Source organism: Camellia sinensis, chromosome 7, assembly GCF_055761805.1.
Source record: "Camellia sinensis isolate YWXY chromosome 7, ASM5576180v1, whole genome shotgun sequence".
Classification (NCBI taxonomy): Eukaryota; Viridiplantae; Streptophyta; class Magnoliopsida; order Ericales; family Theaceae; genus Camellia; species Camellia sinensis.
In genome coordinates, this window is record NC_138967.1 from 18,122,244 (window position 1) to 18,193,266 (window position 71,023).

The 71,023-nt window shown below is 34.7% G+C and overlaps 6 protein-coding genes and 1 long non-coding RNA gene across 18 annotated transcripts; 2 read left to right on the plus strand and 5 right to left on the minus strand.

Annotated features, from left to right (window-relative positions):
* Positions 1-7,646: 7,646 nt before the first annotated feature.
* LOC114281734 (non-specific lipid transfer protein GPI-anchored 5) lies at positions 7,647-8,880 on the minus strand. The gene is made up of 3 exons (XM_028224288.2): positions 8,442-8,880; positions 8,204-8,296; positions 7,647-8,003 (listed from the first exon to the last, which is right to left on the minus strand). Exons 1-3 carry the CDS (start codon positions 8,767-8,769, stop codon positions 7,873-7,875), a joined length of 552 nt encoding a protein of 183 aa, XP_028080089.2. The 5' UTR covers positions 8,770-8,880; the 3' UTR covers positions 7,647-7,872.
* Positions 8,881-12,257: 3,377 nt separating this feature from the next.
* Positions 12,258-18,404, plus strand: LOC145794986 (uncharacterized). Of its 9 annotated transcripts, none has more exons than XR_014335025.1 (6): positions 12,262-12,600; positions 14,668-14,773; positions 16,614-16,703; positions 16,791-17,171; positions 17,363-17,485; positions 17,661-18,404. It is a non-coding gene; the product is annotated as an uncharacterized LOC145794986 (long non-coding RNA). The 9 variants fall into 9 exon arrangements; XR_014335026.1 differs by having other exon boundaries at positions 12,278-12,600; positions 16,611-16,703; XR_014335031.1 differs by having other exon boundaries at positions 12,345-12,622; positions 16,611-16,703.
* LOC114281733 (non-specific lipid transfer protein GPI-anchored 5) lies at positions 16,847-17,980 on the minus strand. Its single transcript, XM_028224287.2, has 3 exons — positions 17,653-17,980; positions 17,324-17,467; positions 16,847-17,192 (listed from the first exon to the last, which is right to left on the minus strand). The coding sequence occupies exons 1-3, from the start codon at positions 17,978-17,980 to the stop codon at positions 17,062-17,064; spliced, it is 603 nt and encodes a 200-aa protein (XP_028080088.2). The 3' UTR covers positions 16,847-17,061.
* A 5,028-nt stretch (positions 18,405-23,432) lies between the features above and the next one.
* On the minus strand, positions 23,433-30,217 carry LOC114281701 (non-specific lipid transfer protein GPI-anchored 2). 3 transcript variants are annotated; one of them, XM_028224253.2, is made up of 5 exons: positions 29,747-30,217; positions 29,011-29,091; positions 26,729-26,836; positions 24,583-24,690; positions 23,433-23,690 (listed from the first exon to the last, which is right to left on the minus strand). In XM_028224253.2, exons 1-5 carry the CDS (start codon positions 30,063-30,065, stop codon positions 23,566-23,568), a joined length of 741 nt encoding a protein of 246 aa, XP_028080054.1. In that variant the 5' UTR covers positions 30,066-30,217; the 3' UTR covers positions 23,433-23,565. The 3 variants fall into 3 exon arrangements, with proteins under 3 accessions (XP_028080054.1, XP_028080053.1, XP_028080055.1); XM_028224252.2 differs by having other exon boundaries at positions 23,433-23,693; positions 29,747-30,127; XM_028224254.2 differs by lacking the exon at positions 24,583-24,690 and having other exon boundaries at positions 29,747-30,127.
* A 1,013-nt stretch (positions 30,218-31,230) lies between these two features.
* On the plus strand, positions 31,231-32,597 carry LOC114281713 (non-specific lipid transfer protein GPI-anchored 20). The gene is made up of 4 exons (XM_082880481.1): positions 31,231-31,573; positions 31,678-31,704; positions 31,808-31,867; positions 32,374-32,597. Exons 1-4 carry the CDS (start codon positions 31,231-31,233, stop codon positions 32,595-32,597), a joined length of 654 nt encoding a protein of 217 aa, XP_082736607.1.
* Positions 32,598-40,595: 7,998 nt separating this feature from the next.
* Positions 40,596-48,842, minus strand: LOC114281732 (putative RNA helicase SDE3). 2 transcript variants are annotated; one of them, XM_028224286.2, is made up of 7 exons: positions 48,491-48,704; positions 48,267-48,368; positions 46,974-47,231; positions 45,585-46,413; positions 45,283-45,447; positions 42,559-44,013; positions 40,596-41,072 (listed from the first exon to the last, which is right to left on the minus strand). In XM_028224286.2, the coding sequence occupies exons 4-7, from the start codon at positions 46,380-46,382 to the stop codon at positions 40,830-40,832; spliced, it is 2,661 nt and encodes an 886-aa protein (XP_028080087.2). In that variant the 5' UTR covers positions 46,383-46,413; positions 46,974-47,231; positions 48,267-48,368; positions 48,491-48,704; the 3' UTR covers positions 40,596-40,829. The 2 variants fall into 2 exon arrangements, with proteins under 2 accessions (XP_028080087.2, XP_028080086.2); XM_028224285.2 differs by lacking the exon at positions 46,974-47,231 and having other exon boundaries at positions 48,491-48,842.
* Positions 48,843-60,815: 11,973 nt separating this feature from the next.
* Positions 60,816-66,266, minus strand: LOC114281731 (proteasome subunit beta type-2-B). The gene is made up of 3 exons (XM_028224284.2): positions 65,898-66,266; positions 65,646-65,769; positions 60,816-61,309 (listed from the first exon to the last, which is right to left on the minus strand). Exons 1-3 carry the CDS (start codon positions 66,053-66,055, stop codon positions 60,977-60,979), a joined length of 615 nt encoding a protein of 204 aa, XP_028080085.1. The 5' UTR covers positions 66,056-66,266; the 3' UTR covers positions 60,816-60,976.
* Between the last annotated feature and the right edge of the window lie 4,757 nt (positions 66,267-71,023).

Below are 71,023 nucleotides of genomic sequence, written 5' to 3' on the forward strand. Positions count from 1 at the left end.
TCCACAGCATTTGTGCACAACAACTCCCTGCAGCAATGTACTCAGCCTCAGCAGTCGAGAGAGAGATGGCATTTTGCTTTTTACTATGCCAGGAAACCAGATTATTCCCAAGGTAAAAACACCCCCCGGATGTACTTTTCCTATCATAAGCACACCCTGCCCAGTCGGCATCAGAAAAACCAGTAATCTCAGCTATAGTATCAATAGAAAACCAAACCCCATACCCCAATGTCCCATTAACATATTTAATGATGCGTTTGACAGCAAGAAGATGAGACTCTTTAGGACTAGCTTGGTAACGGGCACAAACACCTACACTGAAAGCAATATCAGGACGACTGGCTGTGAGGTACAAAAGACTCCCTATCATACTCCTATAAAGGGTAGGATCAACATCAATACCAGAGGAATCTTTGGAGAGGTGAAGACTGGTGCTCATGGGAGTGCGTGCATGTTTGGCAGACTCAAGACCAAACTTAGACACAAGTTTTTTCGCATACTTAGACTAAGACACAAATATACCTATAGGAGACTGTTTAATTTGAAGACCCAAAAAATAAGACAACTCTCCCATCATGTTCATCTCAAACTCATGTGTCATGCAATCCGAAAAATATTTCACAAGATATTCAGCAGTGGATCCAAACACAATATCATCAACATAAATCTGAGCAACAAGAATATGAAACTTAGTATGTTTCACAAATAAAGTCTTATCCACACTACCCCTTTGAAAATCATTATCAAGAAGAAAGGTAGTAAGTCTATCATACCAAGCTCGAGGGGCTTGTTTCAATCCATAAAAGCCTTGTCTAACTTGTAGACATGATTAGGACATTTAGGGTCCTCAAACCCTTTTGGTTGCTCAACATATGCCTCTTCTCTCAAGTACCCATTCAGAAAGGCACTTTTCACATCCATTTGAAACAATTTAAAGCCAAGAAAACATGCGACACCAAGCAAAATACGAATAGATTTGAGACGTGCAACTGGGGCAAACGTCTCATCATAGTCAACACCCTCTACTTGTGTGTAGCCTTGAGCAACCAACCTAGCTTTATTCCTAACAACTGTACCATTCTCATCAGATTTATTTTTAAAGATCCACTTGGTACCTATCATATTCATGTCTCTAGGTCTGGGAACTAGAGTCCAAACTTTGTTGCGTTCAAATTGACCTAATTCTTCATGCATAGCATTGACCCAACTATCATCTAGCAAGGCCTCTTTAAAATTCTTAGGTTCAATTAATGAAACATAACACATGTGTGATACCTCATCCCGAATCTGTCTTCGGGTTTTCATTCGATCCGAGACATTTCCAATCACCTGTTGAGCTGGATGATTCAGTTTCACCCTAGCTGATGGTTTAAGCTCAGGACTTGTGGTGACAGGAGCAACAAGAGTGATGTCCCTTGGAGCACTCTTTGGATTTGAACTTACCTGTGAGGATGAAGCTGTAACAATTTCTTGTGATTGGTCTGCAGCTTCTCCTTGATTTTGTGGTTCAGTATCCAAGATTGGAGACTCATCATTGTCATCCTCATATATTGCTGGAGTAGGTGCACCTGTGTCATCTATAACCACATTGATAGATTCCATGAAAGATGAAGTTCGCAGGTTATAGACTCGAAAAGCCCTACTAGTGGTTGAATACCCTAGAAAAATACCTTCATCACTTCGGGAGTCAAATTTGCCCAAAGGCTCTCTATCTTTGAAAATGTAGCACTTACTCCCAAAAGTTTTGAAGTATTTTACATTAGGTTTCAATCCCTTCCACAATTCATATGGAGTTTGTAAAGTGCCAGGCCTTAAATACACGCGATTTATGACATAAACAGCAGTATTTAGGGCTTCGGCCCAAAACTTTGGAGGAAGTTTCTTACTAAGGAGCATGACCCTAGCCACTTCTTGAACAACCCTGTTCTTCCTCTCAACAACTCCATTTTGTTATGGAGTAATGGGTGCAGAAAATTCATGCTTAATTCCATGTATATCACAAAAATCCAAAAATGAACTATTTTCAAACTCACGACCATAATCGGTTCGGATTATTATGATACAACCAATGGAAACACCTTGTTCATTTTGGATTTTAAAGACTAAGGCCTGGAAAGCATCAAACGTATCAGATTTTTCCTTTAAAAAATTTACCCATGAAAATCGAGTAAAATCATCAACAGTTAAAAAAATGTATCTTTTACCTCCGATGCTTTCAGTGCAAGTAGGACCCATTAAATCCATGTGAACCAATTCAAGAGGACGTTTGGTTGTAAAGCTGTTCACCTTTTTATGAGGGGCACGGGTTTGCTTTCCAAGTTGACATGGTCCACACACATGGCTCAAATTCTTACCCAATTTAGGTACTCCTCTCACAAGCTCTTTGTTGGCTATCTTAGTTAGGTCTTTGAAGTTCATGTGACCTAATCTTTGATGCCACAGGTCAATGTTACTAATGATGGCAGAGTGACAAGTGAGATCATTAGTAGTAACAATCCCATAGCAGTTATCAGATGTGTGAACCCATGTAAGACAGTATTTCCCTTTTTATCCAAAATTTCACATTTATTTTTTGAAAACAATACTTCATGATGGGAATCACACATTTGACTAATGCTCAAAAGATTTGCTTTAAGACCATCAACAAGAAGAGCATTTTCGAGCTTAGGAAGACCAGCAACACTTATAGAGCCCTTACCAATGACTCTAGAAGTGCCGCCATCTCCAAAAGTAACAATTCCTCCTTCATATTTTTCAAGGGAGGTGAAGTAAGATTTGTTACCGGACATATGACGAGAGCACCCACTGTCAAGATACCACATGTGTGAATCACGTGCTTTTAGAGCAGTGTGAACAACTAAACAAGTCAGATCATCTTTTCTCACCCAAATCTTTTTAGTCTTGGTATTCCGCCTAGACATATAAGGTTGTCTCCTAACCCAAAAAGTTTTCGAATTTCTACCCTTTTGAGACACCTTACCAAACAATTCAAAACAATAAGGACGAATATGGCCATACTTACCACAGTGATGACAAATAAAAACAGGTTTTACCTCCCTTTTGTTGATCTTACCAACTTTAGGTAGATGAAGAGAGAGATCAGCCTGGTCTACCTTCAACTTTCCCTTTGCTTGAGTCTTCATGTCATATGAAGTGGAGGCCTGTCCCTTGTGAGCTGTTGCACCATAGCCTAGCCCGCTTTTGTCACAACCCATTTGTTGAGACCCGAGGATGTCTTCTAAAGATTTGGAACCTTTGTTCCACATGGCAATAGTGGCTCTAGCAACACGGAGTTCTTCATCTTTTTTACAGACTCTCTCTTCCAATGTAGCTTGTGACATCTCCAGACTTTCAAGCTTTTCTTCATATGTGGAATACACCTTTAGGAGTTCATTCCTTTCAGTTTCACAGGATAGAAGTTTTCCACATAAGTCTTGCCTATCACTCGAGATCTTGATGATATTTTGCTTTGCTGTTACAAGTTCTCCTTTCAGCCTGACATTCTCACTCTCACATGTTTTGAGCTTGAGAGAGAGTTTGCCGTTGATTTTCGACAAATTCAGAGATTCCTCGTACAGCTTTTCGTAGGCTTGTTGTAGTTCATCGCCATTGATCTCATCATTATCTTCAGATGTTTCATCATCCTCTTTTTGCTCTTCATTCTCCTTGACCTCATCCAGTTTGGCAACTAAGACAGAAAGATTGCTGGATAGTAGTGAAGGTGAATTTCCTCTTTCATGGAATTGGCTCAAAATTTTCCATGCCTCTTTAGCCTTTGTGCAATGAACAACCCGTTGCTGTTCTTCAGTAGAAATTGCTCCACGAATAGTGATCAGGGCTCTTTGACTGCTCGGATTGTCAGCCCTGTCTGTATCTTCTTCAATAGCCTGCCAGCCTTCTGGATAAAAAGATCTCAGAAAAGCCCTCATTCTGATTTTCCAAAACAGGTAGTTACTCCCATCAAAGGTAGGAGCATGATGCAGGTTCTGACCACGAGCTAACTCCGCTGGCTTTGGAAGAGGTTAAGTGAAAGTGGACCAAAATGCCATGAAAGCACTATCCCCGTCTTCTCTAGATTCAGGTTCATCGGGTTCTTGCTTCGACTCGCTTTCATCATCCCAAGTCATAGTGTAGACTTTCTTTCGATTCTTTTTCGAAGGGCATTCAAGGGCAATGTGACCAAACCCTTGACATTCATAGCACTTGACCCCTTGCCCCTTTACAATCTTCTTTTCAGTTTTTGGAGCAAGTTTTGGTGGAAAAGTTTTGGGTTTATCATTACTCTTGTCTTTTGAAATAGGGTCTCTGAAATTAGGCTTCTTTTTCTTCAAAATTTTTTTAAATTGTTTAGTAAACATAGCCGTCATCTCAGACTCTAAATCAAATTTAGTCTCTGGAGTTTTTGCAGACTCATGAGCACTAGTGAAAGCCACACTTTCTTTTTGTTTTTTCTTTGAAATCTGGTGGGCTTCATAAGTCTGCAAGTTTCCAACCAATTGATCAAGCTTGAGGGTATCAACATTCTGAGCCTCCTCAATGGCTGTCACTTTTGATTGGAACCTCTCGGGTCAGGACCTCAAAATTTTTCCAACAACTTTAGCTTCCGGGATTTTTTCCCGAGTGTGAAACAGGAATTCACGATATCACTAAGTTTTGCATAGAATTCATCAAATGTCTCATCATCGCGCATAAAAAGAGTTTCAAAAGCGGAGGTGAGACGTTGAAGTTTTGACCTTTTGACAGAAGTAGTACCTTCGTGAATAGTTTCCAAAATGTCCCAAGCTTCTTTTGCTACCTCACACGTGCAGATACGACGAAACTCTTCAGGTGTGACGGAGCAAAACAGGGAATTGAGAGCCTTACTGTTCCAACTCGAGTTTTGGTAATCAATTGTGTCCCATTTATCAAGGGGTTTAGGAATATCAACACCATCAATGATGACAATAGGTTCACTCCACCCATAGATTACGCTGTGCCAAACTTTCTCATCGATGGATTTTAAAAACGCTCTCATACGAGCTTTCCAATAAGAATAGTTTGTACCATCGAGTAAAGGAGGTCTATGGGTCGAGTTACCTTCACGAATAGAATCCATAGCACTAATCACACAAAATCACACTCCTATATTTTTTTAAAAAGAGTGACCTGCTCTGATACCAATTGAAAATCCTAAGTGATTCGTGATTAGATCAAGATTAAAATATTCCAAATCCCAAGTATCCAAAACACACGATCTAAACCAACAAGCACTTACGAAAGTGATTTAGATTGTTTGTTTTTCGGAATAAACAATAAATCGACACAAACGATTTTTACGTGGAAAAAACCACAATTGAAGAACCTTCAATTGTAATCAAAAATCACGGACGAAACGCCACTAATCAATCCACTACTGAAGTAAGAAAGATTATAAAGATAACATACAAATTACCCCACTCAGTCAATTTGTCTTCAAATCTTCTGTAACTCTTTCACCATGCCTTCGTCTCGGAACTGATCAATCCTGAAGTTGAATCCACAACTTCACTTGTCGAATGAACGACTACGTACAGAATCAAACTCTTTTTGATACTCTACGCTTGAATCTTCGAAATCCACCGAAGAGATCTCTCTCTTGAATTTAAAGTAACCAACTCCTTGATGTATGTATCTTAGATCATGATTGAAGAACTCTTCTCAAAACATCAAGGAAAACTCACAAAAACCTCAGAACAAAACTTCAAACAAAACCCTAGGACTCTTGAATAAGATCTACGAAAAAGTAGTCCTAAAAACAACCTAAACAGGTATAAATAGGAATCCTGAGTCCGCGATCTCCGCTCGAGCGGCCAACATCCCGCTCGAGCGTCTTCAGCAAAATCTATGTGTGACAAAACAGAGTTCCGCTCGAGCGCTTTATGACCCGCTCGAGCGCGAAATCATACCTTCCAGTATTTTTACAGACCTGACAAAATACTGAGAGACTACAATATACGCTCGAGCGCCAATGGTCCCGCTCGAGCGGGAAGAACAAAAACACAGGAAAATTACAACTTGTTCAACACAAAGTTTTGTACCCGGATTTGACAAACAAGGGACCTAACAATAATTAAATAAATCATCAAAATAAATTTTAGATTCTATTTTTTTCTTTCAAATAAATTAAAACATAATTAAATAAATCATCAAGATAAATAAATCTAACAATATGTTCTGCAGAGGGTTTATAAGTGAACAAGTTCATGAGAACAACTTAAATTGTGCTAGATAGTTAGCTTGCCCTAGCTGATTCTGTCAGACTCTTCACTAGTTGATGTATGTGTTGTGTAGTCATAATGGCATCACCCTAACAAACTGACAGAATTAATGGAATTTAAATCAGAATTTGGATTGGAAAAGGTAGATCTGTAAATAAACACAGATGATATTTTTGGTCCAAGAACAAACTTATGTGGGGAGGATTGTACATGATCTTGACTTGGACAAGGCTAGGTGAGTTGTGGAGCGAATGCATTTGCAGAATAGCTGAACTAGTGTAAGTGGTGCCACCGTGCCATGCTTCAAGTTGAAGGCAGTGCCAGGAATATCAGTCAGGTCAGAAGGAACATCGGTTGAGATTGCAAGAAATTGATTTGGCCAATGTCCCTTGAGTTAGTTGACAGCTATAAATAGTTATAATTCGTCAGTTCCTTATGGTTGGGACGAGGCTGAATTTGAGTGTCATTTCTTTATCAAATTATGCCATAGAAATGCAAGGAGGTTTGTGTTTTTATTAACATCGATTCACAGTTGGGGAATGAAAATTGTATAGGTTTCCGTTAGTCTTTGCTGTTAGAGTTCAGAAAATTTTCACAAAGTCATCAAAGTCCATGGCCAAGGAAATTTGTCAATCAGGCTGTGTAACTCTTTTTGTTAGGAAAGAACTATCCAATTTCTTATTCTTTCTCTATTTCTCTTTTCTGTGTGGATGAGCTATTTAATTTCTTATTTATTTATTTATATTTTTAATGCTCTTTAATTTTTAATTTTCTTCACTCATATTGATGAGTCTGCCTCCGAAGTGATTGAGAAATACAATGGTTTAGTTAATTCAATTGTATATTCACTTTTTTACAGATTGTTCAATCCTCTTTTTTGTCAAAACTGTGACCAAGATGGACACATAATTTTCCTGGCCATTTCTGGTCCAGGTTTCATCTATCTGTTCTCATTTCCAACGTATTGGTGTTTGGACAATCGTCTGGATGTCTCTTTTCCATGCCTGCATTACACTGTATATTTCCTTCTTGTAGCAGCCGAAGGTGAAAAGATATGGATGATTACAGTTTTGACTGATGTAACGTGGGCAGACAGACTTGAACGATGATGACAAGGATGCTGTACAGAGAGATGCTTAATGTTGGCGAATGAGGTTTTTTCTTTGAACCTCGGTTTCATATTTTTGTCTTTCATTTAATTATTTTAACTATTAATTTTATTTCACCTTTTTTTTTTTTTTTTGGGGGGGGGGGGGGGGGGGGGGGGTCTCCGACACAACCTGTATCAGCGCAAGCTCTGTGTACATATGTACGTTTATGATGATAGGAAATTTTCACAATGTCTTCAACTTGGTGCTTTAATTTTGCTTATTATTTTGTGCTGTTTGTTTGAGTAACTTGCAGTTGACATTTATAAACCATAAATTATCTTTATTGAGAAAGGAAGAGATGAAGTCTCTTCAGTCATACAAAACCATGTCAACCCCTAAAAGAGGCCATCAAAGAATAAACAGTACAAGCAACACTCAATGATATGGAAATCCTTAAATAAAAAAATTTAAAAAAAAAAGGAAGAAAAATTAATACAGTAATAATAATTCGGTATTTGACTGATGGAGCAGTGAGATGAGGGAACTCAATATAAAGTGGAAGTTGAACCATAAGATGCGAGGAATAGGAGGAAGAAGAGCAGAGAAATTGTCATCCTAGTAGGACTCGCATCTGATGAGCTGCTTTGCGTTGATGGTACAGTTTTAGACTCAGTTCCTGCACCCATGTAAACATCAACATGAATGATTTGATATGAACATTCTTGCCACTGGAAAAGTTTAAATGTATGTAGATGGTTTTTAACTACCAACATATATGATTTTATAATCACCCTAATATACTGTAAAAGCAAATTAATTTCAACTAAATGGCATTGAAGATAATATTATTAAAATAAAAACAATAAGATTTTATACCTGAAGGTACCGTGTTAGGAGATTCTGGTGTGCCTGCAGGTGACTTGGCCGGGGAAGCAGATGGGGGACCAACTGGCGTAGCCGGGGAAGCAGCTGTCTCAGGTAGAGATGTTACAAGTAAGTAGAAGACTAGATTTTAAACATTTTTAATGTCATATTTACAGGGTATGGTTTTTTATTTTTATATTTTTGTTAAATGAGGTATTGATGAATGATGAATTTTCATATGAATTCTTACAATTGCAGCGGCTTGTTGGTGGGGTCTGAACATTGCAAGCTCCAGGAAGGGCCAGAGCCTGAGTTTGGTTGATATTGATCCCCAGGGATGATCCACCACCATTAAGCACCTGGCACAGGCACTGCGGTTGTGAGCGAACAACATTGGCAAGCTGTGTGCAGCATCCTGAAGACGGCGTCGAAGAGTTCCCCGTAATGTAGTTGAGGCACGGGGACATGCTAATTATCGCGTTCGTACAACTCGATGATGACTGGGCTGCCGCTCCTGCCCAGAGCATGGTCACCACCACCAGAACCACCGTTCCCATCCCAATTCTTTGATGTGCCATCGGAAGTTCTCGGATCGTTGCCGAAAAATGCTAGTTGAATTAGATTTCTTGGTAAGTAATCTTGAAGTTTGTAGTGTGATAAGTATTGTGGAAGGAGAGAGACAGGAGTGTGGGGCTTATATATAGGAAATTTGGAGATTGGCTTGTAGAGGATTCAAATGGAGATTGGTCAGTGTGGGTGACCAACTCTTATGGTCAGTAACTGACTTTGAGCGCTCAGATGTTGAAACTTGATCTGTTGTTTGTTTTTATTAGGTGTTTGGAGGAATAAGTGGCAAGAATTAGTTATGTGGGTGACCAACTTTCTCTACTACTTCCTATATTTTAAGGGGTGAAGCTTTGCTTAACAATAAATTATAATGTGTGCCTGACTCTTTTTTTTTGTAGATTTTGTCATTGTTCTGTTTCACTTTGAAGGACTTGAAATTGTTTTAGAAAGCTGAAATTCTATAAAGAATTATTTTAATCCCTCCAAATTAGCGACACCTGGCAAAAAAAGGGTGGCACTTGTTTGTCTAATATCATTGCATTAACGCAAGTTTGCATCTAGAATTTGAAAGAAAATGGAAGGGAAATGAAATAACGTGCACCTATATTTATTTTTGTGTGTCAACTGTAAAAATAAGAATTAATTACTTAAAAGTTTTATTTACAAATATTTTGTTAGTTCAGATTCTTTATAAGATTTTTTGAATCAAAAAGTCTTATTTAATAAAATTGAAAATATTATCAGTTTTTCTCAATTTTGAAAATTAAAAATATTATTAATTTTGTATGGTAATGTTTCAGATAATTGTTTCACCAACTGATAAAAAATAGAGCATGAGATTAAACATTTTTACCTTTCTATTTAATGGTTTGATTTAACCATCCAATAAAATTGAGAATATTATTAATTTTTTTTCAATTTTAAAATTTAGAACATTATCTGTTTTTTCATTTTTATTTATTTATTTCAGTTTGGCACATGCATGCTTCATCAACATGTTCCTTTATAGACACAAAATTATCAGTTTTGCACAAAAAAATAATTTTGTTTTTTTAAAAAAAATTAAAAAAAAAATTCAATTTGAAAGATGATGTTTTAAAGTTTTGAAAATCAAATAAAATGTCAAATCATCATATTCTTTTATTGATAATCATAAATGATGAACAATCATTGTTTGAACGACAATTCAGACTATTAAAAATGAATAATGTTAGAGACCCCAAATATTCTACCAAATGTCTCACATGGGTGTGGGACCCACACCCATGTGAGACATTTGGTAAAACTTTTGATAGAATTTTTGGAACTTCTAACATTTTTGATTAAAAATTTAATGAGACCTGAAGATTCAAAAAATCTTAATTATAACTTAATGGAGTATATATTCATGATTGTTCATGGGACTTTGAACCTTCAAGTCCCATTAAAATTTTAATAATCTGAATTATCCTTCAAACAATTATTGTTCATCATTTATGATTATCTATAAAGAAACATGATAATTTGACATTTATTTTGATTTTCAAAACTTTAAAATATCATCTTTCAAATTAAAAAAACTAAAAACTAAAAAACATTATTTGCAAAAAAAAAAACTAAATGTTTTTTTTTTTTTTGAAAAATTGAAAAAATTGAATTATTTTTTGTGTAAAACTGAAAATTTTGTGTCTATAACGAAGCATGATTATGGAACATTGATGTGCAAAACTAAAAAAAAATAATAATAATAAAAGTAATAAAGAAAACTTTAAAAATGAAAAAACTGATAATGTTTTTAGTTTTAAAACTGAAAAAAATTAATAATGTTCTCGGTTTTATTAAATAGTTGAATTAAACCAATAAGTAGAATGAAAAACTATTTAATCTCGTACTCTTTTTTTTATCAGTTAGTGAAATAATTATGCAGAATATTATTATGCAATGTACTTAGTTTTAAAAATTAGGAAAAACTGATAATATTCTCAGTTTTACTAAATAAGACTTATTGGTTCAAAAAATCTTAGATAAAATTTGAATTATCATAATATTTGTAAATAGAACTTTTAGATAATTAATTCAATAATTTTTGGATAATGTGCTCATTTCATATTATATCTCTGTATATATCGTCTCATATTTGTATCTATATCTATGTTCATCCTTCCTAAATTTTAATTATCAACAAATTGAAACATTTTTTTTTTTTTTTTGGATTCTTAAATTGGTGCAGGAAAGAAACTGTATGAAGTTTGAAATTGTGCACCCTGGAACAGAAACCACGTAGCAAGTCGTATGAAATTCGATTTACTTATTTATTTTGATATTTAATATGTTTATGGGCTTATTGGTTGCAGTTAGATTGGTATGAATTTTCAAAAAATTTAATCCTACTGCTATTAAGTATTATTATAATTGTAGTGTCGTGAATCATTTTATTTAAATTGGTGAGAACAAATTACGTGACCTTTTGATTTTGATTTTGATTTTGACTTTGTGAGGATGTTTGGCAATTTTTGAGTTTTAATTACTCTTAATTTTTTTTGGGTGTTAAATCTATATATAAATTTAAATTTTGGAGTTTTATTTAATTGGTCCAAATTTAATTGTTTTAGTTTGTATTTAATTATGTTAATAATGTTGATCACCTTGAGTTTATTTAAACTATTTTTTCTTTAATCTTAGATGGAGATTTATTCTAAAACTTCATTAATTTTAGATATAATTGATTGAATCACGACCCGTTTTTAATCATGTATTGTTATTATTATTATTATTTTGTTTTATAATCTAAAAAGAGTTACAAATATTTATGACGTATACTATCAAACTAAATATATTTTGTGATGAAAAATATTATACCATTGTCATTTACATTACAAATATAATGATAACATATATAGCCTAGGCATCGTTTGGGAAGTGGTTTTGTAGGCTTTTTTGGCTATTTTAGTCACAAAAGACAAAATAGGTTATTTTAGTCACAACAAACAAAACATCACATCAAACCCATACAAAATTTTTTAGCCCAGGCTAAAATAGTCAAAAAAGTCAAAAACTAAAAAGCCAATCCACTTCCCAAACAAAGCCATACATATATATATATATATATATATATGAATATGTTGGCCCCGTTTGTTTGGGGTTATAGGAACGGGATTGAGACTACTAATACATTGGTATTACTAATACCTTATTATTACTAATATTTTGTTTGTTTTGAGAGATGGCATTGGAACTACTAATACCTTGGTATTACTAATACTCTTGAAAGGAGATTCATAGTGAGGAGGTAGAGATGATATTAGAAAAATAGTGAGGGGATTAGAAATTTCTTTATTTTTTATATATTGAGAATTTTTTTTAAAATATTAATGTTTAATTTTTATATTTTTTTATTTATTTTATTATTTTATATAAAAATAATTTAACAATTTCTTACTATCAACCTCCCCACTATCAATCCCCCATTCTATGGATTAGTAGATATTTATATATATATATATATATATATATAATAATTATGAGAGGAGCAGCCCAGGTGGGGCTACCCCGTTTTCGCACCCCCTTCATTTCTTTTCTTCCTTTCTTTTGAAACAGCATACCCCTCACTGTCTCCCTCTCTCCTTCGGCTCTCCATCTCTCTCTCTCTCTCTCTCTCTCTCTCTACTCTCTCATTTCTCTCTAAACACCATCACAAACTCTTATTTTGCTTCTTGATCTAGTAAAATCATAGATTTTTTGGCCATAGTTCTTGAGGCTAAATTGATGAGCATCTCGAGAGGAGTGTTTTGTCCGGTGGAAATTGAAATCCGACAACGTCGAATTTTGGGATTTTCATTCATTTTCTCTCCTAAGCTTTGGAGGTAGAAACTTTCTAAACATTGTGTATGTGTTTTAACCTTATCATGTCTTATTTTGATAGTGTGATTTTTTATTTTGAGGAATGTATTTTTTTTTTAATGAGAAATCTCCAAATTTTAGTAAAATCCTACAAATTTAAAATGTTAAGATTCAGATTATGGTTAAATTTGTGAAAAGCTTATAAGTGTTAAAAACATATGGTTATTTGAACAAATGAGAATTTAAAAGTAGATGTTCAAAGTGATGAGATTAATGAGAATGTTGTTGGGAGTATTGGAAACCATTGAGGTTTCTCTTGGAAATTGTTTAATTTGAAAATATTGAACTCTTGAGAAAAATGAAAAAATATTTATCATATTGAAATATCGAAAAATGTTAAAAGAAACATATGCTATTTTTGACATTATGAAAATTCTTGGTGAATTCTTGAGTTTGAATAAAACGGGAAGATTGATGAAATTTTTTAAAGAATATTATGATTCTTGATTGAGTTGGGAAAGAGGAGATTGAACATGTGATTATTATTCCTATGTTGAAATTATTGAAAATATGAGATTATGAGTTATATTTGTCTTTTGAAATTTATATTTTGTGAGAGATAATTATTTTGACAATGGGTGGAGGATTGTATTGATTGTTGTAAAAATTGCATATGAATTATGTAAAGTTAAAATATTTGCAAACTCATGCATAGCATTGAACGTTGCATAATCTCATGATTTAATCTCCGCTATCTGTCCAAAATTAGGCGTATTGGAAAAAATCAATCTGCATCCGTCCACCAGTTTGGCAGATGCTGATTGAGCGGGTTGTGCGGGTTAGCGGATGGATGCGATCGGTTTGACGATTTGGACTTTACAAATTTTGAGGGTTTTTTAAATTATAATTTATAACTTTTTACAGTCTCCAATAACTTATTTTGATAACTGGTGGAGGATTGTATTGATTGTTGTAGAAATTGCATATGAATTAGGTAAAGTTAAAATATTTGCAAACTCATGCATAGCATTTAACGTTGCATAATCTCATGATTTAATCCTCGCATTGGATTTGAGAAATTAGGAGTGATTGCGAATCGGGTTGGGTTGGGTAGCATCCCATCTATTATTCATCCAAAATTAGGCGTATTAGAAAAAATCAATCCGCATTCGTCCACTAGTTTGGCGGATGCTTATTGAGCGGGTTGGCGGATGGATGCGATCGGTTTGACGATTTGGACTTTAAGGATTTTTTTGAATTATAATTTATAACTTTTACAATCTCCAATAGCTAGTAATTTGAAAAAATATGTATTATTTGTTTATAATAGGCCATGGCACCACATGTATTTTTTTAAGGTATTGTTTTTCATTTGCATAAAATTATATATTTTATTATTTCTACTTTATGTTGTTACTTGCTATTATTATTTTTTTTTTAATTTTTGAACTTCATCTACGGACGGATCGGGTTCATGTGGGTACGAGATGATTGATCCATCATCCGAACCATATCCGTGGATTTTGAAACATTTCATCCGCATCCATCCGCTAAAAGACACGCATCCGCTCAAAATCAATTGGGTTGGATCGGTTCGGTCGGGTTGGACGGATCCATGATGAGAAATTATTTTTTAAATTGATTCATTGGAAATATTTGAAAATGTGTTAAGAATATGATAAAAACTTCGTGAAATTTGGTCGGGTGTATAGTTTTAGAATTAAGTTGACCTAAATGTTCATAGTGAAATGAAAGACATAAAACACGCGCGGAGCAGGTACCACGTGCCTTCCAGTTAGATGCCAATAAAGTGGGTTTAGTAAAGCCTTTAGTGACCTACTTGCAGACACCTTACCTGGGGATTTCCAGTGTCGTATTTATCATCCCTTGTTTTATCAAATGGATGATTGAATTGATTATGTTTTCGAACAAGTGCATGGCATGAGAATTTCAAAATGAGAAAACCTATGATTTTTGGCATTGGCATCTTATATGCGTTGCACCTCATGATATTGTTAAGCTATATGCACTTTATTTAGATTATCTCTGCTGAGCTTTATGCTCATCCCTTAGTGGAAACCATTTTTCAGGTGATTGTGGAGTGTCTTTGCCGAAATAAACGCATGGAGAATCTTTTTTGAGTGCAAGGCTCAATTGTTCATTTGTTTTGTTTTGCAAGCCAAGGGCTATCTATGTGTGAGTTTGAAAGCCACTTTATTGAAACCGGACAAAGCCTTGAAACTTGTAGCCATTAAGACATTAATTTGTATTTAAATTGTTTTAACTTATTACTATTACATGCTATAGATTTATATCTTAGAGATGATGAAAATATTAACGCATGTGGTCACACTTTTGTTAAATCTCATGTTGAATATTACTAATGGAATGATGAAGATCTAACGGGGATATTGATCATTGAAATGTCTATAATACTCAATGTTTATGTATGTAAATAATTGGAAGTAATGGAGTTTAGACTATGTACATAAGTTAATCTAGATATGTCGAATGTCAATATTTCGGGGCATTACAAACCACTAGAAAATTTGGTCTTGCCTTTAAAATACCTTATGGCTGTCTAACCTGTAGGTAGTCAAGCTTTATTAAGGCACATTCTGCACATTGTCCTGTGTTATGCACATTAGCCGATAACTTCTAGGTAACACTTGTCTTGTGTTCCTCTTTCTTAGTCTGTGTGTTACTGAAATTCACATCTCAGACACATTAGATGCTTGAAAATTCAGGTTACTTATGACTATTATGTAGAATGACTGCAAGGATGAGAAAGGACTGTAGTCTAAATGGTTGAGAGATAGGCGGTCACGATCTGTGTTACACATGGACTTGGATGAGTATTGGTTTCATAAACCTAATATTAGAATATTTAGATATGTATTCAAAAGTTGGATATGAGTACGGAGACATGTCATGGACACATATATATTGCTTATTGTATAATATTGTTGGATAAAATGTTGTAAATTAAGTAGAAATTTACATGAAACTGAATAGGAAAATATGGGAATATTTATCTCTCATCCATGTGATATCTTAGAAATGTTTCTTTACTATCAAATGTAAGTTTTTTCTTATTCAAACAACTTAAAAATTAGAGGATCCAAGTGTCTGATTGGATACGGATGTTGGAGACATCCTACACTCTTATTCTTGTCACATCCTGTGGACATGGGTACTTTGGGGGAATACAGTTGAATGGACTAGGGGATTGTCTAAATATATCCACCAATCAAAATGGCTTGCTCAAGCCATGACCTTATGTTTTATTTTTCCCTCGGTAGGCTTGATTTGGCTGAATGTAAGTGGTGCCAGCCAGGCTTTAAGTTGAAGGTGGTGCAAGGAATATCGATCAGGTTGGAAGGAACATGGGATTGAGATTGCAAGAAATTGAAACCTATATATAGGTGTAGTTCTTGGGTTCCTTATTGTTGGGATGACCCTTAATTTGAGTGTTATTTCTTTATCCAATTCTGTAAGAAGTGTATGGACATAGAAATGCAATGAGGGTTTGTGTTTTAATTAACATCGAAGTACAGTTGGGAAATGAAAATTTCATAGATTTAGATAGTCTTTGATGTTAGAGTTCAAAGAACTTTCTCTAAGTCCTCAAACTCCATGGCCAAGGAAATTGTCTATCAGCTCTGTAACCCTTTCTGTTAGGAATGAGCTATCCATTTTCTTATTCTTTTTATTTTTTTATTTTTTTATTTTCTCTCTCTCTTTCATGTGTGGATGTGCTATTTAATTTCAATTTGTTTTTTCATCTGATTGTTTTATTTATTTATTTATTTTAAGTTGTTGAATGCTCAACTTCCTTTTTGTTCCTATGGGTGTATAATTTTCTTCACTCATATTGATGAGTCTTCCTCGAAGTGATCGAGAAATACATTGATTTAGTCAATTGTGTAGGTTCATTTTTAAGGATTGTTACATCCTTTTTTAGTTGTCATAACTGTGACTACCAAGATAGAAGGATAATTTTCTGACGTAGTGTATTTACTTTTTGGATCAGCAGAAGGTGAAAAGAAACGGGTGATTACAGTTTTGAATGACGACAAGGATGCTGTGAGAGTATACAGACAGATGCTTATAGTTCGTGATTGAGGTTTTTTCATTGAACCCCGGTTTCATATTTTTGGCTTGCATTTAGTTTTTCTTAATTATAATTGTATTTCATGTGCTTTTGTCTCAGATACAACCTGTATGAGCACAAGAAAATTTCACAATGTCTTCAACTTGGTGCATAAATTTTGCTTATAAATTAGCTTTATTGAGAAGGGCAAAGACGAAAAATTCTCGAGTCATACAAAGCCATATCAACCCGTAAAAGAGGTCATCAAAGAATAGACAGTATGAGCAACACTCAATGATATGGAAACTCTCACACAAAAAAAGAAAAAATAAAAATAAATACATCAATAATGATTCGGTATTTGACTGATGGATCAGTGAGATGAGTGAACTCAACAAATAGTGGAGGTTGAAGCATAAGATGCAACGAATAGGAGGAAGAACAGCAGAGAAATAGCCATCCTGGTAGAACTTGCATCTGATGAGCCGCTTTGCGATGATGGTACAGTTTTAGACCCAGTTCCTACACCCATGTAAAGTTTGTTAACATCAACATGAATGTTTTGGTATGAAAATTCTTGTCACTGGGAAGGTTTAAATGTATGCCAATGGATTTTAACTATCGACATATATGATTAAAAAAAAATTATATACCTGAAGGTACTGTGTTAGGAGCTTCTGGTGTGCCTGCAGGTGACACGGCTGGGGAAGCAGTTTTCACAGTTGGGGAAGCAGTTGTCACGGTTGGGGAAGTAGATGGAGAAGGAGATGGAGAAGCAGATGGAGAAGCAGCTGGCTCTGGTAGAGATGTTACAAGTTAGTGGAGGACTAGATTATTATTGAAATCCAATCTTTGGGGAAAAACATTTTTAATGTCAAATTATACTATGATTTTCATTTTTTAAAAATTTATTATTATTATTATTATTTATTTTTGTTAAATGGGGTGTTGATGAATATTAAATTTTTGTCTGAATTCTTACCATTGCAGCGGCTGATGGGTGGAGTCTGAACATTGCAAGCTCTGGGAAGGGCCAGAGCCCGAGTTTGGTTGATATTTATCCCCAGGATCGATCCACCACCACTCAGAAGCTGGCACAAGCACTGCGGTTGTGATCTAACAACATTGGCAAACTGTGAGCAACATCCTGAAGACGGTGTCAAAGAGTTCCCCGTGATGTAGTTCAGGCACGACGACATACTAATTATTGCGTTCGTGCAGCTCGACGATGACTGAGCTGCCACTCCTGCCCAGAGCACGGCCATCATCGCCAGAATCACCGCTCCCATCTGAATCCTTTGACGTGCCATTGGTAGTTCTTGGATTGTTGCCGGAAGTTGAATGAGATTTCTTGGCAAGTAATGTTCAAGTTTTTAGTGTGATGAGTGTTGTGGAAGGAGAGACACAGGAGTGTGGCTTATATAGGAAATTTGGGAAGAAGAGTCAAATAGCCAATGTGGGTCACCAACTTCTGTAGTTAGTAACTTGATTTTAGAGGACTTACATTTGTTTACACGCCTGACAAAGGAATTGTTTGGTGCAGTTTGAAGGCTTTCATTTTCTAGTTATTAGATAAACAGTTTTTTTAAGATTATTTATGCTATTTTTTACTTAATAAGTTGTAAGTAAAAATTACACCCAACAGTCTAGTATAGACTTTTAGGATATGTAAAAGAAGTTATAAGTAGCTTATATAAATTGCACCAAACAACTTTTTAAGTTGTGTGAACGAAACATGTATCTTGTGATGTTTGTTTAGGGATCTAGGGGAATAGATTGCAATAGATTAATTATGTGGGTGACCAACTCTCTCTACTAGTTGCTATATTTTAAAGGGGGTTCAAAGTGGTAGACTTTTTAAAACTTTTTTCCAAGAATAAAGGATAACGTGTGCCTAACTCTTACCTTTTCTAGGGTTTGTCATTGTTATGTTTCACTTTGAAGTATTGGAAATTTGTATTCAATGTGTTTGGTTTTAGTTTTTTTTTTTTATAATTTTTAGAGAATATTTTTAATTTTTGAGTATTTTTTTTTTATTTTTTTAGATGCACCTTACTTAGATGTATCTAAAAAATAAAATATTTGTGAAAAATATTTTAAAAAATTAATAAATATACAAAAATATGAAAAATATATTGATTTTTTGTATTTTTGATATTTAGTGAATTTTTTAAATATTTTTTCACAAAAATTGTATTTTTTAAGTGTGTTTATGTTAGGTGTGTCTAAAAATTTTTTTAAAAAAATTTGATGAAAATATTTTTAAAAAATTAGTAAAAACAAAAAAAAAATGAAAAACAAGAAAGTAGAATTTTTTAAAAAATGAATTCTAAAAACTGGAAACAAACATGTTGAGTACCTTTTCAATTTTTTGAATTTAAATTTTTAAAAATTGAATTTTTTATTTTTCATATTTTTTCTATTTTTAGAATTTTTTTAAATTTTTGAAATAATATTTTTTACTTTTTCAATCTACCTAAAAAATAAAATATTTATAAAAATTAATAAATACATAAGAGTATGAAAATATATTGAATTTTTGTATTTTTTTTTATATTTTTGGTATGTAGTAAATTTTTAAAAGTTTTTTTGACAAATATTATATTTTTTTAATTGTATTTATATTAATTGTATTTACAAAAGTAAACAATTTTCTTAAAATAGTAAAAAAAATCACTAAAAATAAAAAAATACAAAATATATAAAACTTAATTTTTAAAAAATTGAATTCAAAATTAGAACTAAAAAAAATGTCCTGTCATATTGGTTTTTTAAAACACTCACGTTCCGTTTAAATTTAGAATTTGTTGTGAGAAAATGAAAGGCCAATGAAATTACTTGTTTGCTATAGTTCTATAATTTGCCTTTTGCGGGTTCAACTACTATCAATAGCAATTTGATATTATTTACAGTGGTTTATTTCTTAACCATTATGGGAAAACTAATACTGATCGTTGAGCTTGGACTTGGTAATTGATTAGGTCAGCTTTGTTGATTTTTTAATTATTGTGCGTTAATAGTTCATTTGTTGATGTAATATTTTTTATACTTGTAAATATTCTCCTATTGATTGATAATATATATATATAGAACAACGCTCTAATTTGAAATCGCTCATTTCTATTTTGTTTTTAGTTTCTATTCAATTTCTTGATAGATATTATCAATTGAATTAAATTTAGACAATGTAAAATTTTTTAAAACAATTGGTACGATTCAAACTACAGGAATCAAATTGATGTAAGAAACAAAATACAGAAACTAGTGATATCATTTTTCTCTATATTTATTTTTGAGTAACTAGAAAGGACCATATTCCAATGTAACAAAGACTGCAATGGGTGAACAGTTACAATTAATGGACAAACAACAGACCAAATTTAGGGGTGGTTTTGGATGATTTAAATAAGTATATTTTTTTATTTTTTATGAAATATGAGTTGAGTATGGGTTGAGTTTGAAGTGATGTGTTAAAGAAGTGATATGACTTAAATAAGATGATGCGACTTAAATAAGATAGTGACTTTTTAACTTTTTGAGATCATATCAAAGAAGGCCTAAAACATAACTTTTTTGATAATTGACTATGCATTTGCTTCTTGAGAAAGTTTCTTTTATTTCATTTTATTTTGTATCTTTATTTATTTATTGGGTAGCAATCAAAGAACCAAACAAAGCATTAGGCCCCATTTGGGGATTTACCTTTTTAGCCAAAAAGCCAAAAAGTTACCCTTTTAGCCAAAAAGCCAACAACTCATACCAAAAAGTCAAAGATTCTCTTTTCTCTCTATTTTTTGCACATCTTTTCGTAATTAGCCAAAAAGTCATCCTAAATATATAAGTTTTTTTTACCTACTTTTTTAACCAAATGGTCAAAAAATTACTAAATTAGCCTGTTCCCAAACGAGGCCTCAGTGCACTTGCGTAATTGAATTAAAAAAGAGTTAAAATTTACTTTGGGCTCTCTTGGTTGGAATGTCCTTATCGTGGCTATTATTCTCAAATCTCAATTAGGATATCTATCCATGTTTGGATCTTCTTGTTGTAATCATTTTTTAGTGTTGGCAGAAAAATGTGATGTTCAATTATAGGATAAGCTTATTATGCACACTTTTAAATTGGTAGATATGGTATATTTGTTCGTAATTATATTACAAAAATTCAAAATATAAATTTCAAAGAAAACATAACAAAAATTTCAATATTCATAACATAATCATAAAGAGTCATAATTAAAAAAAGAAAATTATTACAAGACTAATTCACACTGGTGGGTTTTTTTTTTTTTTTTATAGAAAAATTCCATTGCAATGGATTAGATACTAAGTTTGGTATCTTGCTATAATATACATCCGGAGTGTAAAAACAATTGGTAGGAGAGGAATCAGAGAAGGGAAAGTTGCATTGTGTAACAGTGAAGTTCAAAATCCAAATATCATGTCTGGTAAAGAATTCAGATCACTTCTCAAAACTATTGCACATCTACTTTTGTGTTTTCTGATAAAAGAATAAATAAATGAAAACACAGCCAAAATGTCCTTAAAGAATTTCTCTGTCCTCTTCCTATTCCTTCTCTCCAAGTTGGTTTATGGCAAAGCTCTTTATCATTTATTTTCATAACAATTTTCAAAATCATGGACAACAACCAAAAAGATTATGTAATTACACCAGATTCGATCTGAATCTGATCCATTGAGAAGCCTAGTTACATCATTAGTTGGCTGCAAATGAACAGAACCGTTCGTGAACAGGCTCGAGCTCAACTCGTTCAGAGCTCGTTCGATTGAGCTTCGTTAAATTTTTTTTACGTTCGAACTCGAGCTCAAGTTCATTAAATTTTTAATAAACAAGTCCAAACATATTAAAGCTCGACTCATTAACTAACTCGTTTAATATTTATTATTTATCTATTAAATAATATAAAAATATGTATAAAAAATACGATAAATATGTTATTTATATATTTAAAAAATATAAATGTAAATAATATTAACTATTCATAGTATATTTATATAATAGTGGTAGTAGATATTATTATTTTGTTAAAATATTGACTTTTTTTAGTATGTTTATAGATATTGGTAAATTACACTGACACCCCCTGAGGTTTATATTTATTACAGTTCTCCCCCTCACCTTTTGAAAATTACATCTTCTCCCTGAGATTTAAAGTTTCATTATAGATTCTTCCATCAGCCCTTTTAATTTTTTTTAAATACCAATTTTACCCTTATTGAATAAATTACATTGACACCCCTCACATTTTAGAAATTACAATCCCCTCCCTAAGGTTTAAAGTAGCATTACCAATTGCCCCCTCGGTTAGCATTAGGTGGAAAAAAAATTAATTGAAAAAAAATTTTGTTAGTAAAATTTTTAAATTTTCGTTTAAAAATCAACGTAAACTCATTTTTTGAATTTATGTTTTTTCCTCAAATTTACAAACTGAGACGACCATTTATATACCAAAAAAATTTTCAAACAAGTTTTATGATAGTTTTTAAAATTTTTGTAAATATAAATTGAAAATTGAAAATTGAAAATTGAAAATTGAAAACCGAAAACGAAATGGTTACCAAATAGGTCTCAGATGGTAAAAATATCGTAAAATTAACAAATAATTAAATAAGTTACCAACGTAAGAAATGACTTATCAAAAGATTCTTAGGCTATGTATGATTTGATTTTTAGAATTTTTTTTTTAAAATTAAAAATTAATTTGGTTAAGAAATAAAAAATAAAAAAAATTATTTTTTAAACGAAATGAAAATTATTTTTTTATTTTTTATTTCTTAACCAAAATAATTTTTATTTTTTTAAAAAAATTACTAAAAAGCAAACCATACATAACCTAAGAATCTTTTGATAAGTCATTTTTTATGTTGGTAACTTATTTAGTTATTTGTTAATTTTACGACATTTTTACCATCTGAAGCATGTTTGGTAACTATTTCGTTTTCAGTTTTCAATTTATATTTACAAAAATTTTAAAAACTGTCATAAAAATTTGTTTGATAATTTTTTTTGTTTATAAATGGTTGTCTCAGTTTGTAAATTGGAGGAAAAAACGTAAATTCAAAAAATGAGTTTACGTTGGTTTTTAAACAAAAACTTAAAAATTTTACTAACAAATTTTTTTTCCAATTAAATTTTTTTTTTCAATGAATTTTTTTTTCAACTAATACTAACCGGGGGGACAATTGGTAATATTACTTTAAACCTTAGAGAGAGAATTGTAATTTCTTAAATGTGAGGGGTGTCAATGTTATTTACCCAATGAGGGTAAAATTAGTATTTAAAAAAAATTAAAAGGGCTGAGAGGGAAATCTACAATGAAACTTTAAACCTCAGGGGGAGATGTAATTTTCAAAAGGTGAGGGGAGAAACTGTAATAAACATAAACATCAGGGGGTGTCAGTGTAATTTATCCTATATATATTGTATATATAATTGTATAATCAAAATTTTAATTATAATTTTAGTCTCATAAGTATAAATTTAAAAAAAAATTGGTCCGTTAAAACTCGTGAACCGACTTGAGCTCAAGTTAAGTTTAAGCTAACTCAGCTCGAGCTCGGTTCTTAAATTTTTATGGAGCTCAAACTCAAACTTGAACTCGTTAAAATCTTAATAAATAAGCTCAAACATACTAAAACTCGTATCGATTTGTTTGCAGCCCTAATCACTAGTGAATGTGGGCATTAGTCAGGGTAAAAAACTTTGCTCAGTATTCTTAAAGAAAATTTCACAGTACAAAAGTAGTAAATGGAACTTAACATTATATATATATATTTCATTCATACATGTATCAAACCAAATACTTCAAAGAAAACATTATATCATACACATAATAGTCTTAAATTGTTATAGAAGCTCCAGATCTCCCTTAGAATACTCAGATTTTGCTCGAAATTGAAGCGTACAAAGCCAAGAACAAAACGGTGACAAACTGAAGAGGCATCTTTGTAGTACTGCCATCGGAGGTGGTGCCGCCTGATGGAACTGTTTTAGATCCTGCTCCTGCTTCCATTCATATATACGAATATGCTATAAGTTGATTGATGGTAAGGATGGGTTAAAAGAAAATCAATTGACAACAAAGTATGGAAATGGCTACACTTCAAGGGGTTTAAACCAAAAATGAAGTAAGCTTATCAAGTTGAATGTTAAAAGCTATTGTAGACCTTTGTTTGGGCAAGTCATTGTATTACATTGAATATTGAAAAGTGTATATGAAGGTTTAAACCTCTTCTTGAAGTGTACTTGGTGGCAGTCCAATACTTGGAGTAGTTTAGAATTTAGGGTTAGATTTGACTGTCAGATAACAAAATAATAATTATGAGCTCTGGTCAATATTGACATATTTGCTCCAAAAGGCCCATGTTTTATTGAAAATGGGCCAACGAGTAAAACCCATAATTTGGTTGGGACTTGAGCCGAATTTTGGGTAAATTATCTCGTTTATGCCTTCAAATTAATGATCTGTACATTTCTTTTAAAAAAAAATTGTTTTGCTTATAACTTTTCTAGAAATTTCGGTTTTAAGTGCGGTTTTTTTTTACACATTTTTTTTTCCCCTTTCTTCTTAATATCTAAATTTCAGTTTGACTCAAATTCCTTATTTTTGTTTTTTATAGTTTTTTTATTTTCTTAATTGTTGTCATCATTAGCACGGAATTCCTATAGTAAGTTATTTCTGATCTCTTTAGGCTTGTCGTTTATCATAAAAAACAATTTTAAGCCTTTTTAGGGCCTTTAGTTGAGGGTTTTGTATCTACCCTTGTCCCTATTTTCTTTTGGTATTGTTATAAATTGAAAGAATTCATGTTACTACAGATTCTACATCTACACATTTTTGCAAAAACACAACAATGTATAGTTATAGATGCAGATTTCACATATGCATATATACCTGAAACTGATGAGCTAGTTGGAGAATCAGGAGTCCCGTTCAAAGATCCTGCTGGCATTCCTTCTGGAGAACCAACAAGTGATGTTGCCGGCGAATGACCAGCTACACCTGCAATGAATAAGATCAAACATAAGAATTGTGATTGTGCTATATATATCACAAATTATGTTATGAAATTAGGGGGTGAAAATTTATGACACAATAATACAATCAATGAACATTTTACAGTAGTGACGAATTTGTGACAACATATTTAATGGAGAATTAATTTAACGTTATTTTGTATGCTGAATCTAATTATATATTATAATAGAATTTTGTGGTCAATATAATATTTTTGCTTTCTATTTGAAATAATTTTTTTTTTTTTTTTGGTTTATTATTTTAGAATCAATCTAGTGAACTAAGTAGATAAATAAATAAATAAAATAAAATCAATTGACAACAAAGTATGCTATAAGATCCTGCTCCTGCTTCCATTCATATATATATGTATATGAATATGCTATAAGTTGATTGATAGTAAGGATGAATTAAAAGAAAATCAATTGACAACAAAGTATGGAAATGGCTACACTTCAAGGAGTTTAAACCAAAAATGAAGTAAACTTATCAAGTTGAATGTTAAAAGCTGTGGTAGACCTTTGTTTGGGCAATTCATGTATTACATTGAATATTGAAAAGTATATATGAAGGTTTAAGCCTCTTCTTGAAGTGTGCTTGGCCGTAGTCCAATACTTGGAGCAATTTAGGACTTAGGGTTTAGATTTGATAGTCAGATAACAAAATAATAATTATAAGCTCTATCCAATGTTGGCATATTTGCTCCAAAAGGCCCATGTTCGATTGAAAATGGGCTAATGAGTAAAACCCATAGTTTTGTTGGGACTTAAGCCGGATTTTGGATAGATTCTCTCGTTTATGCCTTCAAATTAATTGTCTTCGCATTTTTTTAAAGGGCGAATTACATAATGGTCCCTATAGATTGAAGCTTGTGTCACTTTGGTCTCTAACCTTTTAATTGTGACATATTTGACCTTAAATTTTGAATCTTGATTCAAATAAAGACAGTTGAAGATAGCATTGCTTAATTTTAAAGGCAAAATCGTCAATTTGATAAAATATAAACTAATTTGACAAAAATAAATGTCAAAAAAATATTTTTGAATTTTTAAAAATTATTTCTACCCACTAAAGATAAAATTATGTAAAATTGATAAATCTCTTAGACATTTATTTATTTTATTTTTACCAAATTAATTTTTATTATGTGTTCGAATGATGATCATGTAATGGGTGGATGTTTTAATTTTCATTAAATTAGTTTCTATTTTTTCAAAAGTCAAATATGACGACAACTTTGATATTATTATTAAACCAATCCATTAAATAAAAAAATTCATAACTAAAAATATTTTATATATTAAATATATCGATTATACATTAAAATCCTAACAACCACTCATTACATGATCATCATCCAAACACATAACAAAAATTAATTTGGTAAAAAATATGTATAAAAGATGTATCAATTTTACATAATTTTATCTTTGGTTGGTAGAAATAATTTTAAAAAATTTGAAAATATTTTTTTGACATTTATTTTTGTCAAATTAGTTTTTATTTTATCAAATTGACCATTTTACCGTTGAAATTAAGTAAGGGTATCTTCAATTGTCCTTATTTAGAACAAGATTCAAAATTTATGGTCAAATATGTTACAATTAAAAGGTTAGGGACCAAATTCACAATTAAAAAATTTCTGTTTTAAATGCGGTTTGTTTTGACACCTTTTTTTTTTTTCCTTTCTTCTTAATATCTAAATTTCAGTTTGACTCAAATTCCTTATTTTTATTTTTTATAATTTTTTGTTTTTCTTAATTATTATCATGATTAGCAAGCAATTCCTGTAGTAAGTTGTTTCCTGATCTTTAGGCTCGTCGTTTATCATAAAAAACAATTTTAAGCCTCTATTAGGGCCCTTTAGTTGAGGGTCTCTTGTCCCTATTTTCCTTTGGTATTGTTATGAATTGAAAGAATTATAAAAGAGTTGTAATGATCATGTTCCTACAGATTCTACATCTACACATTTTTTACAAAACACAACAATGTATAGTTACAGATTTCACATATGCATATATACCTGAAACTGATGAGCTAGTTGGAGAATCAGCAGTTCCGTCCGAAGATCCTGCCGGCATACCTTCTGGAGAACTAACCGGTGATGTTGCCGGCAAAGGAGCAGCTACACCTGCAATGAATAAGATCAAACATAAGAATTGTGATTGTGCTATATATATCACAAATTATGTTATGAAATTAGGGGGTGAAAATTTATGACACGAACACAATTATAGCATGACACAATAATACAAAAGATGCACATTTTACAGCAATGACAAATTTGTGACAACATATTTAATGGAGAATTAATTTAACGTTATTTCGTGTGCTGAATCTAATTATATATTATAATAGATTTTTGTGGTCAATATAATATTTTTGTTTTCTATTTGAAATAATTTGTTTTTTTGGTTTATTATTTTAGAATCAATGTAGTAAACAGTAGATAAATAAATAAATAAAAGAAAACCAATTGACAACAAAGTATGCTATGAGATCCTGCTCCTGCTTCCATTCATATATATATATATATATGAATATGCTATAAGTTGATTGATAGTAAGGATGGATTAAAAGAAAATCAATTGACAACAAAGTATGGAAATGGCTACACTTTAAGGAGTTTAAACCAAAAATGAAGTACGCTTATCAAGTTGAATGTTAAAAGCTATGGTAGACCTTTGTTTGGGCAATTCATTGTATTACATTGAATATTGATAAGTGTATATGAAGATTTAATCCTCTTCTTGAAGCGTACTTGGTGGTAGTCCAATACTTGAACAATTTAGGATTTAGGGTTTAGATTTGACTATCAGATAACAAAATAGTAATTATGAGCTCTATCCAATGTTGGCATATTTGCTCCAAAAAGCCCATGTTCGATTGAAAATGGGCCAACGAGTAAAACCCCCACTTTTGTTGGGACTCAAGTCGGATTTTGGGTAGATTCTCTCGTTCTATTGGGACTTAAGCCGGATTTTGGGTAGATTCTCTCGTTTATGCCTTCAAATTAATGATCTTCGTATTTTTTAAAAGGACGAATTACACTAATAGTTCTTATAATTTGGGACTTGTGTCACTTCGGTCCTTAACTTTTTAATTGTGACACTTTGACCTTAAATTTTGAATCTTGATCCAAATAAAGGCAGTTGAAGATACCATTGCTTAATTTTAAGGGTAAAATTGTCAATTTGATAAAATATAAACTAATTTGACAAAAATAAATGTCAAAAAAAATACTTTTGAATTTTTAAAAATTATTTCTACCCACTAAAAATAAAATTATGTAAAATTGATAAATCTCTTGGACATTTATTTATTTTACGAAATTAATTTTTATTATGTGTTTGGATGATGATCATGTAATGGATGGTTGTTTTTATTTTCATTAAATTAGTTTGTATTTTTCCACAAGTCAAATATGACAACAACTTTGATATCATTATTAAACTAATCCATTAAATAAAAAAATCCAAAACTAAAAATATTTCATATATTAAATATATCGATTATACATTAAAATCCTAACAACCACCCATTACATGATCATCATCCAAACACATAATAAAAATTAATTTGATAAAAAAAAATGTATAAAAGATTTATCAATTTTACATAATTTTATCTTTAGTTGGTAGAAATAATTTTAAAAAATTTAAAAATATTTTTTTGACATTTATTTTTGTCAAATTAGTTTATATTTTATCAAATTGACAATTTTACCGTTAAAATTAAGTAATGGTATCTTCAATTATCGTTATTTAGAACAAAATTCAAAATTTATGATCAAATGTATCACAATTGGAAAGTCAAGAACTAAAGTGACACGAGTTCTAAACTATAGAGACTGTAAGTGTAATTCGCCATTTTTAAAAAAAATGTTTTGCTTATAACTTTTCTAGAAATTTCCGTTTTAAGTGCAGTTCGTTTTGAAACTTTTTTTTTTTTTTCCCCTTTCTTCTTAATATCTAAATTTCAGTTTGACTCAAATTCCTTATTTTTATTTTTTATAATTTTTTGATTTTCTTAATTATTGTCATGATTAGTAAGGAATGCCTATAGTAAGTTGTTTCCTGATCTCTTTAGGCTTGTCGTTTATCATAAAAAACAATTTTAAGCCTTTTTTAGGGCCCTTTAGTTGAGGGTTTCTATCTACTCTTGTCCCTATTTTCTTTTGGTATTGTTATAAATTGAAAGAATTATAAAAGAGTTGTAGTGATCACGTTACTACAGATTGTACATATACACATTTTTGCAAAACACAACAATGTATAGTTACAGATTTCATATATGCATATATACCTGAAGCTGATGAGCTAGTTGGAGAATCTGCCGGCATACTTTCTGGAGAACCAACCGGTGATGTTGCCGGCGAATGAGCAGCTACATCAAACATAAGAATTGTGATTGTGCTATATATATCACAAATTATGTTATCAACTTAGGGGGTGAAAATTTATGACACGAACACAATTATAGCATAACACAATAATACAATAAATGAACATTTTACAATAGCGACGAATTTGTGACAACATATTTAATGGAGAATTAATTTAATGTTATTTCGTGTGCTGAATCTAATTATATATTATAATAGAATTTTGTGGTCAATATAATATTTTTGTTTTCTATTTGAAATAATTTGTTTTTTTGGTTTATTATTTTAGAATCAATCTAGTAAACAAAGTAGATAAACAAATAAATAAATAATAGCATTTTGTTTTTTGAAACTACAAAAATGAAATTGAGTTGATGTTAAACTTTTTTTATGAATAGTTTCATCAAGCAGAGATAGTTAAATGAAATTTAACTTGTGAAGAAAAAAAATAAGTTTTCATATATAGTATTTCTAATTGAGGGTGAAAACACAAAACAGAAAACAAATCCAAAATGACACAACACGATAGCACAAAAAATAAATAATTAAATGAATAGGTAGTGTTGAGAAAATTCTGAACACAACATGAACACGATCGACACATGCCGACCCCCTATACGAAACCTGAAGAATAGAAAGGGGTCATTAGAGCTTTACCATTACATTCACTAAGTGGTGGAGTTTGCACATTGCAAGCACCAGGCAGTGAAAGAGCAAGAGTTTGGTTAATGTTGAAACCCAAGACTGAGCCACCATCACCGAGGGCGGTGCAGAGACACTGTGGCTGTGATTGAACCACATTAGCTAGTTTCGAGCAGCATGAAGAAGTCGGGCTTGAGGAATTTCCAGTGACATAGCTGAGACATGAGGCCATGCCAATGAGCACATTGGTGCAACCTGATTGAGCATTGGCTTGTGCCCAAAACCCGGTCACTAGGACAAGGGCTAGACCCATCTGAATCCAACTTGGAGCCATTTGATGATGATTTTTAATTTTCTGTTTGTTTCCAGGGAACGTTAAGATTTTTCACAGTGGGGATGCAAGGATTATGGACAGAGTGATTTATACGATAAGAGTACGTAATTCATTATGGGTAGTTCAACTTCCACTAATGACTGGGCTATTTTGGTAAACAACTCAGAAATGATGAAGTGAGAATTGATTTGATTTTGATTTGCAATTTAAATGCATTAACGTGTCATTTTGCGACGATGGATTTGCGACGATGGACATGTGTACTCCAAAAATTATGACGTATAAGTATTGGGACATACTTAGTGTGCATGTACCGCGTATTGGTATTACACGTATATCAAGTATATGTGAAATACATATTGAGTACTTTAAAAAAAAGAAAAAAAGAAAAAAAATTGAATATTGGGTACAACATGGGCACCTATCGCATACTTTCGTGAATATGTCTAAAGAATAAATGTAATTTTTTAATCTCTCTATCTTGATTTTGATCTTTCGATCAAGAGTTTTTTAAGTAAGTTTTTATTTTCTTATTTTCTGATTATCATTTTCAGTAGACTTGATTATCAGTTGTCTTGATTTTCTTGATTATATCAAGAGTATTCTGGTCTAGATAGACTAATCCTTAGATTAAGCTTTCATTATAATCTGGAGGCAAATTTATTATAAATCCGATGCACATCATCTGGTAGGGGCAAATATTGTCTTTAGAAAAATGACATCATAATGCAGTTTGATGCATATAATACAATCATTTCTGTAGAAGTTCTCAAAGACATTAGAGTTGATCACCAGTTTTGAAGACTCCGAGACCACATTTTTTCCTACAATTTGTATTATCAAGAAAGATAATCTTACCTTACTATTTCTATTATTGAGATTCTAAGAAGATAGATAAAGATGATTAGAGTTTAAGTGGAAAATCATTGAGTGATTAAGGGCTATAGAAGAAGAAGAGTCAATAGTTGGTGACAATAAGCCTAACTCACCTACAAACTTCTTACCTTTCCACATATAATTAAGTTAGTTGAGTCCCTTACCAATTCAAGTCACACATGTCCTTCCCTCCACTTTCCCTCACTCCAAAATATTCCCTAAATAAGTTCTCCCATTTTCTTCTCTACCAAACACCAAATTACAAAATCACCTCAAATTACGTACACACATGGCAATATTCGTGACTTTTTTGCGCTTACTTCCCACTTTGGCAATAGCATTAATAACCGTTCTGATTGTGCCGGTTCATTGCCAAATCCAGTCCACTTGCACGGCTTCAATGTTTTCTAGTGTCTCTCCTTGCATGAACTTTATTACCAATAGCACTGCCAATGGAACTTCACCAACCACAGATTGTTGGAATTCACTTAGATCACTCACAAGCAATGGCATGGCTTGTCTCTGCCTCATTGCCACTGGAAGCGTTCCCTTCCAAATACCCATCAACCGAACTGTAGCCATTTCGCTCCCACGCACTTGTAAAATGCCCCGTGTGCCTGTCCAGTGCAAAGGTGATATTTTTTTAACACATGCCTATTTTTATGTTCCATTTCTTTGGTTTTATCGATTTAATTAGGCTTTTCATTCAAATAATTTCATTTTTTTCGTGTTGCAGCCTCTGTTGCACCTATTCCAGCTCCAGGTACTCTATTAATTTGAAATGTTTTCGTGTTTTTCATGTTTTATCAAGATGTTTTTTGTGTTTTGTGTAAGCTAATGCATTTGCTTTGCTTACTTCTTGACAGGTCCTATTGCGCTTAGTCCAACTTTGTCTCCCAGTGCTGCTGCTCCTCTTAGTCCTCAAGGTACTATGTAGCTCTCCTACTTAAGCTCGACTCATGTTTGGCTTATTAAAAGCTAAGTTGAAATTTGCGGGTTATGCAAATAAGTCAAATTCGAACATATTTTAAATTTGTTATTTTTGAGAGCTCAAACTTGGCTCAATAAACTTATATGTCCTATATAGCTGTATATATATAAACCCTCATTCCAAAGGTGGTGTTGGAAAACGAACCAAGTTCATTGAGTTCAACTTGTATTCAACTCGTTAAAAGTTCATTCAAAATTAACTTGTTATGTAAACAAGCCAAGTATGAAGATGTTTTAAAACCTGTAAATTTTCTGAGCTCGAGCCAAATTCAGCTAGACAAGCTTATATATACTATATAAGTTATAACCGTATAAAATAAAATAAAAGGCTCATTAAGTTTTCAAATCAACTTTGAATTGAACAACCTACTAGTAAAATATGACTGTTGTGAGATGTTTGGAGGGCTTCTCTGTCCTAACAAAAAAAATTTTTTTGGGCTAGCAGCTTCTGTTGCACCCAATCTAGTGTCACCGGCTTTGGCACCAGAAGCTGATACAACTCCACTTCTCACTCCGCCATCTCCAACCGTGGCATCGGAAGCTCCAACTGCTAATTCAGGGAGTCGGCCAGTTCTCACCCCATCAGTTGCCACACCGCCTCACAATTTTTCACCATTTCTGCAGCTTGCTCTGCTAGCAGCTATAGTTCTAAAGTACTACTATTAATTCCATCTCTCTTGCAAAATAAGTTGAGAGAGTGATATTGAAAGAGAACTCTGTTATTAAAACTATATTCAGAAACCAAATAGAGGCTCCATAATATAGGAGCTGATACAAAACATCATTATGATATAATTCAATATAATAAGGAAAAGGAGGCCGAAAGAAGGCGGGCGACCGAAAGCAGGGACAAAGAATGACAAAGAATCCTATCTAGCTAGATGTATGACCATTATATACATACTATAATATATTAACATATTATATTAACAATTATATTAATATGTTAACAGTCCCCCTCAAACTCAAAGAGGACAAACATCAACCAATTGGAGTTTGGAGACAAGTTCAACAAAGCGGCCAGGAGAATGAGCTTTGGTGAAGATATCAGCAGGTTGATCAGCAGAGGAGATTGGATGGAGATGGACAGTACCACGAGTGACGTGTTGACGAATAAAATGACAGTCAATCTCAATGTGCTTGGTGCGATCATGAAAAACATCATTGTGAGCAATTTGAAGAGCACTTTGATTGTCACAAAAGAGGGCAGTAGCGCCAGAGGGGGAAACATCCATGTCAGCAAGAAGCCAGCGAAGCCAGAGAAGCTCCTGAGTAGTATCAGCAAGAGCATGATATCGGCCTCGGTACTGGAGCGAGCAGTAAGAGATTGTTTCTTGCTACGCCAAGAAATAAGAGAATCACCCAAGAAAAAGCAGAACCCGGTAATAGAGTGGCGGTCAGTAGGATCTCCAACCCAATCAGCATTGGAAAAAGCACGAAGCTGGAGAGAGGAGTGGGCGGAATAATGAAGTCCATGAAACAAGGTACCTTTGAGATAACGAAGGATACGAACTAATGCAGCATAATGAGGGGTACGAGGAGCTGACATAAACTGGCTGACAATATGAACGGCATAGGCAATATCAGGACGAGTAACAGTGAGATAGACAAGGCTGCCAACCAGCTAACGATATAGGGTAGCATCAGAGAGAAGAGTGCCATCAAGAGGTGTAAGACGACTCTGAGGCTCCAGGGGAGTGGAGGCAGTCTTGCAATCCGTAAGACCAGCGCGGGTGAGAAGATCAGAGGTATACTTAGCCTGAGAGAGAAAAGACCCCATGGAATCATGGAAGATTTCAAGACCCAAGAAATAGCTGAGAGGACCAAGGTCTTTCATCTCGAAATGATGGCTAAGAAACTGTTTAAGGCATAGAATACCATCAAGATCGTCACCGGTGATAATCATATCATCCACATAAAGGAGAAGCAAGGTGGTCCCTTGAGCAGTGTTTCGGATAAAAAGAGAAGTATCATAAGAGCTGGAGGTGAAACCACAGTCATGAATAGTAGAGCTGAACTTGGCAAACCAAGCGCGCGGAGCTTGTTTGAGACCATATAAAGCACGCTGAAGTTTGCAGACTTTATGAGGTGGATAAGTAGACCCAATGGGAGGTTGCATGTAGACCTCCTCAAGAAGAACACCATTAAGAAAAGCATTTTCACGTCCATTTGATAAAGATCCCAGTGTCGGGTGGTAGCAATCGTAATCAGGCTGCGAACAGAGGTGAGACGAGCAACAGGAGCAAAGGTCTCCTCATAGTCAATACCATATTCTTGGTTAAAGCCTTTTGCAATAAGGCGGGCTTTGTAGCGCTCAATAGATCCATCAGAACAAGTTTTGATTTTGTAGACCCATTTGCAACCAATCGCAGTCTTGCCAGGAGGAAGATCAACAATGTCCCAAGTGTGAGTTTTGTCTAAAGTCTGCAATTCATCAGTCATAGCTTGCTGCCAAAGAGGATTAGAGCGAGCCTCACGATAGGAGGTCGGTTCATAAGTAGAAAAAGCAGTAGAACCAACAATAAATTCATGAAGACGAATAGAATGTTGGGTTACCCGGTATGGTCGAGTAGAGGCAGGAGGAGCCAGAGGGAGAGACTCACCAGGAGGGGAGGATCCTGAGGGAGCAAGAGCAAGACCATTAGAGTTAGCAGGTGCATGGGACAGACCAGTAGGCAAGGCAGTCTCGAGAGAGGCTGGCAGGGGCGGTGGAGTAAGCTCATCAGAGAACTCGAGAGAGGCTAGCAAGGGCGGTGGAGTAAGCTCATCAGAAAACAGATCCGTGGAAGGGTCAGTAAAAAACAGAGAGGATGAGGGAACGGACAAACAGAAGAGAGATAGAGAGGAAAACATTTTGTGTTCCCAAAAGACTACATGACGAGAGATACGGAGTCGCTGGGAGAGAGGATCCCAACAACGATACCCCTTGTGTTCAATACCATACCCTAAGAAGCAACAAAGGCGAGAACGTGGTTCAAGTTTGGTACGTTTATGAGGTTGGAGAAGAACAAAACAGGCAGATCCAAAGACCGTAAGGTTAGTGTAAGGGGGACGGGTGCCATGCAGACGCTCATAAGGAGTGTGATTATGAATGACAGGTGTAGGGATACAATTGATAATGTAAGCAGCAGTGAGAGCTGCCTCTCCCCAAAAATGTTCCGAACAAGAGGAAGACAGAAAGAGAGCTCGAGTAGTGTCGAGAATATGTCGATGTTTCCGTTCAGTACGTCCATTTTGTTGAGACGTACCGGGACAGGAACGATGAGGTTGAGTACCATGACTCTGAAGAAAGGAAAGAAAGTCAAAATCTTTATATTCCATGGCATTGTCGGAGCGAAAAAGCTTAATATTTTTAGAAAATTGTGTTTTAACCATTGCAGTAAAATTGTAATAAAGTTGTTTGACCTCAGAGCGATTTTTCATAAGAAACAACCATGTAAAACGGGAAAAATCATCTATAAAAACAACAAAATAGCGTGCGCCTTCCATAGTAGGAGTAGCAGAGGGTCCCCAAATATCAGAATGAATGAGATCAAAAGGTGCAAGAGAAACAGAGTCACTTTTATTAAACGACAAAGCAGGTTGTTTGGCAAGTTGACAGGACACACAATCTAAAACATCAGAACTTACATGACCTAAATGACCACTGGAAATTAAAGATTTTAAATGACCAACAGAAAGATGGCCTAAATGACAGTGCCAAAGCTGAAAAGGAGATAAAGGAGGAGCAGTGGTAGCAGTGGTAGGAGCTGTGATCTGAGAGGAATCTGGAACATGAAGATAGATGAGTTCGTAGAGACGTCCATGCTTACGGCCTATCCCAAGAGTTTGCCCCGTCCGAGGGTCCTGCATCAAACAACCAGTATGGGAAAAGGTAACAGTTAGACCATGCTCACATAATTGACTAATGGAGATAAGATTTAAAGTAAGAGCAGGCATAAGATAGACATGGGATAAAGATAAGTGAGAGGTTGAAACAGAACCAACATGACTTACAGATAGAAGAGACCCATCAGCAGTATGGATAGAAGGAACATAAGGAGTAGAAGAGAAATGAGTAAAAATAGTAGGGTCAAAGGTCATGTGATTACAACAAGCGAAGTCAAAGTACCAAGAAGTGTTACCTGCGGTGACAGATAAAGCAGTAGATGGAGGAGTACCGGAATTTTGCCAAAAATGTTGAAACATGGCTTCGACATCGGTTTGAGAGAAGACTGGAGTGGAAGGGTCTATAGGGACAGAGGAAGGTAAATCCTCTGAGGCAGCAGCAGCAGTGCGTTGAGCAGGCATTGGTTTGAACGGAGTCCCAGAACCGTGAGAGTGGCTGCGAGAAAAATTCCCGGTGGAAGGACCATTGCGAGAGGCACGGGCAGGATTGTGGAAGCAATCTTGCTGGAGATGACCAGGGCCAGTCTTGTTGCAAAATCGACAAAGACGAACTGGACAATTAACTAGAAGATGAGTTGACGGAAGATTGCGGTTGTGACAGTAATTGCAGGAAGTTGACCTCTGTGGTGAAGGTAGGGAAGGAGAACTTCAAATTTGGGGAGTGGCAAGAACAGAGTCCACAGGGTGCGGATGGAAAGTACCAAACCTGGTTTCCTCTGACAGGAGTTCAGAAATTGCTTGCTCAAGAGTGGGTAAAGGAGTGCGATGAAGGAGAGATGCGCGTACTTGCTCAAAACGGGGAGTGGGAGCCATGAGAAACTGAACCAAGCGCTGTTGGTCACGGTAAGTAGTAAACAAGGCAGCATCCTTAGTACAATCCCATGGAGGTTCAGAAAGAGCGAGATGATCCCAAACATAATACATTTGGGAGAAGAAATCATTAATGTTCTGAGTTGTATCTTGGCGCATACGGTGAAGATGACTCAGAAGCTAATATTGGTGAGCAAGGCCAGTAGTCTGATAGCATTCTTGTAAAAAATCCCAGATGGCCCTGGCGGGAGAGGAAGCAGAGTCAAGTTGGAACCGACCAAACTGAAGGCTGATAGATGTAATAGAAGTATTGCGAAACCAAGTGATGATCTGATAGTTTTTACTATCCCAATCTTCCAGTCGGTCAACATATTTGGCAGCAGAGTCCGTGGCAGCGGAATCCGTGGTCCCATGAACGAGTTTGCACACATCCCCAGTGATGATGCGCCAAAGTTTCTTTCCTTTGAGGAAGCCAGACATAGCTTGTGCCCATAGGACATAATTAGTCCCGTCAAGAATAACGGAAATAGAGTGGTTAGAGGAGTCCAGGCGATCCATGAGAGAAAAATAGCACAATTGAGGTAGAATCTGAAAAAAAACCGAGGTTACCAGTGAATTCAGATGGTCAAAAATGGATTGGTCAACGAATCTGGTCAAACAAGAATGATGCAAGGCTGATGTCACAGGTGCGGCGCACGTTAGCATAGAGGTGCGCGGCGCACGTTAGCAGGGGAAAAACACGCGGCGCACGGAAGCAACCAGGGCTGACATCGGCTGACGTCAGAAACACGCGGCTCACGTTAGCAGATGAGGCCGTGGCGCACAATAGCATCGGACAGTGTAGAAGGCGCGTAGAGCGTGTCTGAAACGAGGAAGCGCGTTGCCTAATGTTCTGGCGGCGCGTGGAGGCGCGTGAAACTTCAGATGATGATGAATCTGGTGGCGTTGGCTTCGTCGTGAAGAGACGAAGGTGCTGGTGTTGTCCAATCTGTATATTAAGTAAGGACGAGATACAGAGCAATCTGCCAAGAAAAGAAAATGTGATGCAGCGGAAGAAGAGACTTAGGAAAAACACCTGTGCTCTGATACCATGTAAAATAAGTTGAGAGAGAGTTGAGAGAGTGATATTGAAAGAGAACTCTGTTATTAAAACTATGTTCAGAAACCAAATAGAGGCTCCATAATATAGGAGCTGGATACAAAATATCATTATGATATAATTCAATATAATAAGGAAAATGAGGCTGAAAGAAGGCGGGCGACCGAAAGCAGGGACAAAGAATCCTATCTAGCTAGATGTATGACCATTATATACATACTATAATATATTAACATATTATATTAACAATTTTATTAATATGTTAACATCTCTGTCCCTCTGTACATGTAGTGATGTGCATTTGTCTATGTATTTTTTAGAAATATTCTTTTGAGGGATGTGAAATATTGTTTGGGCTTGTATAGATTATTGAGTACAATTGATAAATAATTTTCAAACCAGTTTGTAATATGAATTTCCATTGGAATTAAATTGTATTTTCTGTTAATAAACTATTCCATAACAAAGTCAATCAAGATGAGATTACTGTACTTTACTCCAATCAAATCTTTAGCATTGTTGTGAATAATGTCACGATCCTGAGATTGAGATCTCTTAACAGGAGTTTCGTGTACTGAATCGTCCCTTTTTTTTTAATCACAAGATAGAGAAAATTCATAGAAATTCTGATTCATCGGATCAGTAGGATCTCAGAACAGATGCATAACAAGAATGACACAACTTGCAATCAGGTGCAAAAAATCAAACGCGCGCCTTGTTCATGCAACAGTCATGCTTTACTTGTGCATTATCACCAAATCATGTCAATGTTCATGATTTTAGTTGAAACTTGAAAGTCACTACAACTTGTGACTGACTCAAAATTACCTATCCATCCTTGCAAGCAGAGTCGATTACGCCTCTAATTGTGAAGACTAATAATTTAATGTTAATCGCATATGACAATGTAATCGCTTCTGCTAAAATACAGAATGCTCAATTCTGTTGTTTTTATTTTTTTGGTTTTACAATTCGGTTGTTTCATAGCTTTCATGTGTTTCTGTCAGCCTTAGCTATGTGCAAAATTGATTGCACGATTGCCACTTGACGACTGATTAGTATGTAACCCATTGATTCTAGTGTTTTAAGGACCTTGTGTGATTGAGAAAAGAAAAACTTTAATAAATGAAAACCAGCTAGTTTACAAAGCCCCCCCCCCCCCCCCCTCCCCTCCTTTTTTTTTTTTTTTTTGTAAAAGAAAATAGAATACAATGTTGGCAACACTGCATTTATCTTGGTGGAGTTAAAACCCTATCCAAGATGAATTCAATGATGCCAGTACTGCATTTTGTGCACTTTTTCGTGAAAAAATCTTTGTTAAAACGGATGAATTTAAATTTGTGACTCAAGAAAAGAAATACGAAGTACTTTTTTATTTATTTATAGAAAAGTACATAAAATACAATGTTGACAACACTGCATTCATCCCGGTGGAATGTAGACACCGTCTATGCACTTTTCGGTATAAAAAAAAAAAAAAACCTGTATTTGTTGCATTTTTGAAAGAAAATAAAGCTAAAGGCACTACCGGAATGATCCGAGTAGGTAATCAACATGCAAATCCACCCCCCTTTCGTACATGGCATATAAGTGATTAGCCAGGCTGATAGACTTCATCACAAATTTGAACTGCAGTGATGGGTTCAGAGGCCATGTTTTCCATCAAATTCTCTTGGGTTTTGACACTTCTACTCTCTGTCAAACCTACCATGGTACAACCCCAGATGCAAGCTTGTTCTATTCAGGGTATAGACCTCGAGCAATGCCTCAAACAAGGTGAAAACCCCATCTCCATTGAATCTTGCTGCATGGTCCTTAACCGAGCAGTTCAAGCTGGGTTTTACTGCCTCTGCTCACTTCTAGCATCGTCTAGTCCTCTCCCAAGCACCCCACTGTTACTGCCACTGTCAACCTGTTTCATATCCGCGCCTCCATTGAGTCAGTGTCAAGGTAATCCCACATCAAAAAGTCCATCTTTTTCTTGCTACCTTTCTTGGTTTTTGTTTTCATAGTCTGTCTTCTGAATTGGTGAAAAAAATAATGAATTTCCCCGAATGTTTTTATTATTTTTCAGAAAACAGATTATGAAAACGAAACCAAAAGAGTGATATTTATGTCAATTTTTGCATCTATAGCTCTAGTGCCAGTATTGCAGCCACCACCAGCTAGCCCCATATTCCCTGTGGTACTTCCACCACCAGATAGTCCAGATGAGGAGCTACCGGAACCTTCGGCTCCAACTGATTTGCCCGTGCCCCCAACGCCACAAGAAGGTCGGGGCCCATTGATTGAAGCTTCAGGCATCAATTCTACGATAGCAACAAGGTGGCAGCCACCACTACTAAGCAACCATACTGCTCCCAATTTGAGTGTGTCAAGGAGTGGATACTTAACATCAAATGGACAGGACAGTGAATTTTCACTACTGTCAAGACACTCCCTTCTAGTTGTCACTCTTTTTCATGCTTATATGATGTAAAGTTTCAGCCTTTGGCTTCATTTCCTGCTTATAAACTCGGTTTTTGGTACAGAATGAAACCAAGAATACAATGATGCCACTTTTGTTTGTTATTTGACCCCTTCGCCTAATTAATTTGATCAAAAGTGAAACTCAATTAATTTTCTCTGTCAAGAAGTGCATATACAAAGAAACAGATTAAAATCAAGACAGCAATCAAGTAGTGACATCTACCACATGTCGTCGATGATATCACTGTTACATTGAATTATTTCTCAGTTTTCACTGACCTATATTGCTTCACCCATTACTGATCTTCCCATACAGAACTACATGCCATACTCATTTGTAATTTCCTAAGCAAGAAATTTGGCAACAGTTCAAGAAAACAATCCACAGCGCAACAATATCACAAAACAGACGCCATTTGCATATTGCTTTTGATAATACTACCTTAATTTATTGCATGCCAAACACTAACAGAGCAAGCATAGATAAAAAGCCTTTGAGAACTGACCTATAATGTTTTGGAAATAATAATAATAGCACAATCGATACATCTTTCCTAGTTCTGTGGAATTTACAGGACGAAAACTAATCTCGCTTTAATGTACCAACAATCAGAAGAACAAAATAAGAAAATTTACTTCCAACCATCCGACCACTTGGATTCATCAAAGACGGGTTTAGAAAAATCTTCTTCCTCCTGATAGGTCTCTCTTTCCCTATCCTGTTCAACTTCGTCAGAGGGCCGAGGGTACTCTTCTTCATAATAATTCTCTTGTGGGGTGTCTTCCTCAACATAATTTTGCCTTTCGGGGAGAGGGCAACCTTGATAGGAGCCATTATCAACACAACGCCATAACAGCATATTCCAGTACAGATCCTGCCAAATGCATCAGCCAAATATCAGTTATCTAAACCACTAAACGCTTGCTAGGTTTCATTGGACTACAACTAATTTTGAAGCTCCATTAGAAGCATATTTTAAGTAAAAATTATCCATAACCTATATTATTATGGGATTATTACCATTAAGGCAAAAAATTAATTTTCATTTACAAGGAAGTCTGTAACAGTCTATGGCACCTAAAACAACTCACTCACCAGCCCTTCTTTCTCTTTTGCTTTCCAAAACATACCCTCAATGATCCCACACCATCCACACCTATGCAGCAAGTGTTAACCGAAAACACTAAAGATTGGCTCTATATATATGCACAAACCATCTTCATCAAATGTGATTTTTCAAAGTTGGCAAAAGATATACGTAAAAAAAGGTTTGATTATTAAATCTGAGGGTGAAAAACCAATGCTGGTTTGGGCATTATAGGTTGTGATGTTTGAATATGGGTGGATGTGCAACTTAAAAAGTTTTTGTTCTCAACTCTTTCAGAAAAATTTTCCTACATGGAATGGAGTTTTGCTCACAGTAAAAGGAAGTTGGCAGCCGAGTGATAGTCAGAGATGAAGTCGGTGGTGATAGTAATCTGGGGGAGTAATAATTCTCTAGATACCAGAGTTTTCAGCTTTATTTTTGAGAACGACAGAATCAATAATTAACAGATGGAAAAAGTCTATTTTACCCCTCCTTCACTCGTCGTGTCATTTCATTTCAATCCCATCAATAACAGAAAAACAACTCCCATAACTCTCCCCCAGATTACCTTTTTTTGGAACTTCTAAGCAAATAAGAGTTAATTTTTGGAAAACTTACGTGTAGGTTCTAATAGATGGATTTATTGTTCAATAGGTTCTGTGAAAATTAATGGCGTTTTTTATCAAATACGATTAAAAAAAGTCACTAATTGTTAATTTTTAGCAACAATTTAAAAATTTTATCACAAAAAAAAGTTACTAATTTTTAACTTTTAGTGACAGTTTGAAAAATTCGTCACAGAAAAGTATCACTAATTGTAAGTTTTAGCAACAATTTATAAAAACCATGATAAAAAAAAATAACTAATTGTCAATTTTTAGTGACATGCAAAAAATCATCACAAAAAAAATTATTTTTAACAACAATTTTACCATGACTTATTTTCAATAGGACTTGATAGGAATTAAGTCCAACTATTAGGACCTATTGGTAATTTGTCCTTAATTTTTTGCCTTAATACTAATACAATCCCTATCATTATTGCACAGTTCTGCAGTGCCATAGCCAGAATTCACTGTGTTAAGTCATGGTAGGTCAAAGAAACAAACGAAACATTAGGTGTTGCAAAATCCTAAATAAAGAAAAAAATTAGTTATACATTAGGTGTTGCAAAATCCTAAACATTAGGTGTTTTTTTTTTTTTTTTTTGATGTGTATTACTTTATGCAAAACAGGAAAAATAAATAAACAACATAAAACAAATCAAAATTACCTTGCCAATGATGTGTGGATTACCAATAACAATCAACAAAGACCGGGCGCGGGTAATGGCAACATTGAACCTTCTGGGACTGCTCAAAAATCCCAAGCAATGAATTCTGTCAAAGTCATTGTGCTTGACCGTTGATCGGACAGTAGACACAATAATCACTTGCCTTTCTTGCCCTTGAAATTGCTCAACACTGCCAACCTTGATATCAGAGCAATCCAAACTTTCAAGGGCTTTCTGTAATTTGAGTACTTGCTGACGATAAGGAGTTATGACCCCAATATCTTCCCCAGTCAACTCCCATTTTCCGGTCAATTGCTTGATAATCTCAACGACCTTGCTCGCCTCAAATCGGTTAAACCACGATGGGTTACTTCCTTCCCGCTCATCACAGCCTTGGATACCAATGAAAAGGATGGGAAAATTCTTGTTAGGAAGGAGTTCCAAACAAGGCATGGATGAACTGGTATCGTTTTTGAATGCGAGTAATTCACCTTTATAAAACAATTGTGAAGGGAGATAAAGAATTTCAGGGTGACATCGGTAATTTTGAACCAACTTCGTGACATAATTTTCATTGTCGTTGTTATAGAACTCGCAGTCAAAGAGCCTAGCCAAGTATGACATTCCCAATCCAAAAGTTTCCGCCTCTCTGGAGTGAATTACCGGACCTAATTGCATTGGGTCACCAGCAAGAACGATAACTGTTCCCCTTCGGCAAAGGAGGGATATGGGAATCATGGTTTCAGGCTCGTACGCTTGGCCCGCCTCATCTAAGAAAATGTGAGAGAAGTGACCTTGCCTAATGCCTTCTGCATAAAGAAGCGAGGCACTCATGTATGTCGAAATGATGATTTTGTAGCGCATTAGGTTTTGAAGTGGAGGACACTTGAAGTTTGACTCTTCATGGTAACAAAACCGGTATAGATCGGTCTTAATATCATCAAACTGACGACTAATTGCATTGAGCCTAAGTATCTCATTTTCTTTAACTTTGACAGCGTTCTCGCTGAGTAGCTTCTCTAGTATATGATCTGCTGCACTATTTGAAGGTGCACATACAAGAATTCGGGCACTATTTTGCTTTATATAGAGTTGGAGGATTGCTTCAACAAGTGTCAAAGTCTTTCCCGTGCCTGGAGGCCCGTAGATCACATAAGGGGGACCGCCTTTGCAGCCAAGAATCATCTCAACCGAGCGCTTCTGTTCCTCATTAAGAACAGCAGAAAGAGGAGAGAGTCGAGCAGGTCTAATCAGTCTTTTTCTAGAGGAATCAGATGGAAAGAGAAGCTCACTTTCTAAATGCTCTACTGCTTCAACGGCCTGATATAATTTTCGCATGTTTATTCGGTTGTAAGTGAACTGCACATTGTATAGGTTCCCGGGTTCATGGCGGAAGTGAAATTCTTTCTCAAACTTTAGATATACTTCTTCAGTCTCAACATGGTGGATAAAACCCTGTGCAAGACCCATTCAAGAGTTCAGTTTCAGCAAAGTGGATATAGGATTTGAATTCTGAACTATCGCACTAAGCAATAAGAAATTAATGTATAATAATACAAAGAGGCATGGGGAAGACCTAAACTGACATGGGATGTAGTAGTACATGAATTTATTAAATTTAACTAAGCATCTAGCTTATGACAGAGCAAAATAACAAAAAAAAGATTCATGTAACCGACCCCACTTGAGTGGAACACAAAGTTTGGTTTGGTTTGGTTTGGTTTGGTTTGGTTTTATTTGGCATTATAAAATTTTCATTTCATGTAAATAATTAACAAATCATATTTCTATTATATTCCAATCTGATATCTTCATATCAAGCATCGTATCATATTGTGAAACACAAGATACATGATAATGCTTGAAATAATTGGAAAAATGAAAGAAGAAAACAAAAATACTCTGCAAAAATATTTACTAGGCGGGAAATACAAGCCAAAGATGCAATCTGTATAGACATGAAAAATTAAGAGTCAAATATTCACTTATTGAAGAAATTGAAAATCAGGGCTTCAATTAACATAAATCCTTCGAACATGACAATTTGTTTCACTGCATTGATTGATCAAATGCCAACAAAAATACATTGATAAAATAGAGTATCACCATTTACAATGATTCATTTAAAAGAGAATTTAGTAGCAGAAGTTCTCCACATACTTGCTAATAACTATCAATATGCTACCATCTAGATTGCGTAACGTGCACATTGGAAGTTTCTAAACAATTTAGCTCATAGTAACATTTTATGTATAACTCAACTCAATAAGCCTTTTCTGATTTGCTTTGTATTATGATTCATAATTTATGAGATGTTATGAATATCATGTGAAAATCTCTTTGACTGAATTTCAAAATTGGTTTTCTCCAGGAAAAAAAACAAGGGATTTGGTGCAACAAAAGGTCAAAAAAGCAAACAAATAACAAAAAGGTGGTAGGATATACAGCAGGACAATAAATACTAAAACATACCACATATATATATATATATATATTGATTTGTAACATATATGTTTGCTCATATTACTTTAATTTCAACACAAATATGTCATTCTTTCAGACATTATAATAACTCGCTTTGAAAATGAATTGATGGTTTTGACTTCAGATTGCATCATCTGATATAGCAGAAACAAGAGCGATGATTGTCCATTGTTCTTTCGATATTAGATGAAATGCTCAAACTCTAATTTTAAAGAAAGAACTGCTAAAATGGGAACTGACCTGATGTGGACGAGTTGTCGCATCATCAGAGGCAAGCTTAGCATATATAAAATCTCCATGAATGAGTGAAGGTCTTCTCTCAGCCAGTCCTGGGACCTCAAGAGTCAAATATTGTCCCTTCTTGCAAAAAGAGATGCACTCCATGTCATAACCCCTCATAACTTCCTGAAATCAACAACTCCCCAATTTCAGTGCAAACCAGAAAAAGAAAACAGTTCATCTACTTGCACAGACAGAAAACTTTTTCAAAAGAAAACATTCGCATCGCTAATATTATTCTTTCCTTGGTGAGAGAAAGTTACCTCCATTTTTATTTCTTCCATGATCAACAGAGTATTGAAGTAGGCACTATAATTCTCTCTTGTTAAACCTTCTCCTATAACACTGGGGATCTCCTTATTCTCCACCAATTCTCTGATATCTTTTGGGATCGGATATAAAGGAATCTTATATCTGACCCCTCGGTTTGAAACCCTTGGAGGACGTACACCAGGAACAAATGCATCCACAGTGGATGTATCCACAACCAACGGCTTCTTTTTCCTGTCCCTACGATATGGCTTATTTGATGACAGAGACTTGGAGATCTTATCTTCTACCAAAAGAAAAACCAACCTTTCAATCCTGTTATCCCCAACATCAAAATGCACTGCTGTTGTGTGCAATCCAATTTCCTTAGGCTTGCAAGATAACCAAACAGTTAAAGTTTGACCTGGTTGCAACACCCGGTCATCCAAGCAAAAAGATTCTAAGAAATCTCGGATGTAATCAACATCCGACGTCGCTGATGGAGGTTCCATCAGAGATACAGTGAATGAGTCCTTCGGATTTGAGTCATAAATGTCAACTTTCCAGAGTTCCACTGGTTCTCTAGTGCTGTTCTTAATCTTGATTGGCTCACTGGAAGTTTCTCCTATGAATATTGATCGAGGCTTTCTATCTATAAGTGGGAATGGGACAGTTATAGAAATTGGACCCTCTTCATCTGGGTTGTAACTGCACACAGATCGATCATCCTCATAATCAATGAACCCGATTTCTCCTTTTTCTGGTATGTAAGAGTACTCCTCATCGCCCCACTTACGGTGCATTGTGGCCATCACCAAAATGTTTTAATCAAATGCACGAAAGCTGTGAGTTTCAATCAACACAAAAGAGTTATGCCCATTCTAACATATGCAAGACAAATTATATGCATTGCTGCTATAATGAATGTAACTACTATAAACCCAATCGACAACCAACCCCAATGGAGCAATATTGCCATCAAAAGTGCAGTGGCCTAGCTAGAAATTTCATTCAATGGCGTCATTTATAGTTAAAATTAATGTCATTACCATCATATTTTTAGTTCTACAAAATTAACCAAAAAAAAAGTTCACATAAAATACTACAGTATATTGTATTGTAATATCATATATTCGCAATAATAACACTGTAAAAGTAACTTATACTTGCCAAATTACATGTACAGCAAAACTTAAGAACATTAATATACTATTACTTAAACAAAACTAAAGAGAATGAGCCTAAGCAATTTTCTGTCAATCAAACAAAGAGGGGACGAGGAAACAACATGAGTCTTCTTCATGAGGGAAACAAAAAGTCTTGTAAACAACTAAGTATCCTGGTCTAAAAAAAAAAAACACTAAGTATCCTGTGGTTAGAAAGAAGGGTGCCTCTGTTTACACCTCAAAATGACCCCAATAATAGTCCCACATGGCAGGTTGCAAGGCAGAAGAGCAGGACTTTGTCCGGAGTATCAACCCAGGTCATATCTTCACTTCCTACTTTGTAGAAGGTCAGTTGGCAAATGAGCTAAGTTCAAGCAATACTTGTCATCCCAAGAGAGAGACCTGGAGAATGAAGCAGACGTAGGAGAGTGATTGACGGCAACTTGAGGTAATGGGACACATGGCAATGCTTTACTGGAGGAGTTGACCACTACCCTACAGTTAGGAGTTATGGCATTAGTGGCCAGTCAAGAGTTAACAGCCGCCACCAGTATCTATAAATAGAAGATTTGAAACAGAGGAAAAGGTTGTGCACCTCAGAATCTTGTCAAAACTATTGTCAATTTGAAATTCAAACTTTACTTAGCTAATTTCTAGCATTGTCTTTCAATTGCTTTCAATTTCCACATGCATCGTTTGCTTAGAAGTCAGTTCATATTTGCACCCCACAAACCCTAACATGCTCGTGCGTTAATAAGCTCTCAACTAAGTTCTACTTTTTCTAAAAAAATACATCATCGCATTTATTTTTTAACAATTTCAATGGTTTTAATTTATGAAAACCTCCCAAAAATCTTACATAATATAATACTATATAATTCTTAAAGAAAAACTCAAAGTCTCAGGTGTATTTAGCTCCGCCCATGTCAAAGTAAGATACGTTACCAATGAGATCAACAATGTTAATAACATTACTGATAAGCCAACAAGAAAAAAGAAACATTATTAAGTGCAAAGAAATCTACTTTGATAATGAATTAATCATAACATTCACGCGTTAGTTCTCCTAAGTTTTAATTGAAAACACCATAAAGGGTAATTGACCATTTTATCAATTCATAACAAATAACAAATAACAAAAACCTAGTAACATCAAAGAAGATAATCCAGGAAAACCCAATCTACAATTGAAACCTCCTCTGAAACTCAACAGTCAAAACAAACACACACAGAAACACGAACACGAAAAATGCTATCTACCACAAATTTTAGTCCCGAAATTTAAAGTTGGTAGGACCTAGAATAATTGTGGTCTATAGATTCTGGATAATTTTTCTTCTATGTAGCATTGAAACAAAAAACCCATTAAAAAAACAAAACCAAGGTTTAGAGAAGAAGAAGAAACTAATAATAATCTCCAGATTAAATATAAAAACAATATTAAAAAAACAAAACAAAAGCTCACCCAAGTACAAGCAAGCCTAAATAAGAATATATATATATACTAGATACAAATTGAAAGAAACCCACCTGTGATCTGAGCTCTCTCAAGTGCAAGAATTATTAGGAACTCAAAGGACAAAAGTTAAAACCTTTGGGATTTGTATACTACTTCGGAGAATTCTATGGTCTCTGTAATCAAAAAAAAAAAAACAGAGAGAAAAGGAAAAACCCAATCAGAAATTCATAAATTAAATTAGAAAATAGAATTGAGAAATCTGGGACAACAATAAAAGAGTAACGTAAGTGTAAACCTAGTTCAGTGAGAGTCGTAGGTTGTTTTTCCCAATTTTCCCTTCGTGAAGGATCATTCTATCATCTGCTGTCTGTTTCCAATGCCCTGTTCCAATTAAATAAGATTATGTTATGTCCCAATCACTGCCAGATCATCTCCTCCAAATCCTAGTCCATTTAAGATTTAGCAATCTATCTAAGACTCCGTTTCTCTTAGGAGATAGAGAAAGGATTGGATTGGGATTAAGATGAGATTCATTAATATTGTGTTTATTTTGAGAATGATGTGATTTGTAACTCATTCCAAATTAGGATTCGCTTTGGAGAGAGAATTAAGATGGAGACTTGAAACTTGATATTAGAAATTAGTGTGCCGAATTTTTTTTTCATTTTTTATATATTGATTATTTTTTTTTTAACATTAATGTTTAATTTTTTATTAAGTAAAAATTATAGTTTTTATTTTATTTTTTATTTTTACACGTTGAGTATTTTTTTTTTGAACATTAATATTTAATATTTTTTTATTTTTTTATTTGTTTTATTATTTTATATAAAAATAATTTAACAATTCTGCACTAATAATTATTATCAAAACAAATATAATTTTACTAAATCTTCTCATGATTAATTTCCCCAGTATAAATCATTTTCATTCTATCTCAGAAAACCAACGATCCTAAGGGTTATAAAAAAAACACCAAAACTCTGTCTAAACACTTATGTTTCATCCACACTCATATAAAATTTGTAAATATTTTAACACTTAATTGGAAATTGATTATTTCAATTAATTTTTTGATTTTAAAAAAAATGTAAAAAATAAAGATAGTAATATGACAATTTACATTGAATTTTTAATTATATTAACCTAATGCCAAACACTACACAAGGTCGGCCCTGAAAATTCAGAGGCCCTAGGCGAGCTTATAAATTTGGGCCCTTTGTACATACGCCCAAAAAAATATATATATTTGCTAGTGGCCACTCAAGTTCTTTAATGGCTTCAATGCTCTGAGAATTCTCTATCATCTGATGTAAACGTTCACAATACGTTTTCGAAAAATTCTCTCTCATCTAATATAGTGTAATGAACGTTCACAATATGTTAATATTCTTATTTTTAAACAGCGAGAATATGCTATTTCCCCCTTTTTGTGACTGTGATTGCTATTAGTGTTGATGGTGTTCAAAGGATGTGAATCCTCTATTTTTTGTTTTTTATTTTTCAAAAAATAATGAAATGGTGGTTTGATATATTATTGTTTATGTGTAGAGCTAGTGTTGTGATGTGAACATTCACATCATATGTACATTCTTATTCACATCAAGTTTGATTATCCAAAAAAATAGTGGTGTGTAGTTAATGCATTGTTGATGCTGTCATGTTTTTGTAATTTCTCTCTCATCTGATGTGAACGTTCAAAACACCTTTCCAAAAAATTCTCTCATCTAATATAGTGATATGAACATTCACAACATGTGAACATTCTTATTTTTAAGCAGTGATAATATGTTATTTTTTCTCTTTTTGTGATTGTGGTTACTATTGGTGTTGATGATTGTGGGAGCCAGAAAAATATAGGTACTAGCTTATTGGGCCTAACCCAAACAAAACCTACAATGGGTCCAGCCCAAACAAATATCACACCCCCCATCTATATAAAGGGGGGGCATCCCAAGTGGAAGTATGTCTCATCTCTCTCTACAAAACACACACCCCTTCTAATATATAGAGACTATTGAAAGACTAACTTCATCATCGGAGGACTCCCGGCCGGCAACCCCGGTTGGGTGGCACCGACTATGTTCATCATTGCAGATGTACAGGGGTGAAGCTCTTCTCTTCGTTGGATCTCTACAACATCCATGTGAGAGGATAATTCCTGGTCTCACAATGATGTTCAAAGGATTTGAACCCTTTGTTTTTTTTGTTTTTTTTTTTTAAAAAAAATAATGAAATGGTGGTTTGATATATTATTGTCTATATGTGTAGCTAGTGTTGTGATGTGAACATTCACATCATTTGTACATTCTTATTCACATCATGTTTGATTATCCAAAAAAATAGTGGTGTGTGATTAATGCATTGATGTAAGCTACAATGTGAACATTAACATCATTCTTATATTCAAAACAGGGGTTGTTAATGTGAACCTTGACATTACCATTATGGACATTAACATTTGTATGTGGATATAATATGAAGATTACCACTGAAAAGTATCCATTCTTATGTAATATTGTCCATTTTTTTGCCCTAATGCGAACATTCACACATGTCACAATAATTGTCACGACCCCAAACCGCCCCTAGTAGTTTGGTGCCGTGATGGCCAGTAATCCGTAATTACCGAAGGCCAACTTTCAAAAACTCAACACAATCAGAGTATAATAAACGGGGCTCACAAATGCGGAAGCAATAATCTAAAATACAAGTGGTCCTTAAAAGCTGTGCATAGATCAAATGCAATGTCATTCATCTTACAATTTGAATACAACAAAACAAAATACGTATTGCATCTTGATCAAAAGGCTTCTTGAGCCGACATATACAAAATACAGCAAATACAAGCCAAGGAGCATGATTTTCAAGATTCGCCGACATGAGATAAATGGCATCGCCGACGTGAATACAAAAACAAAGCCGACATAATCATGAATCCAAATAAGCTTTCAAAAACAGTCTAGGCGTCGCCGACGTCCTGCTCATCACCTACATATATATAGAGAGGGTGAGCTTGGATACTCAATGAATGGTACTAATAATAAAGGTTTGCATGAATATAGCCGGAGTCTTTCAAAACAAACGCATCAAACTTTATCAAGACAAGGGATGAACCGTATTCATCAATCAAATATCACAAGTATCAAGGGATGCCTACTGACATCGGCGAAACAAGGGATGAACCGTATTCATCAATCAAACATTACAAGTATCAAGCTTTCCGAACAAACAAAGGATGAACCGTATTCATCTGTCGAATATTACAAGTATCAAGGGATGCTTACTGACATCGGCGAAACAAGGGATGAACCGTATTCATCAATTTACAAGTCTCAAGGATGCTCACTGACATCGGCAAAACACATCAAGCTCATCAAAACAAGGGCTGTACGATCCGTGATCGTTTAGTCAAAGGTACTGCGAAAGTTTATAGTCCTCCAGCACAAGGGACTTGTGTTACTTAGGCCCGTAGCCCGATTTAACATAGTAATCTTTTCAAGAAAGGACCGTATCCTTTTACACTTAGTACTGCAAAAGTTTAGAGTCCTCCAGTACAAGGGACTGGTGTTACTTGGGCCCGTAGCCCGATTTAACAAGGACCGTATCCTCTTATGCTTAGTGCTACGAAAGTTTAGAGTCCTCCAGCACAAGGGACTTTCCAAGAGAGGACTGTATCCTTTTATACTTAGTACTGCGAAAGTTTAGAGTCCTCCAGTACAAGGGACTTTTCAAGGATGACATCAAAACAAGGCTTATACTTGATACATCAAGACAGAGCTATTCATTCATGCTTAGCAAATACTTTCGTCAAAACAAAACAAAGCAAGATTCATCAAAACAAGTGTAACATAGCTTTACTAGAAATACCACTCACATAGTTTTCCACGGGTGTAGGCTCAAAGCAAATATCAAGGACCTACAATCACATGGCAAATCACATTCTCAAAACAAGCTTTATATGCATGCAAATGATCTCGGCATCTTTACCAGATTCAAGTCAACAACAAAGCAAAACATGCTGGGAGTTTAAACTCTGCTCCCGTCTCATGAAAACACACTGGGTACCAACCAGGTCTTTGCCGAGGTCCCACACATCCTTGCCGAGGTGTGGTCCCGCTGGCCTCATTCAAAAGCAAAGTCGGGAAAACCTGGGTTTTCCCTTTGAAGAACATGATGAGCATGATCATGAAGAAGACGAATGCAAGGATCATAACTTGTTACAAAATCTGAGATTTCATGCCAAGAGTTCAAAACATGGACCTGGGTACCCACACAAGAAGGTCATGCAAGAACAAACATGAAAACATGGTTTTCGTTCCAAACTTTCGGATCAAAACGAGACTTTCTTCAAGAACACATGAAAACCGTTTTCTCTTTTCCAAAACCAACTTCAAATTGATGCATGACATGCAAAACAGATTCGATCATGCAATGCAGCTAGATGATTAATAACAACAACCAAAGTAGATCAAGATTCAAACCTCAAAACTCGGATCCAACGGTTCAAACCACGAAGATCAAGCTTGGAAGACTAGCTCTCACTCAAGAACTTCTCCTCCTTCTCTCTAGAGCTTCTCTCTCTAAAACAAAGATTTGAGACCAAAATGATTTGTTTCTAAGTCTGCCGGCTGTCTTAACAACTAGCTCGGACACGTGGCGCTACCGGGTTGGCTCAACTCGAAAAGGTGATTGATAGATAAGACAAGTCTCTGACAAAGCGTATGCAGCAAGCTCGGGTAAGACACATCGGCAATGAATGACATCGGCTCAAATCAAGGATCCGGCAACAGGATAACAAAACATCGGCTAGGGAGGACGACACTTGACTAAGCTGTGCCACACCTTGGCCGGGGTGTGCCACATCTCGGCCTAGGCCATACCTGCCTGCGGACAAGGTTCACTAAATGCAAAACATCTCGGCAATAAATGCCCGAGGTGAAGGTGGGGGTCGACCAAGGTCTCCAAACAATTCTAAGTACAAGGGTTCAAAGGCGAACTAAGCTCAAGATGACCTCGGCCACACACACACACCGAACAAGGAACAAAACCACGCAAGCAATACAAACAAAACAAGGCAAGCAAATCCTTCGAATTAGCATAACAAGGCAAGATCATGCAGGAATGTATGCAAATATAATAAGAGTAAGGTGAGGGTTGTTACAATAATCATATTGATATAACATTGTGAACATTAACATTTGTATATGGATATAACATGAAGTTTACCATTGAAAAGTATCCATTTCTACTTAATATTGTCCATTTTTTTGCCCCAATGCGAACTTTCACACATGTCACCATGATCATGGTGTCTTTATCTATATTCCAGAAATCATGTGAACATTCGCATTCATATGTTTTATTATGAATATTCACATCATGTAATTGACAACTGTCACGACCCAAACCCGGCCCTATGGGTTTAGCACCGTAACCGGCCAGTAATCCGAGATTACCGAAGGCCTGCAGAACAGTAATACAGTAAAACAGAGTACAGGGCCTGGCGGAAGCCAATACAGTAAGTAAATAGTGTCCATTGAGCTGTGACAGTCTGTATGCAAAAAGGCTTTTCATGCATTCATACATAAACGGTACAGAACAGTATGAACAATATTCACATCCATTCAAACTAGGGACTCAACCCTACATAACAGTACAGAAAACATTCCGTCTGTACAAAACAGTACGGTCTATACAAAATTTACAGTCACACAGTACAGGGACCTAATCCCTGTATAACAGTACAGTAAACAGTCAGTCTATACAGAACAGTTAGACAGTACAGAAGACAGGCGGGGGAAAACAAACAAAACACCCCCAAGCCATAGCATGGCAACTCGGAACCTCGCAGTGAGGCGCAAAGGCTGGCTTGACAAAACTGGAGTAACCCTGACGTCTCTAGTTGCGGTCTGGTGCCTGAACACCTACATATATATATGAGCAGTGAGCTAAAGCCCAGTGAATAACATAAAGCGTAAAGAGGTTTAGAATGAATGTCCTTACAGTAATGAAGACAGTTCAATTCAATCAGTATTTCAGTCATTCAGTACAGTAAACAGTCATATGTGGTACATCCATTAGCATAACAGTAACAGTAGGTCTTGAAAGACCGAACAGTAATGATGGCCATCAGTCAGTAAACAGTAGTGGTTCCACGAGGGAACCGACAGAGATCTCTGTAACAGTAACAGTAACAGTAAACCGTAGATACTAAGGATGCCACAGTACAGTTCAGAAATAAAGGACATACATTCATTCAGTAAATAATACCAGTTCAGTAAACAGTTCAGTAAACAGTTCAGTTCAGTATTCAAAAGATAATCAGTTGAACATATCTTTACACAATTGTTACTCACAGAGTTCTGGGCTACAGTATGCTAGAGCGTGTCTCCCCAGTTGCCAACCCTACACAGTTCACAGGTTGAACACACTAAGCTACACAGTTGGGAAATCTTATAACTTAATCCCTAATTTGCCTTGGTGTGTTCTACAACGATATCCTCATCTAAATGTCTTAAACTAGGCCTAAGAATGCCTAGGATGGGATGAGGATGCAAAAATACACTTAGAAAACATTTCGCAAACTTTGCTGAAAATAGGGGCTTCGCTCGAGCGAGACTTTCTCCGCTCGAGCGTAAGTCCAAAATCAAAGGCTTCGCTCGAGCGAGGAATCCTTCGCTCGAGCGGTCTGCAAAACAGTAAAAGTACTGGATGCTGAAATTTTACGCGCGATGGTCGCTCGATGGTCGCTCGAGCGGAGCCCTGGACAAAGGTGCTCGCTCGAGCGGGGAATCCTTCGCTCGAGCGAGGAAACCAAATCTGGAATTTCCAGATCTGCCTCCCAAGCTCAAACCAAGCATTCTACCACTCCAAACTCGACCTCTTGGGCCCAAATTCTGGAAAACATCACTAAATTCAATGTATAACAAGTTTCAAAGCTCAATTTATGAATTCAAGCCCCAAAGGTGAGTCAATTAAAACCATATTCAAACCCATTTTCAAGAACAACATTCAAACATGCATGAATGAGTTTCAAACCAAATCGAAGCTCCAAAGCTTGCTCAAATGAGCTCATTTCTTTCCAAAACCAGATGAAAACATGGTCTATAACAACAATATGAGCATGCATGTACTAATGTCCATGTAATTAACCTCAAAATGCAATAATACCAACATGCATGCAAGAGATGAGCTTCAATCCAACATGTATGCACCAAAACATGGCTTAACTCTACAATTAAAGCATGAATTGTGCAGGAATGAACTCAAGAACAACAACAAGAAGATGGATGTCCTACCTTAGTCTTGTATTCAAGGTCTAGGAGCTCAAAGTAGCAATCACACTTCAATTCTCAAACAATTCCAAGCGATTCAAGATGAAAACCAACTCCTCAAGTCTCTCTCTCTCTAAGGTCGGTTGAGGCAAGAAGAGGAGAAGAAATGTTTGGTTTGATCACATACGTGGAGTGTAAAAGGCTCAAGTGTGTGTATATGAGATAGTGGCAAAATGATAAATATGGCAAACTCTTTAATTGGCTTATTTTAATCTAATTTAATCATACCTAGTCAGTTTTCAGATAAATATACCATAAAATCACATTAATTATGAGGGTCACGGAACATCAATCGGTTTCTAATTCGGCCGCCGATAAGGCCTTCAATTACCAGTTTAAACATATAAACATGAACAGATAATCAGACAATCAAACAGATAGAATGCAATTAACTAACATATACTCAGTCAATTCAGTTTCAATTTCAGTCAGTCAGTTCAGTATTTCATTCAGTTCGATTATCAGTCAGTTATCAGTTCCGTTTAGCAGTAATCGGTGATTATCGGTAATCAATCAGTCCTTAATCAGTAAACAGTATGAGGGTTGTTACAACAACACAATGACAAAACTTTATTTTTAAATTAATGTGAATATAATAACAGTCAACATCTTGATGTATGGGAACTACCATTAAATATCAACATTAATGGGGTTATGAGAGATTGAGAGTGTTTTGGTCTTCTTATCTCAAATAGGACCTAATGAAATAATCAAAAAGAATATGAGTTGGATAGAATAAAACTCTTAAAAATGAGATTTATCAAAAAATCTCCCAAAAAAAAAAAAATGCACGCACTTAAGTTGTGTCAAGGATGTAATGGGCAATAAATAGTAAGCTTTTCCCTCAATCCAACTATAAAAATACTAATTTTTAATTTGGGACTGGCTTTCCTCCAGCTTGTGATCGGATTGAAGGGTATTGTTGGACCTGTAAGGGCCTACCACCGGTCCCGTTTCGATAATCTGAACCGTTCAATATGTAGAACTCATCGAATACTTTATGCCTACAAAAAATACGTTGATTGGATATCAATAACTACGTGATCAAATCAGTTTTGTATATAAAAAAAATACACGATGAAAAAATAACGGTTGACAAAAATCTAATCCAATAAGATAGCTATCGATATTTGATCAACATGATTTTTTATAGAGATATAGTACTCGACGAGTTCTACATATTAAACAGTTTGAATTATCGAAACGGGACCCGTGGTGGGCCCCCACGGGCCCAATAATACTTTCCAGTCCGTATCGAATTTGAGGGAAGCTCAACCCTTTAATTTTATAGTATTTATTTTTATTTAACATATGAATTTGTTCATAGACTTAGAATTTGAAATTGTAAAATAAAAAATATGCACAAAAATTACTTGATCTATAATTCAATTCTAGATAAGGGTGGGCACAGGTTTAATGGCCTATCTCCCTGTCTAATTTAACTCGATTTGCATTTTTTAAAGTTTTGAATTAATGTTTGTGTTCAAATAATCCAGTTGGAATATATTTTTAAATTTCTTTATTAAATGGGTTGAGATTTAAAACATTCTTTACACTTATGTTTGTTTGTTTTTTGTTTTGTTTTGTTTTTTTTTTGTTGATAAAATTAGATTTCATTGATAGACAGAAACAAATATATCAAGAGTGATTATCTCCAACTCTATAGTATTTCAAACCCGAACACTCGAACACCCAACAATCGTAACCCGCAACATATTGCGACCCGCAACATATTGCGACCATCAACCAATAACCACAACATACTGCAGCTACAAACCAACAACCATACCTGCAACATACTGCAGTCACTAATAACAGAGACAAACCCAAACCTCCATGCAAGAGGAAGAAAAGCCTTTACAAATGAGAGAAAAAAATAATAAAACAAAATATAAAAAACTCTAAAAAAATCATATTTGCACAACCCATAGTGCAGGACCGACAAACAACTTTGACATCGGTCTTAGATCTGCAGCCCACGTAGGCAGTGGAAGCTCGAATGGTAAAAAACCTTAGATCGGAGGGTAAAAGACCAGATTTCAAAAAAAAAATAAAAAATAAAAATATATAAAAATCACCCACGTAGATCAAAAGAAAAAGGAAGGGAAAGGGGGATTGGATGTCACTGCCTTTCACTCCCTTACTATGACAGCAAAAGAAAACTATAGAGTTTAAAGAGAAAGGCTTTGATTTCTAAAGAGAGAGCAGTTTTTACACCATTGTTGTTTACCAGTGAGAAAGCACGTGCTTTGCATGCAACAAGTGCACTACTTGACAATTTCTCAAAAAATATTTTAAAATCTTGAAAGGATTATTATTAATTTGGCATATATGCAAACTTGGTTTTTTGTTCTTGAAAAGAATAAAATATGCTTGGTAAAATTAAAAACAAAAAACTTGAATACTTTTTTTGAAGCTAAAAATTGCTTGATAAAGAATTAAATGATGAATGTTTAAGATGAGATTTAAACTTTATTACTTTTAATTTTCTCTTTTAGTTTTTATATTGTCGTAGTGAGGTGGTGAAGGTAACAACAACCACAGAGTGGTAACAGTGGTGCATATGGTATCAGTGGTGATTTCGGTAGTGGTAGAAGGTTGTGGTTGTTAGGGTTGTGGCTCTGAGATAGACAAATAGGTGACATTGAACAGATAGGTGATGCATGTATTGATAAGTAACACATGTACAGATAGGTGAACATTTGAGAAGATAGTTTGACAAATAAGTGACAAGTGTACAGATAGATGCCATATTTTTTTCTTTTTGAAAACATACGAAGCAATTATATTAAAATAAAAACAAAAGAAAAGAAAAACAACAAGATCCTAAGGTATCAAACAAACAACTAACAACCTAACAAGAACTACAAACAACAAAAATATAAAGTTTCCAAAGAACAATTATGATTTAAGGAAAACCAGTGATCTACTCAATATGTGGTTTGGGAAAGCAAGATCTGCATCAAACTCGCCATCGTCGTCAACATCGTTCTCACACCACTGCCTAACTTCGCCACTGCTACTGCCAAACTTCAAACATTACTAGAAGTTAGAGTTGAGGAGAAAGAACACCAACAACAACATGAGAGAATGATTGAGAGAAAAGAGAACCATTGTTGGTGTTGAGAATTCAAAAATTTATGTCAAAATTGAAGGAGAAACTCTCAGCCCTCTTCCTAGGCATAAAAAACTGGGATTTACACCTTAAAAGTGTTTGGAGACACACCGGAAAGTTGCCGGAGAGGTGCCAGAAATCACCTAGAGAGAGAGGCTCCATGCACCCCTTCTTCTAGGTCTACTTCAAATAGATGATATTTGAATAGATAAATAAATAACTAAAATTTAAACAGATAAATATCCTTTTGAACAAATCATATTCTTTTGGTCTTAATCTTGGATCTATTAGCCCAAGAATTTCAGAAATGAACCTCTAACCAGCCCTATTATATATAACATATTTCAACTTAATGTCTTATTATTTTTTTATTTTAAAAAAAAAAGATGATGCAAATTTTATCCATTTCTATTTATATTTATTTACATTAAAAAAAATTTAATACATGCATAAAGTTGCTCATATTGAGATTTGATCGATTGTGCCAACCTTCCTAGCACTTGCTCATCAAGTGTTAGACATCGAATTGAGAATTGATCGATTGCATCACAAGCATTCATGAAAGAGAGGGAAGGAGATGGGGATTGAGAAAAACATGATGTTTGATCAATTGTGGATTCAATTGGTGGAGGTGCGTTGGCGGGGTGGGTGGGTTCCATGGATAGAGATGGTGGTGGTGTGACTTCGTGGCAGTGGCAGTGGCAGTAGCAGTGAGAGGTATGGTGACTGTGGGAGATGGTGAGGGTGATGATTTCTTACTAGACCTGCACGAAAGATCCAAACTCAACAAAGCAATTGCGACATAACAGGAAAATAATAATCATAATAATTACAAATCCACCCCCAAGGATTGAATTTCTAAGCTCAGGGTGAAATATAGAGTGCTATTGTTAGCACCCCATCAATTATTTTGGACATTTTATTTTTTAACTTTTTTTATTATAATATTAACATCAAATAAAATTACTAAAAAAAATATCAATAATTTTGGGACATCCTATCTTCCAATTAAACTCACACACCTAATACATCATGATTTAGGGTTTATGAGAGTACCTACCTCCATCATCACCCATCCATCTTCCCCAAATCCCACCTTCAAAATCTACCCATCCTCAAAACCTTAAAAACTCTTTGATGGCAATACACATCCACATCCATCTTCCCCAAATCTCACCTTCAAAATCTACCCATCCTCAAAACTTTCAAAACTCTTTGATGACAATATTCTGATGGTAACGGTGACAACCATTTAATCATTTACACTTCTTCGTCAATGACAATGAGTGAAAGTTTTTTCGGAAACCACAACTCCATGAGATGAGAGGAGTACATTAATAAAAGTTCATAAGAGGTTCATAACTTTAATGGTGTTCTTAGCTTAGAGGAGATTGGCTTTATAAAGGTAAATTTCTTTAAAAAATGACAAAAATAATGAAAACTGTTCATCATTTTTTTTGAAACTGAACTCCCGAACATATGACCAAAATTCAAGAATATAGGCTCGAATATTTTTTATTTGTTCGAGAATAAGTAACCGAACACTTATTTCCTTAGGTCATTAACAAGTAAATATGTGGAGATAAAATAGTAATCACCATCGTAAGTTTTGTTAAAATTTTTGAGAGAGTGGCTTTTCAAGATGCGAGGGTGTGCATTTAATTGAATGGATGAAATATTTCACAAGAATAATTTTGATATTATTTGGGAAGGAAGAAATTTTTGAAAGATTTTAAAATTTATAAGTAGAAATCCAAAATAATTAGAAGTCCAAAATAATTAATGGGATGCTAATAACAGCACTCAAAACATCAAAAACATCATAGAATTTTCAAAATTAGAAATATGTCCTATTATTTCTCATTAACAGTTTACCCAACTTTACACCATCTACCTGGCCCTCCATTTATGATCAGCCAATCTTCCTGAAATTTCCTTTAATTTTCTATGGCCGAGAAAGGCAATTACGCTGTGTTTGTTGAGAGATTTGAGAAAAAAATTAGAAAGAAAAAGGAAAAAAAATGTATAAAACTAAGTAAAATGTAGATATATTTTATTCACATTTCACCAATATATTTCCATTTCTTTTACAAAACACTTCACAAATCCCCTAACCTTATACATCATTAAGTTATTTTGGAGATATAGGAAAAGATAACTCAAAATGATGAAGAAAAAGTAATTTTTCTGAACATAGCATATTGCAAAATTAAATAAGAGTGCTTCAAATATTTAAAAACAGTTCCACAATGGTAAAATTTTCTAGTCGATCCATCAAACAGTGAAGACAAATAAGAAACAGGTAAGAGTCTCGCAAACCCAATACACATCATGCCTCAGAAATGTGAGAATCTTTGACAGTTTCGCGCCAGCCATACTCCCTAGCTCCATCCTGATCGACAATTTTGATGACAAAATTTGGGGGTGCTATGACCAGCCTGGACCGGATCTCCATTATGCACTTGTCGACCAGGTCAATTGCTTCATCCAGTGACATGTCAGGGCGGTAGTGTCGGTCCATCATGGAAAGTGAGAAGTATGATCCGTAACCAAATGCTGCCTTGTCAACCTTGTGAAGGGTGGCGATATAATCGATGTAGTAGAGGGAGGGTCCTGTCTCCTTGTCGTAGCCAGCCAGAATAATATTCACTGAGTATGGACTCTGAAAAGCCAAAATGCGAAGGTTTCAGCCAATTTCAGTGTCAGAGGAACTCAAAATACCCGGTTTCACCCAAAGAGCATGCGTGTAATATGATTAAACATTCTAGAAGCAAGAAATATGGTAAAACATTAAATGTAATTAAAAGCATGTAAATGTACAGCACATGAAGAATCATAGTGGAGTTCTCTCCAAAATATAATAAATTCAGAAACGGCAATTTAAATTGTTAAATCAAACCTAGTAAGTTCACAGCAAGATTCAAAACAATGGGAACAAATAAAAGTTACTAAGGGATAAAGTAAAGTTATTTGATAGTGTTCGTTTCTATTTAGAACAACCTTGTTTCTATTTTAGAACAATACTAACAAAATCCAAAACAATAACTTAGCTTTGGAACTTCCAAGATTGACCTTACCCAGTAATTTGTAACCAGAATTGGAGTTCTAGATTACCATACCACTTGTCACACTAATGGTCCAGATTCTAAATTATATCCAGTAGTGGAACAGTTAAATTTATAAAAACCGTAATTGGGTTGACACCCAATCCATCAAAATGGCATGTTAAGCATTTCATTGTCCCCTAATTGAAAATATATATCCAAATGGCTACCTTACTTTGTAGTGATGCATGTTGTGCAAATGGTATCCCTACCACATTGAGCCTTCAAGCAAGCCAAAATGTGCCTCTTAAAAGCTTGAAGGACTCCATAGAGAGCCAAACAGACTTGACCAAAGCCTGAGGCCAGATGTAAACTAAACAGTATGTGAAGCCATACCTAGGCGAAAGGTTAAATCAGCTTAAACCCTTATCCAACAATCAAATATCTAGCTAGGAAGCAACAAAAAAATAAAGCACAATCAATTATTATTATGACATGTAGTGCTTCCACATTGACAAGTAAGCAGAATCTAAACATTATTAAGCAAGACATGTTTATAAATGATGTCGAAGCTTGGTGAAGCCCACGTTGTTTCAAGGAGAATGACTAAATATAAGGCTACCAATTATGTCATCCATTTATCCCAATTAGAGAAACTAAAGCCAGTCATGCCATTAGGAAAACCAGAGCTTCTATACTAGTCATCTCTTTTTTCTGTATTTTTGATAACAGTAAGGTTTCAAAAAAAGACACATGAAGGGATCGTCACCCATATACAAATAGAAGACAAAAAAACAATAAAGCCCTATTATAGTGTATACACCTCCACAATGTATCAAGCGACTTTACAAAAGAACAGACCGAGAGAGGGGTTAACCACCCCCAACTCTGAAACACAGCCGAGATTTTTAGCCACGCTGACCCAATACAAACACGATCCTCTCTCTCTCTCTCTCAGTATAACCAACTCTTCAGAGATTCTTGGTGCCAATTCTTAGTATTCACTTAATATATATATATATATATATATATGTACACATAATCCTTACTGTTTCATTTTCACTTGCTGCATGGGTATATATTTGTTAGGTGCAGTCTAATGTTGTGTTGCATAGAGTTCCATTTCCCCTAGAGTACTCGTGTGACGAGTCCACCAAATATGACATGAATAAGAGTGTGAGATATGTGTTTGACACTCGAATCTAATTTAGAGACTTGAATCTTTTAATTTGTTACAATATATGAAGAAGAAAAAAACTCACATTTGCTAGTAAAGCAATATTTTTAACCTCTCACATAAATTATATATAAAAATTTTTACATTTTTCCTAAATCCTGTTTAATTTCTAATATATTTCTAATAATTTGCAATATCTCATCTGAAAATATTATATAATATGTAATATATATGCGTATATGACAGCGTACATATCCTAAGATCTAAATTTATGAAAGTTAGACTCTTAGATCCACATCCACACCCGATATTCATACTTGAGTCCATGCAACATAAGTTTGATGTAATAAGCAAAATAGCTGCTTTAAGAGCATCTCCAACGGTGAACCAAATTTTTCACCAAATTTGAGTAAAAAAAAGTCAATTTTCTCAATCTGATACCATTTGCTCCAACCGTGCATCAAAAGGGAAGTGGTCGACCGGTTGGTTGACCGGCCAGTCGACCGGTAAGGCAATTTTATTTATTTATTTTTTTTTACCTGTTTGAACCTTTTTGACCAATTTGAACCTACCTATTTGAAAGGGAACCGGTCGACCGGTTGGTCTCCTCCAACGGTCACGCACAGTAATTTGGTAAAACCTGTATTCTGTTCTCAGTTTGATGATTTTTTTGTTCAATTCTCATTTTGATACCAGTTTGGTGAAATCGTTGGAGCTCCAAAAAGTGCATTTTTCACCAAATTTCAAATCTGATGCCAGGTTTGCTGAACCGTTGGAAATGGTCTAACCAGTCTAATTAGACGGCTATTTTTTGTGTCATAAATAATAGTATTGCAACCAATACAGGGTAGATGTGTTCAATTGTGCACAAGCTCTCCTAGGCATTTGCAGCAAATTTCATGGCATCGACACTAACTGGCCTATTTCTATTTTGAGAAATAGGGAAAAAGTCAATTTTCTTTTTTGGTAAATTATTAATAAGTCTTAATAATTGAACTTAATTTTCACCAAGTCCTATTGAAAATAAGTCTAAGTAAAATTGTCGCTAAAAATAATTTTTTTAACGATTTTTGCACATATTGCTAAAAATTGACAATTAGCGACTTTTTTTGTCATGATTTTTATAATTGTTACGAGATGATCTAAATAAGTGTACTTTTTTACTTTTTACGAAAAAATGTGAAATATGAGTTGGGTTTGAAGTGATGTGGTAGAGAAATGATGTGATTTAAATGAGATGATGTGACTTAAATAAGTTAGTGACTTTTTAACTTTTTGAATTTTTTTGTATTATGCCAAACTAGGCCTAAAATTTACAATTAGTGATGTTTTTTCGTGATGAATTTTTTAAACTGTCGCTGAAAGTTAAAAATTATTAACTTTTTGTGACGATTTTTTTAACTATCACTAAAATTTATAATTACTGATATTTTTTTGTGACAATTTTCAAGTTGTCGCTGAAAATTAACAATTAATGACATTTTTTTAATAGTGTTTAATGAAAACGTCATTAATTATTATAAGATTTATTGGATAATAAATCCACCTACCAGACCTATATGTAAGTTTTTCTTAATTTTTTTTAAACTTTTTTTTTAAAAAAACATGCAAAAAAATAAAAAAAAAATGTGACATAAATAAGTCATTAAGCCAATAAACTAGCCTTTTTTCTAGTTGCCAAAATAGGGAAAAAAAAAAAAAAAAAAAAAAAAAAAAAAAAAAAAAAAAAAACCCTAATATACACTTATCAAACTAATAGTAATACCCATAATTTCGCGAGCGGATCCTCTAGAGTGAATTCTCTAGAGTGATCCTCTAAAGTGGGATCGGACGGCTGAGGATTTTTCAAAAAAAAAAAAAAACAGATGATGGCTCTCGCCCATCTCTCTACTCTCTCCCTTTCTCTTCCCTCACTCTTCTCTCTCCTCATCATCTTCCAAAAACTCTCTCCAATTCTCTGCAATCCACACAAACTCATACATTTCACATCACAAAAATGGAAACAATTCATGGATTCAGACTCTAATTTCTCTCTCTTCTCATCATCTCAACATCAACAAATCTCTCACAAGCATTCGCAAATTCATGGGTTGGTTCAAAGTACCAAATCGAATGCACAATGTGTTCCGCCTGCGACAACCCATGCAACACTCCACTCCTCCCCCCTCCGCCGCCGCCATCCCCTCCTCCCCCGCGGTCTCCATCTCCTCCGCCGCCGCCGCACTCATCTCCCTCCTCCATTTGTCCCCCGCCGCCGTCCCCTCCCAGCTCCGGCACCTTCTACTACCCTCCGCCGCCTCCCTCTCAGCCCACCACCTACTCCTACCCTCCACTGCAGCCATCTGGCGGTGGCGGTGGTATGGGCGGCTTGTACCCGCCACCGCCGTACCAGAACTTCCCGACGCCGCCGCCGCCACTAGCCGAGGTCTTGATACATGGATTGATTTTCAGAGATTGATTTTTAGAGATGGATTTGTGAGATTTGTTGATTTTGAATGGTTTTCTTGATCAAGAAAATGGAAAAGAAAAGGTAGAGAGAGAAGAGGAGAGGAGAGGAGACCATGGATTGAATTTTTTTTTTTAAAGAACCTCACCAAAACGACGTCGTTTTGGTGAGGTTCAATGTCAGCCGTTAGATTTTTCACTCTAGGAGATGACCGTAGGGTTTTCACCCTAGAGGATCCGGACGCCATAATTTCCAACAAAGAAACAAAACCCTAATGTTAATACAAACCCTAGAAATGCAAAATCAGTATAAAACCCTAAAAAGATCATACCTTCCGCAACGCAGTGGCGAGCTCCCCTCGAGTGAAATTCGCAGCCGCTGCAGTTGTCAACGGAATGCCATTGCGGAACTGATACAACGCCACATTCTTCTGTATGTACTCCGTAAATTGAGCTCTGAACAAAACACCAATTAGTTCAAATACGAAACTGATAAAGAAGACATAAAGCAAAATTGAAGAAATTTCAGTCAAAAAAAGCCAGGAATTTTGAGAAAGATCAGAATTTAGAGAGAGAGAGAGGACCTGTCACCGGGTTCGCCGCTAGCGCCCATGAGCTTGTGAGAATCGAGGATCATGATCTTGTCTTCATTCGATTTGTGAACCAATATGCTGTGAACTGCCGATGAATCGGCGACTACCAGAGCGAAACCCTTGCCTACCATTCCGAACACACACTCCATCTCTCTCTCTCTCTCTCTCTCTCTCTCCTCTGTTATATATCTATGTATGTATATCTCTATATCGCGGTTTTGATTTCTATGTGATTGCTCTGCTGAGGCCGACTTGGGAAACAAGAATGCCGAGACCGAGAAATTAGAGAAGAGAAAATTGCAATCACACCCCTTAACTATTGACTCATTTACAATAATTACCTCGGGGTTAAAAAGTCTGATGCGTAAACCCCTGCTATTCTTCTTCACTGCAGTTTTAACACAAATTGTGTATTAGTTTGATATACGACAAAATGTAACAAAAGTATAATTCAATTTTATGTGTTAAGATTTGTGCATTTTAGTAAGTGTGTCTGTGTGAGTGTTATATTGAAAATATTAAAATGTGTGTTAAAAATAAAAATAGAAACATAGATGTGTTTGGTATGTGTTTGTAGAGTAGTTTTTTAGATAAAAAGTACGAAAACTTGTTTGATTTGTCTTTTTTTATAAATGATTTTGGAAAATTGTTTTGGGAAGAGAGTTTTAAAAAAAGTGATTAATTTGATATATATAAGAGAAATAGTGATTTTGAAAAATAGGTAACCAAACAAAATTTTGAGATTTTTTTTGAAAAAATTTGTTTGGTTTGATTTGATTACCCTTGAAAATTTGTTTGTAGAGAATTTTTTCCAAAATTTTTTCTGAAAAACAAACCAAACAATTGAAAATTTGTGCCTAATACTTTTTTTTTTCCTCTCTTCCACTCCCTCTATTCTACTCTTCCTTCTCTCTTTTTTGTTACTGTTTGTCACGTGATAGAGCTCTATTCTTGTTTTTCTTTAGAATAATGTTATATGTATTACTTAGTGTACTAATTAGTATACTAACAAATGATATAGCATAATTTTAAAAATTTTAATTATTTGTAATTTGTATAATAGGTTGGGTCAACAATAATGTTATAATACTAGTTGGTACATGTAGCACTATCATTTTCTTTATCTATCTCCACTAAATTTGTTAAATCTCGCGCCACAATTAACAAAGACTTGACATTTGCCACCGTCAACAATATTTCTAAGGGCATCTCCAACAATATATTAATTTTTTTATAAATTTAAGTAGAAATTTGAGTAAAAGTTTTCTTTGACATCAATTATTCCAACGGAGGATTTTGCAACTTCATCAAACCATTGGTCGACCGGGCGAACAACTGGCCCATTTACCGGGCGGACTATAGGCCGGTCGACCGGCCAGTGTAATTTTTTTACAAATTTTTGTCTTGAGGTAGTCATTCGGGAGACATCCAATAGTGAAAATCCAACAGCAATGAACAATGATTTGATAAAAGACACATTAATCCTCAATTTAATGAAAGAAAATTGAAATCTTAGGTTTAATGAACTGTTGAAGGAGCAAAAAATAACTTTTTTTATCAAATTTAAATTTGATAATAGATTTAATGAACTATTAGAAATGGTCTAACACATCCATTAGAGCATAATTTTGCGCAAATCATCAAATGATAATTGATTCATATCAATTGTTTGAATTAATAAAGATGATAAAAAGAGACCAATTTCTTTTTTAAATCTTCATTTTTAATTTATGAAAAAGTGAAAAGATAAAATTTTCCCTTTAAATTATGAAGGGAAAAAAAACTTAAATTTATAAAGCCTCCGTTTGGGAAGTGGGTTGGCTTTTTAGCTTTTTGACTTTTTTGGCTATTTTAGCCTGGGCTAAAAAGCTTGGTTTGGGAAGGACTTTTTGGCTTTTTTGACTTTTTTTGTGAAAGAAGAGTGTAACGATTATGGGTTGGATGTGATGTTTTGTTTGTTATGACTAAAATAGCCTATTTTATTTTTTGTGGCTAAAATAGCCAAAAAAGCCCAACCAACTTCTTCCCAAACGGTGCCTTCGGTAATATAATACAAAATAATTTCATTTATTTTTCCTTATGTAGTAACCTAAACAAGATAAGAGACCATAAAAAAAAATTAAAAAAAAAAAAAACAGAGAGAGAAAATCATTCCCTTTTCTCTCCTATTTATTCAAATTTAACTTCAAACAAAAGAGAGAAACTACAATTTTTTCTTTTCTTTCTTTTTTTTTTCTCTCTTGAATTTTAGACGTTGAAGTATTAAGGCCTCGTTTGGAAAGCAGCCGGTTTAGCCAAAAAATCAAAAAAATATTAAAAAAATCAAAAAGTCAACAACTCATACCAAAAAATTAAAAATTCTTTTTTCTCTCTATTTTTTACACATCTTTTCGTAAAATGTCAAAAAATTATTCCAAACATATTAATTTTTTTACATTACATTTTAACTAAAAAATCAAAAAATTACTAAAATAACATGTTTTCAAACGAGGCCTAAACATGGGAAGAGGCACGTGGAACAGGAGTATAGGGACAGCCACTGAACAGTGGGCACGTGGCACCTTGATAGAATCTACAAGTGCATTGCCAGGAGGCTTGTTGTTTGTTGGCTCGGTCAGCGACTCTCCATGAGCCCTTGATTCACAGCTTTGAGACACTTGGTGCAGTTCTGAAAGCATGTTTTTTCATTTGGACAACCACCACCACCGTTGATGACTATCTTGCAGTCTTCATAATCTGCGGTCTCCACCGCTTTGACTTCTTCGACTACTTCACACACCAATGCTATAAAACCAACCAACAAACAAACAAGTCATCATTACTTTCTACGAACAGTAACAATCCAATTAGTAGTAATATTGGTAGGGGTGATAAACTAACCAAAGAAGTTGAACTCGACTCTTATTCAGTTTGTTAAAAATTTATTTTTAGTTTGTTGAATAAATAAGTTAAAATTAAATATATTTTTGAGTTCGTTAAAGATTTCAAATCAAGTTTGAACAGTAAATTACTCGTTCGGTTTGTTAAAACTAAATAAAAATATTAAATTATTTAAGCTCGGCTCGACAAAAACTCGTTTGAAATCCGCTCAAAAGTTTAACGAATTAAATTTGAACAAATTTTGAAACTCATAAAATTTTCAAACCAAACTTAAATAGCTAATTGTTCAACGCATTCGGTTAGTTTATCTTCTCTAAATACTGCTATACAAATTAACAAATTAATAACTTTACCATGATCAAAAAAATAATAACCTTATCAAATATATATATATATATATTCATGCAAGTCATAGTATAAAAAAAAGTTAAGTTTGTGTAATGTATAAGTATGATTATTGTAACAATATTCTTTCAGATCGTGGAGTAAATTACATGTTCAAATCTTAGGCCAAGTTTGGAAAGTTTCAAAAAAGTCAAAAAGTTAAAAAATTATTTAAAAAATTAAAAAGTTATCACTATTCACCAAAAGTCAACAATTACGGCTGCACAATTCTCAATACTAATTTTTCCCTACACATTAATTTATACAATTTTTAATACACATTTTTCCATAAAAAGTCAAAAAGTTAACCCAAACATTCATATTTTCAACCTCAACTTTTTAGTCTAAAAAGATAAAAAGTATACTTATTTAGGATACCCCAAACAACCATTTAGTATTTATTCAAAGATTTCAAATTTGGTCACATGATCTTTTAAATTATGAGTTTACCTTCAATTACACATTTAACTGAAGAGTCCTTGTTGGGTTTGGTAGGCCTACTTGAAGTTTATTTAGCTAATTTAAACCATTTATTTTGTAAATTTTACTGGGTAAAGCATTTATGCAAAAAATTAAGATGATCAGTGATCCATAACCAAATGATTGTATCAATTTTTTCTTTAAAAAATTCGATTGTCTTCTTACAATCATACTATATATTTTTGTAAGGTAAATGAGATTATGATAATGTAACTATCAATTTCAATTAATTTAATTTTTTTTCTTCAATGATCTTCCCAGTAAATTATATAAAATGAACGATTTAGATCATTAAGACGAGTCTACCGAGTCGAACAACACTTCTCTAGTTTGATTCCCCACAGAAGGGATGGAAAAATTTCCTTACCCGATTGATTGTATTTGACCAAACCCAATTCTAATTAAAAAGATTTGGGACAACATTAATAGGTTAGAGTTAAAGAGAAATAGATTAAAATTGTCAAAATTATAATAAAATATGAAATTATATCATTAAAATAGTTAAGTTAAAAATATAAACTTTAAAAGCAAAACGACTTATTGCAATTGCCATTTCCTTCTATTGTGAGGTGTATATGTAGTGCATGTGTTTTGCAAGGGACATAGTTGTAGCATGAAGCAACCTCTGGCACAGAGAAGGAGAACCAGAAGGAGGAAAGAGAAGAATTTGATCATGTTCATCCTATATATGACACAAGAATATTAGATGGGAGAGATGAGCAGGTGAGTCCTCAAACTTGATCCCTATTTATATGAGGAGAAATATCACATCAGTAACAACTTTGAAAAAATAATTATAATTATGTGAAATTTTATAAATATTAATAATTAAAATTATAAATTTTTCATATATACATATTTTTTAAATATTTCCCTAGAGTGTAATTATCCCTTTATATTATATATTATATAGTGTGTATCTAACTATACACTATATATATATTGAGAGGGTAATTTATGATCTGGAGTTGGGCCGAGGTAACGGCCGAGCAGGTTGAGGGCCCAACAGTGCATGGGGCCGAGCTGATCAACTATCCGCCCGGAAAGGGGCTGCCAGAACTTGGGCCGGACAGAGTTTGGACTGTGTGCCACCCCGGACCGTACAGAAACTGCTCGGCCAGGAAGTGACCGATCGGACCAGGATGCTCGGTCCGAGGATGGTCGAAGCCAGACAGACCGAGTGACCGGCGCCCGGAAAGGCGTGGTCAGCCGAGGTAGTTGATTGACCGGCAGGAAGGCCGACCAAAGGAGGTGCCCGGGCTAGGCTTTGCCGGGATGCCGCCTAGCCCGGTCCTCCATGTGTTTGTCCGGTTAGGCGCATGGGTATGAAGCATGGCATGGCCGTGGTAGAGCAGCTCGGCTGCCGAGCTCCA

Coding starts and splice junctions, on each gene's coding strand:
- LOC114281734 (XM_028224288.2), bottom strand. CDS start 8,769: ATGGCACATCAAAGAATTGGGATGGGAACGGTGGTTCTGGTGGTGGTG. Junction 8,297..8,441: donor ACCAACAAGCCGCTGCAATT/GTAAGAATTCAT, acceptor TACCTGAGACAG/CTGCTTCCCCGGCTACGCCA. Junction 8,004..8,203: donor TCCTAACACGGTACCTTCAG/GTATAAAATCTT, acceptor ACATGGGTGCAG/GAACTGAGTCTAAAACTGTA.
- LOC114281733 (XM_028224287.2), bottom strand. CDS start 17,980: ATGGCACGTCAAAGGATTCAGATGGGAGCGGTGATTCTGGCGATGATG. Junction 17,468..17,652: donor ACCCATCAGCCGCTGCAATG/GTAAGAATTCAG, acceptor CATCTCTACCAG/AGCCAGCTGCTTCTCCATCT. Junction 17,193..17,323: donor TCCTAACACAGTACCTTCAG/GTATATAATTTT, acceptor ACATGGGTGTAG/GAACTGGGTCTAAAACTGTA.
- LOC114281701 (XM_028224252.2), bottom strand. CDS start 30,065: ATGGCTCCAAGTTGGATTCAGATGGGTCTAGCCCTTGTCCTAGTGACC. Junction 26,837..29,010: donor AACTAGCTCATCAGCTTCAG/GTATATATGCAT, acceptor TATTCATTGCAG/GTGTAGCTGCTCCTTTGCCG. Junction 24,691..26,728: donor AACTAGCTCATCAGTTTCAG/GTATATATGCAT, acceptor TATTCATTGCAG/GTGTAGCTGGTCATTCGCCG.
- LOC114281713 (XM_082880481.1), top strand. CDS start 31,231: ATGGCAATATTCGTGACTTTTTTGCGCTTACTTCCCACTTTGGCAATA. Junction 31,574..31,677: donor TGTGCCTGTCCAGTGCAAAG/GTGATATTTTTT, acceptor TTCGTGTTGCAG/CCTCTGTTGCACCTATTCCA. Junction 31,868..32,373: donor TGCTCCTCTTAGTCCTCAAG/GTACTATGTAGC, acceptor TTTTTGGGCTAG/CAGCTTCTGTTGCACCCAAT.
- LOC114281732 (XM_028224285.2), bottom strand. CDS start 46,382: ATGGCCACAATGCACCGTAAGTGGGGCGATGAGGAGTACTCTTACATA. Junction 45,448..45,584: donor TGGAAGAAATAAAAATGGAG/GTAACTTTCTCT, acceptor TGTTGATTTCAG/GAAGTTATGAGGGGTTATGA. Junction 41,073..42,558: donor ATCCACACATCATTGGCAAG/GTAATTTTGATT, acceptor TGCATTTGGCAG/GATCTGTACTGGAATATGCT.
- LOC114281731 (XM_028224284.2), bottom strand. CDS start 66,055: ATGGAGTGTGTGTTCGGAATGGTAGGCAAGGGTTTCGCTCTGGTAGTC. Junction 65,770..65,897: donor AGCGGCGAACCCGGTGACAG/GTCCTCTCTCTC, acceptor TGTTTTGTTCAG/AGCTCAATTTACGGAGTACA. Junction 61,310..65,645: donor TCGCCACTGCGTTGCGGAAG/GTATGATCTTTT, acceptor TTGGCTTTTCAG/AGTCCATACTCAGTGAATAT.